Raw genomic sequence first — 72,089 nt, forward strand, 5'->3', positions numbered from 1 at the left:
GTAGCTCTTTGGCATTCCGTGTGGGTTCGAGAATATCGGGTTGGCTTCTCAGTTTAGCAGCTCTAGCCGGCTTAAGGTGTATATTACCGTATAACTTACTTTCGACTCATGAGTGCTTAGGGTTTACTCAGTTAATATGTCTTGCCAGCTGGTAAGCCGGACTTAGGATGTGCAGCTTGGAGTGTCAGGGTTAACATGCTGGCAGCTTAGGCGGACCCAAAGTGGTCCGTATGGCACTTTGCGCTGGCCCCCCCTGTTGGGGTTAAAGCATACTGGCCGCTCGCGTAAGTTCGCAGGACAGAGTAAAAACAGGGATAAGAAAATAAAGGGCTGAGGTTCATCCCATTGGTGACCCTTATAGAGCCTTATAGACTCTTATAGAGCCTGTAGCCATATTAAGACCACACACACAAGATCAGCACACCCAACTAAAGGGTTACCCTTTAGCTGGGTGTGCTGATCTTGTGTGGGGTCTTAATATGGCTACAGGTGTTGTTTGTAAACCGCTCCTATAGAGTTAGAATACACACTTTAGCAAACCACGGCGACAACACCTATAAAATTTGGGTACACTCCTGAGTATCCCCTGTTCGTACCTCTAGTGGAGTGAGAGTATTCTAATGCAAGGTCAACAGAATAGAATATCAGTATGGTGTTAAATTAACAGTGTAAAATTAATGTCAGAGGAGCACAATCTTGTAGGACGTGGTGCTGAGCCCTGCATTGCTGTGGTTAAATCTGTGGACATCACAGTGACAGTCATTATTAATAATCAGGAGTCCGACAGATAAGGGGGTAGCATCCAGTCATATGGTTGAAAAGAACCTAAAATATAACAATCGCGATAGTAACAGTTTCTGCAACATCCATGGACTAGTGGAGCAGGTGTTGTGTCTCTGAGGTGGTACATCCTGCACTTTTGTGGTATTGGTCCCTTCCCTCTGCTCCCTTCCCCGTCTTTAGGGTGTAAAAGTGTAGAGCTATAGGCCAGTAGGTATGTGAGTATTTAAAAAGAAAAAAAACGAAGAAAAAAAAGAAAAAAAGAAAATGCACTTTGGGGTCACTTACGTGACTTTCATAATATAGTTTTAGCAAATCAGTCTGGGCATAGAGCTTGTAGTCTTGGGCTGTTTCTTGTTGTGCCAGTATCGTGGCATTCAAACACTTCTCATAGAGAAGCATTGTGGACATATGATTTATGCATGAGAAAATAAATATCCAGGGACAACTGAGGGTTCTTTTAAAAGGCAGTCTTTTATTAGAAACAAGAAAGTGATGACAACGTTTCTGCTCCTCTCTGAGCCTTTATCAAGTCTAACTAAACCAGTACCCATATAAATACCATAACAAATAAAAATGAAGAATTAAGTAATAATCAAAGTGAAAACATATGTGACAATGAATTGCAAAACACTTGCAAGTATTGTGTAAATATTAAGTGTACAGAATAATAAAAGGTCATTCTAAATAATTAATTACATTTGGAGGAAATTCAAATTCATCCACATAGAAATTGGATCATGGAAATACTGTGCAAAAAATAATACAAGCACATCATTCATCAAATAAATATTAATAAAACGAATCTAAGGAAAGTGCCAATTATTAGTCTAAAAACATTATGCATTAAAGTGATAAAAGTGCTGAAAATAAAGTGCCTTTGTTGCAACAAACTTTCATGTACAGCACCACTGTGCAGCCAGAAATTCAAATAATTTAAAGTGCCAGCACAGTCAAGTGGAAAGTCCAATTCATGCAGTGTCAATCTATTAGATCCCGCACTGCATAGATTGACTCTAATGCAGTGGCGGTTGAAGCAAGGCTAAGGTCTCATCAGTCTTCAGAAGCCATGGCACTACTGCTGATGGTGGACTGGAGCGCAGGACCCCTTCTCCTACCCTCCTTTGTGACATTGATGAAGATACTTTTGTTTTTCTTATTACAATTAATTAGGGATATGATTAATTGTGTATTGTGTAAACTAGCACAACTTTATTCAGCAAACATAATTGTTTGTGTTGCAAAATAATCCTTGATGGATTCACTACTATAACTTTATTGTGTTTGATGTTAAGAAACACTGCACAGAGCTAGCACACTTGCACAACTGGACTTTACACACTAAAAAAAATAGGATTTTCTTTCTCAAAACAGTTTTAAAAAAATAGCAACTTTAAACTATTATTTGTAACCTAGGCTGTAGGTTGCCATTACCGGGATCCTAGCTATCTCCCAATTAGAGTTGCTTCAAGTTTATCTTGAAGCCCATGGAGACAAACAGGCAGGGGCGTACCTAGAGCATATGGCACCCGGGGCGGGTCCTAGTTTTGGCACCCCCCTTCCCCCTGCACTTTAAAATGTACAAAACACCCACAAGGCAGGGGCGTACCTAGAGCATATGGCACCCGGGGCGGGTCCTAGTTTTGGCACCCCCCTTCCCCCTGCACTTTAAAATGTACAAAATACCCACAATTTTTTTAATGTATGTAGCATTGAGCAGTGCTTGCATGTTTCAATGTAAGCATGCTTTTGTATGGAGTAAGTGTGAGTGAATGAATGGGTGTGTTTGTATGTAGTGTTGGCATTTTAATGCAGGCATGCTTTTGTGTGTAGTGTTGGCGAGATGCAGTGGTGTGGTTATATATATAATGGTGATGTTTTAATACAGAGGTGTGTTTGTATGTAGTGTTTGCACTGGAATGCAGGGATGTGTTTGTGTGTAGTGTTGGCAAGATGCTGAAATGTTGGATAGCCATATTTAAAGAAACCAAATAAGGGAGCTATCTGCCAAACAGCACCCTAATTTGGTATCTTTACATATGGAATCTCACATAAGGGCACCAATTTAGGGAATTCTCTACTAAACAGCTAAAAGATCAAAATTTTAAAAAGCCTTTTTCTTAATTTTAATCTTTAGGTTGTTTAGTAGATAACTTCCTAATTTGGTGTCCTTAAATATGTCAATCCCACATAAGGATAACAAATAAGTGAGTTATCTACTAAACAACCTAACAACCTGGTGACAGGGAGGGTGACTGGGGGGGTGACTGGTGACGGGGTGACAGGGTGACTGAGGGAGGTATGACTGGTGACAGGGTGACTGGAGAGGGGGTGACTGGTGACAGAGTGACTGAGGGGGGTGACAGGGTGACTGAGGGGGTGACAGGGTGACTGAGTGGCTAAGGGGGGATGACAGAGTGACTGGGGGGTGACTGGTGACAGAGTGACTGGGGGGGTGACAGGGTGACTGAGGGGGGTGACAGCGTGACTGGTGACAGGGTGACTGAGGGGGGGTGACAGGGTGACTGAGGGGGTGTGACAGGGTGACTGGTGACAGGGTGACTGGGGGGTGACTGGTGACAGGGTTACTGAGGGGGGTGACAGGGTGACTGGGGGGGTGACAGGGTGACTGAGGGGGGTGACAGGGTGAGGGGGGATGACAGGGTGACTGAGGGGGTGACAGGGTGACTGAGTGGCTAAGGGGGGATGACAGAGTGACTGGGGGGTGACTGGTGACAGGGTGACTGAGGGGGGTGACAGGGTGACTGAGGGGGGTGACAGGGTGACTGGGGAGGTGACTGGTGACAGGGCGACTGAGGCGAGGGTGACAGGGTGACTGAGGGGGGTGACAGGGTGACTGGGGGGTGACTGGTGACAGGGTAACTGAGGGGGTGACAGGGTGACTGGGAGAGTGACTGAGGGGGGTGACAGGGTGAGAGGGGTGACAGGGTGACTGAGGGGGGTGACTGAGTGGCTAAGGGGTGTGACAGGGTGACTGAGGGGGGTGACTGGTGACAGGGTGACTGAGGGGGGTGACAGGGTGACTGAGGGGGTGACAGGGTGACTGAGAGGGTGACAGGGTGACTGAGTGGCTAAGGGTCCCCCCTGACAGAGTGACTGGGGGGGTGACTGGTGACAGAGTGACTGAGGGGGGGGTGACAGGGTGACTGAGGGGGGGGGGTGACAGGGTGACTGGGGAGGTGACTGGTGACAGGGTGACTGAGGGGGGGTGACAGGGTGACTGAGGGGGGGGGTGACTGGTGACAGGGTGACTGGGGGGTGACTGGTGACAGGGTGACTGAGGGGGGTGACAGGGTGACTGGGGGGTGACAGGGTGACTGAGGGGGATGACAGGGTGACTGAGGGGGGATGACAGGGTGACTGAGGGGGTGACAGGGTGACTGGGGGAGTGACTGAGGGGGGTGACAGGGTGAGGGGGGGTGACAGGGTGACTGAGGGGGGTGACTGGTGACAGGGTGACTGAGGGGGGTGACAGGGTGACTGGTGACAGGGTGACTGAGGGGGGTGAAAGGGTGACTGGTGACAGGGTGACTGAGGGGGGTGACAGGGTGACTGGGGGGTGACAGGGTGACTGAGGGGGGTGACAGAGTGACTGAGGGAGGGGGTGACAGGGTGACTGAGGGGGGTGACTGATGACAGGGTGACTGAGGGGGGTGAGAGGGTGACTGAGGGAGGGGGTGAGAGGGTGACTGAGGGAGGGGGTGACAGGGTGATTGAGGGGGTGACAGGGTGACTGAGGGAGGGTGTGACAGGGTGAGGGGGGTGACAGGGTGACTGAGGGGGGGTGACTGGTGACAGGGTGACTGAGTGGGGGGTGTCAGGGTGACTGAGGGAGGGGGTGAGAGGGTGACTGAGGGGGGATGACAGGGTGAATGAGGGAGGGGGTGAGGGTGGATTTACAATTATATTAACTTACCATGATTCAGGGGCTGTCTCTCTCCATCCCAGCCCAGGCAGTGCAGCAGGTGCAGGCAGAGTGGCCGCAGGGGAGAAACCTTGCAGAATACACGCTCTGCGCCCCCTGCTGGCGCACTCCATAACAGCATCCCTGGTGCTCAGTGATGACTCAGAACACAGGCTGGGAATCCCCTCCCTGTGCTCTGACTCACTCACTGAGCGCCTGAGCCACGAGGGAGAGGACGACCAGCAGGAGGTACAGAGTGTGGCACCCCCCTACTGGATGGCACCCGGGGCGGACCGCCCCCCCCACCCCCCCCCCTTAGTACGCCACTGCAAATAGGTGAAGGAGGGTCTAGACAGCTTCTGCTTAGCAAGGCTGTGGTCATTGGTTGGTGAAGCGAGGGGAGAGTTTCATGCACTAATGTATATAGGCTGGTGTAACGTTTACATTTCAGCCATTTTTGTTTCCCTACCCCCAAATTTTTGTCTGTCTCTTTCTCTCTCTAGTTCTGGTTTCCTACCTTCCTTTATTCCAGAATGTATAACCACCATAAGCACTGTAGACTCCACAAACCGTCACAGCTTGGTTGGGGTCTCGCTGTCCTCCACCCACCCTGGACCCAAGACTTGGATCCAGCTCCCAGTGAGCAGACCTCTCCTACTCCAGTGAGCATAGTAGGAACAGTTCTATACTCAGGGGAGTATCGTGATTATAGCAATCTCCAGAGTGTAGTTCTCAAATCCCCCAAACATGAGCCAAGACTTCATGAAGGGGTAAAGCATCTCGTTTAATGGGAGCCACAGCGGGCCTTTTATGCAAGTCCCCATGCAAGGGGACACCCACGTGGACCTTGTGGGGGACAGGATGACAGGATGACAATTGTTACAAACCAATCAGAAATTAAATGTTCAACACTCCCACGACAAACATACAATCCCTCCCCTCTGAGATAATTGAATCAGATACTGTATTAACCCAATTATCTCCCGGCAGAAAAAACACATATTTTACAAAACCCCAAAAGTACGCCAAAACACAACATATCCCCATAACATCATACATATCCAAAAATCACCCAGATCAGGTCAGGGGTTCAGAAATTTTATGGAAGTCATAGTTTTGCCCAGGCGCAGGCAGGGTTTCCTGCCCAAAACAGTCCCATAGAAGTGCTGCTGGAGGACCGACCAGGAACCGCGAGGTTTTCATGATGAAAATAGTTTCAAGGCATTCGCGGCTAAGTCCTCCTGACGTCTATTCTCAATTTTGGTCCAGGCAAACAAGATGACAACCACCACTTAAACTGTTCGGGAGTTTGAAGTGCCACTTCGAAAGTTCAAACTGTCACCAAAAAAATCCAAAAAGGTATGAACAGTGATTTAAACCAAGCTTTATCACAGGGGCCATAGTCTCGGGGTAGGAGGCTGGCAAATAGGCCCCTTCAAAAACCAGTGGCGAGGTTACTTTCGCCACAGGGCCCAATGGCAATTTGGTTACCTTGTATCGGATTTGGAGATGGTAGGACGCCCAGCAGCTCACCCTACATGGAGGATAATTGATCCGGTGGTGATTTGGCCGGCAAAGGTGATGGTTTCAACATGTGGGATGTCGGGTGGCGGGTAGCCCTTGCGGAGCAAGGTGTCATCTGCTTGTGCCCTGGCGGTAGCATACTCCCAGTGGGCTTATCTGCCCACATTAAAAAAGCAGCCTCCATTCCATATCTCTTTTGCATATTTGGGTTTGCTTGTGCAACTAGATTCCGCTCACATTTTCTGGCATGTGGCAGCCCAGAAACGGAATTTATGCCAATCATCCAACATTCCCAAAACTGGTAGAATTGCAGTTTGGCCCAAAATTATTCTCCAATTCTAATTCCAATACTCCATGTAGTATAAGTATAATGGGACTGAACCACTGAACGCCACTCGATATGCAATAAATGTATATTTTAATCTCTTTAAGTTATGTTGAAAAATCATTTCAACAAATATATATTTTCAAATTCAAATATATAGCATTTCCTCTTCACAGTGTTTAGGATGCATGAAATCTAGGGGCGTCTTTTAAACGGGTAAAAACATTGCTTTCTGAATTTACCAAATATCTGTTCTCTTTTCTTGACATGTATCAAAACACTGCTGTTGATCTAAGGAATGCAACTTTGCTAACTCATTTTATATCTACCTTTCAAATAGTCTAAAGAAGGTTTACTAAGATGCACTAAATATTACATTTAAAAATATATACAAAAAATCTAAACTACTGGTGATGTAACATTATAACATGGCCATAAAATAAAACCTGGTGTAATACTATAGCTACATTATGTCAACAATTCATTAAAAAAAAAAAGTGGTTTGGGGAGTTTAAAAAAAATCTAAAATTATGATAATGAGATTCCTGGCATTCCAAACGTCTTTCTCAAAGGCAGTCTTAAAATAGCTGCAGAGGCAGAACAATTGAGCTTTTATAAAATGATATGTATGTATGGGGATTCAGTGCTACTTCAGATTACTGGGGCCATGACTTAAAGAGCTCTAAACCCCTCTAAAGTAAACATAGACAACACCAAAAAATGTTATGATGTACAACCTGTAGAGCAGGTAAACTTCCCTTTTAAATGTTTCAAAATGTCACTGTAACGGATCGCCTGGCACCCCGACTGGGTACCTCCGTTAATGGATGCTCCTAGCGCTTCCTGAGGCCTCCAAGCACTCTAGCCGACACCACAATCACCGAATCAGAGAAGCATATGAATCCTCTCAAGCATAGGACTGCTGTAGACCGTTGAATAGGACCCATACGAATAGGCTTGCACTCCTAGCAGTCAACTGGAACAGCATGCAATAAATCCTTTCCCCCAATAATGAGACGACACATCACTTTGAGGGTAAAACAGGAACTCTGGACTGGCTCATCCAGCCCGGCTTTTATTTCCATCTCACACATACAGGCCACACTCAGGGGGAGGCATAAAATAACCAATGACATAGATGTTACCTCCCACACATCCCCTCCCCTTAGTGTGACACATAATCCCATTATTCATACAGTGTAAAATATACTTTTTACACAATATTTATAACTTCAAAACAATACATCACATTCACACAAAATTACATATCCACAATCAATCCATTCAGGGGAACAATATATTAAAAAATGGCATGGATCAGACCAGGGGTTCAAAAGTTACTAAAAGTATCTTTTAAAACCCCTAGCTTCTCTGTGCTGGAGAAGTAATCCAATTATCTCCCAGCACAGAGACAGACTCCATTAAGCACATGGGGACACAAAGACAGTAAAACACTTTAAAATACATAAATTCACCTTTTACACATAACACACAGACATTTCACCTATCCCCAGATAGCTGGCACAAAACTACCGAATATCGCGCAGATCCTACTCACACAGTACAATTGCCATGGAGCTAAAGTCTTTCCCATAGTCTTTCATTATGAATAGGCTCCATGGTATAGCTATTTGGGGTATCACATTCCCATAAAGTCTGGCCCATAGTCCAAAGGCAAGAGGCGGGCAATCGGCCCCCTCCAAGGACACGTGGCGAGGTCGGTTTCGCCACAATCCCAAAAAGTCCCAATATGTCCATCGATGATTTTAAAAGGGCCAGTTGCAGCAATATAAAGTACAATATGCCCCAAATAACCCAGGGGCCATAGTCAGCAGGTAGGAGGCTAGCAAACAGGCTTCTCCAGGACCCAGTGGCGAGGTTGGTTTCGCCACATTTCTCCCCTTTTCCAAACAGACTAACAGGGTACCTGACCTCTTGCCGGTCAGTGCCCTTGTTAGTCCAGCAGCCCACCCACAAGACAGAAACAGCAGTACAGCCCACCCGCAATAAATGGTTACTACACCTGGGTAAGGGAGAATCTTGTCCATGTCCAGGTGCCTTACCACGGCTGTGTGGGGGACTGGTAGGCTGCCTTGGTGGGTTGCTGAGGGGGCAGAGACCAGCGGTACTCTGTCCTGGTGCCAGCACTACCACGGGAGTAGTCTGGTTGGAGCCTGGTTGCTGGAGACCGACTGTCTCCTCTTTAGCTGCACAGCTCTGCTGCTGGAGACCGACTGTCTCCCCTTTGGATACATAGCTCCGCTGTTGGAGGGGGAGACCAACTGTCTCCCCTTTGGCTAAGCAGCCTTGTTGCTGGGGGACAGGACTGACTGTCCTTACCCCCTGTGCTGTAGGTGCAGAGACCACAGTCCCATCTGCACAGTTGTGGGGCTTACAGTCTCCCCCTGGTACATTAAGCTGCCGCTGGGGAGAGGTGGTAACCAGCTCCTCTCCCATTAGAACACTCTGCCGCTGGGGAGAGGTGGTAACAATCTCCTCTCCCATGCATACTTTCAGTCTTTGTGGAGGGAGACCGACTGTCTCTCCTCCCAATGCAGTGTCCTGCTGCTGGGGAAAGGAGACTGGGCTCTCTATTCCCTGCTGGACACTCTGCCGCTGGGGAAAGGAGACTGGGCTCCCAATTCCCAACAAATCACACTGCCGCTGGGGCGGGAGGACGGCCCCTTCAGCTCCCTGTAACTTGGGCGCAGAGACCACGGTCCCATCTGCGCTGGTGTGGGGCTTACTGTCTCCCCTTGGTGCGCTAAGCTGCCGCTGGGGAGAGGGGGTAACAAACTCCTCTCCCTTACACACTTTCAGCCGCTGGGGAGCAGGGCTGACCCTCTGTACTCCCTGTAGGCAGGGCGCAGAGACCACGGTCCCATCTGCGCTGGGGAGGGGCTTACTGTCTCCCCTTGGTGAGCTGCGCTGCCGCTGGGGAGAGGGAATAACAAACTCCTCTCCCTTACACACCTTCAGGCGCTGGGGAGAGGGGATAACAGGCTCCTCTCCCTGCACCGTAGACTGCCGCAGGGGAGCAAGAACGGCACCTTCAGCTCCCTGTAACGCACACTGCCGCTGGGGATCTGGGCCGACTGCCCAGCATCCCTGTAGGGCCGGTAGAGACCGCAGTCCCATCTCCACCTGCCATCTGTGGGTCTTCCCAGGACCAATCCGTGAGGCCCCTCAACATTTGTGAGTAAGGGCAACTCTGGCTGCTGCTGGGGATCTGGGCCGGCTGCCCAGCATCCCGGTGGGCCCGGTGGAGAGACCTTGGTCCCATCTCTACCTGCCTGTTGTGGTTCCTCACAGGACGAGTCTATGAGGACCCCCACTTCGGGTTCCTCCCGCCGCCTCAGGGAAAGATGGCTAACCTCCTCGGATGCAGCCTCTACTCGGCTGCTGTAACGCTCCTGCTGCTGAGCATACTTCCTCTCTTTTGCCAACCGGAATTCTCGGTCCAGCCTTGTGTTTCGCTCAGCCATGACCTGGTTCCAGATCACCCGGCGTGTCTCCATGGGTATATCATCCCCATACTCGGCCACTCGCTGCCTCACCTCGGCCAGCCAATCATCTCCAGAGTCAGAACCTTCCATACTTGTCTGCTCCCAGGGGCGCTGCACGACTGCTAGCGTTGCCCTCAATTTGTAAATCCAAACAGTGTCTCTGAGCTGCTTTACCTCACACTAGGACGCCATCCCACCGCTTGCCACCAATGTAACGGATCGCCTGGCACCCCGACTGGGTACCTCCGTTAATGGATGCTCCTAGCGCTTCCTGAGGCCTCCAAGCACTCTAGCCGACACCACAATCACCGAATCAGAGAAGCATATGAATCCTCTCAAGCATAGGACTGCTGTAGACCGTTGAATAGGACCCATACGAATAGGCTTGCACTCCTAGCAGTCAACTGGAACAGCATGCAATAAATCCTTTCCCCCAATAATGAGACGACACATCACTTTGAGGGTAAAACAGGAACTCTGGACTGGCTCATCCAGCCCGGCTTTTATTTCCATCTCACACATACAGGCCACACCCAGGGGGAGGCATAAAATAACCAATGACATAGATGTTACCTCCCACACATCCCCTCCCCTTAGTGTGACACATAATCCCATTATTCATACAGTGTAAAATATACTTTTTACACAATATTTATAACTTCAAAACAATACATCACATTCACACAAAATTACATATCCACAATCAGGGGAACAATATATTAAAAAATGGCATGGATCAGACCAGGGGTTCAAAAGTTACTAAAAGTATCTTTTAAAACCCCTAGCTTTCCAGGGCCTTCTCTGTGCTGGAGAAGTAATCCAATTATCTCCCAGCACAGATACAGACTCCATTAAGCACATGGGGACACAAAGACAGTAAAACACTTTAAAATACATAAATTCACCTTTTACACATAACACACAGACATTTCACCTATCCCCAGATAGCTGGGATCTGCGCGCACAAAACTACCGAATAGCGCGCAGATCCTACTCACACAGTACAATTGCCATGGAGCTAAAGTCTTTCCCATAGTCTTTCATTATGAATAGGCTCCATGGTATAGCTATCTGGGGTATCACATTCCCATAAAGTCTGGTCCATAGTCCAAAGGCAAGAGGCGGGCAATCGGCCCCCTCCAAGGACACGTGGCGAGGTCGGTTTCGCCACAATCCCAAAAAGTCCCAATATGTCCATCGATGATTTTAAAAGGGCCAGTTGCAGCAATATAAAGTACAATATGCCCCAAATAACCCAGGGGCCATAGTCAGCAGGTAGGAGGCTAGCAAACAGGCTTCTCCAGGGCCCAGTGGCGAGGTTGGTTTCGCCACAGTCACCAATTTTCTCAGGAGTTTGTCAAAATCCTTTCTACAAAAATGATACACCAACAGTCACCAAATCCACGATTTCTTGAAAGAAATGTCTTGAGACCTCCAAAATTATGTTACACACAGTGGGCTTTCAAGCTTTTCTCACCTTATCTGCATCAGTCATATAAATGTTCCTTATAGGAACACTATAGTGTTTGGGATACTCCAGCGTCATCTCAAAAAGTTGAAATTCATGAAACTGCAGGAAGCACCTCCTCTAGTGGCTGTCTTAACCCTGCAATGTAAACATTGTAGTTCCTCTAAAACTGTAATGTTTTATATCGCATAGTTATGGGCACAGGGACACTGCACCAAGATCAATTCAATGAGGTGAAATAGTCTGGGTGTCTATAGTGTCCCTTTAACCCTATACTTTAGTCAGAGAAGGATTATGATCCTACAGGGACGTTGGCAGATAACCCCTTCCCCACCCCACCATTAATTCTTTACATGGGTATCTTTAATGGGACCAAGCAAATTCATAGTTCTTGGGACCATGTCTAACCCCTAGGCTCTAGATAGTCACCTAGGAACACTGTATGATTAATCCGCTCTGACTTTAGATTTTTCTTTATTAAACGTTGTTAAATTAAAATAATATGTTTTGAAAATGACTGATTGCTACCTCCATTGATACCTAAAACTTAGATTTTAAGTTCATGGGTTTTTAAACATTGTTATAAATTCTATACCTCAAATGTCTCACATATTAGAGATTGAAGAAGTAATGATTTAATGTTGCATGAATGGTGCAATATTGTTACCTGTCGTGTGTGATGATAAATTTGTGGTACTAGTAAATTATGTTTAATCTGTCTGTTTCACAAGAATAAGGATGATGAGACAATTATCTTGTAGTTTGTACCATAGTGGACTAAACTTTTTATTTTAGCTTTCACCAAACTATATCTATGAGTATGGGTGCAAAATTAAGAAATCTATATCCATCATTACATTTTGATAATTCTTAAATCAAAGTATTGACGTATTGAAGGGCAATGTAAGAGAACAGCTGTTATGTTATTTTTACCTTCCCAGTACATTACACACAAAAAGAATGTTCTGAATCTGTGATCATTTCTATTTAAATATATATATATATATTAATATATATATATATATATATATATATATATATATATATATATATAATATTGCATTGATTAATGTGTTGGTACATTTTGATCTTGTAACTTTCTTAACTTTTGGGCATAATAATCTAAGGACCCTGTCAAATCAGATCTGGTATTACCAATTTGGTATTACAAATCAGATTTGGTATTACCAATCTGGGAATTTTTAACAAGTAATTTAATTAAGTAGCCATGTTTTGTAAACATAGATCAGAGTTACTCCGTGCCAACTACCAGATTTCGCTGATCCAAATAGAAAATGCATAAAGTCATATACCAACACTGACAACATTTTGGTAATGCTCATTTTTATATATACAATTATATATATATTTATACTGTTTCATAGATCCAAAAACCAAAATCATGTGCAGGTGCATGTAATCCTATTTTTTATTCAATATAGCCTATCATGTAGTAATTGTTGTGTTAGCTCTCATCCTGAACATTTTGGATGATTGATGGTTTAAATACTTCCAGCAATACAGTTGTATTTTTAGATATCATTGCGATCAATCACCATTTATTTCAGTTCATGGATATAAAGCTATGAAGTCTGTAGCTATCAAAATGCATGTAAAGAAAAAAAACATAGCAAATGAGCAGGTGTTGTCCCTCTATATTAAAGAATTACAGTATGCACATAAAGTGTACAAATCTTAAGAGTCTTTGGGATAGTTACAAAAATAGTGTCTAAAATTTATGTTCATGCTATTTCTGCTAACTCTTCACATTGTAATGTGTTACAGAAAGATATACAGGGTTATTTACTAACTAAAGTGAGAATTTTAGCCAAACTGGAAAAATTATCTAAGCCAGCTATGCTTTTAGTTCAGCTACTGTGGCCTTCAATTTAAATTCAGTTTGGATTCTCTCTTTGGTACATAACTCTGATAGTTGTTTCTTGAACAGTTAGATATTAGTTTTAAATTTGTGTATTCATTGAATATATTAATGGTCCTAATTCATGAGCTCAAAAACAAGAAATAGAACTGCAAGACATTGATAAGGTGAAGTCCACTAGTTGTTAGACCAAGTTCAAAAGTGGTTAAAAATATTATTTTGGGCCCCCTTCCTAGCACCAACATATTCTGCAGCGATGTAAGCATGTTTATTTATTTAGTATGTGTGTGAAATGAATGGGGTCTATTTGTGTGTAGTATTGGTATAGTGTTTGTATGATGTTTTGATGTTTGAATGCTGGGCTGTATGCACATATACAAATATTTGGCCACACACAGTGACACAGAAACACATGTACCCACACTGGCACACACAACTACAAACATATACCTATATAGACACATACACACAGATACAAACATATACCTTCACAGACACATAGACTGGCACACATACAGATACACACACACTGCCACACACAGATACACACATACACACACCCTTGCATACAAACATACCTACACAGGCACATTTTGGCACACATACAAACATACCTACACACCCAGAAACACACATACACATACCTACATATACAAACTGGTACACACAGAGACACATACATACACTGGCACACACAGAGATACAAACATATACCTACACAGGCACATACACACTGGCACACTACGTGCCACCGTCTATTCTACCCAACCCAGAGCGGCATATTCATGATACTAGCCGCGCCCTCCCTTCCTCACAATCGCTCCCCATCACTGTAGTTGAATATACACGCGGCCAGAGCATATTACTCGCTGCAACCCCTAATCCCTCCCCTCTCATGCTACTAAAGCACGCCCCCCTCACACCGGCCAGCAATCCCACATATTACTACATTTCCCAAGGAGCCCTGCTGCAAACTATGCCGGTCACGTGATATTATGTTTTCATCCACATTTTTATATATAAGCTTAGTTTTTAACATGTATTTATACCATTTAGTTCACATTTGTTTATTCTATTAAGCCATATAGTTTGTATTTGTTTTTATATGTTATATTACATTTTTTATTATCTGCTTCCTGATTGGCTGATCCAATTTTTGGTGCCAATTTTAAATTCACATATCCTTATTTAAACTCTCTATGCCAGGTATGATGTCTTATACCATTTTGAGGGAGCCTTGTTAAGTGAAACGCGTTAATGTTTTTAAATTGTGTGTTTTAAACAATAAAAGTTTTTGGGTTACTTTTTTCTTGTACCAATTCTCTTTTTTTCGTATGGAAGTGTGGAAATAAAATTATTTTCTTTCAGGAACTGTACCAGAGGATTGGAGGAAGGCAGATGTGGTTCCTATATTCAAAGAGAGTTCAAAATCCTTGCATGGAAATTATACACCATTGAGCTTAACTTCTGTAGCTGAGAAAGTATTTTAAAGGTTATTAAAGGATAATATTCAGGAATTCATTGAAAAGGATGTGGCTATCAGCAAAAATCTGCATTGTTTTAAGAAACATAGGTCATGTCAAACCAAGTTAATTGCATTCTACGAAGAAGTAAGTAGAAGTATAGTTCAGTGTGTTGTAGGGGATGTGATCTATTTGGGTTTTGCCAAGGCATTTGATATACCGGTAGTTCCATACAAAAGATTAGTGTTCAAACTCAAAAAATTGGTCTAGATGAAAATTCTTGTTCTTGGGTAGAACATCGACTTAAAAATAGTAAAATGGTAAATTTTCAAGCTGGGCAGAGGTGGTAAGTGATGTCCCTCAGGGTTCTGTTCTATGACCAAACAGGACTATACATAGGACACGAGGTCATGCGTTTAGACTGCAAGAAAAAGATTTAGTCTAAGGCAAAGGAAAGTTTTTTTAACTGTAAGAACAATAATGCTTTCAAGATTTTATGGTTTTTTTTCATGTTTGTTTGTTGTTGTTTTTTTCAAGTTTCCTTGTTTAACAGGAAGTTGGTGATTAAACAGACAATATGTGAATACTAGCATGCTTGCTCCAGCCCAAAAGATACAAAAAAAGTGTGGCATATAAAGGAACTTCTCCTTTGAAGGTCTATTTGAGGTATTTGTTATAATTTGTGTGGAGTGTCTGTGACTGTGTTAGGCTTCATTGCCTAATTATTTACCTTAGAATTCAGAAGAAGGTAGATAATTAGGCAACCATTTTTTCATGCGCAGCCCATCAATATGTATATGTGATATGTGTCCCTGAAAACATAGATGTGGACCATTATTATTTTTGTTAAAACTTTTTTCATGAGAAATTAAATCATTTGGAGGTGTACTAATTTTGTTAATCTATTCCCTAGGTTGTGCTCTATAAATGCCATCTGGGAAGAGTCCTGTTCAAAATATGCTGAATAGTTCATTTAAACATTTGGCCATGATAAAGTATGTAGCATTGACCAAGATTAGCTTCACTATAACTGTTCCACATATGGGCTGTTTGACTTTTGATATAATGCTGCCTCTGATTATTTGTTTTATTTGTCTTTCTTTATCCAGTTATGATGATTTTAGGATGAGTGAATAAAACTGTCAGGGTCACTTGCTAAAGCAGGAATTGTCAGGAATTCAAAGAAATGACAAATGTAAGGCCACAATAGACAAAAAAATACTCAGATGTTTTCAGTTTTTCTATAATTGCCCAACATTTTTAAAGTAGTTTGGTTTTGCAGCAATTCACACTTTTGTGAACAACCCTGTGTGATTTTACATAATAAATATGAACTGTCTATTTAGCATCTTTGGTATATATAGATCCCGGGCCCCCACGACCATGTCCTGTACCTCCCCAATGGCGACCCTGGTGATCAGTTCTGTGTATTGTACAGGTATCTGTATGGTACCTATTTTTGGTATGGTATGTATAGCTCTATATTACACCAAGTTATGGGTATTGTATGTAGCCCTGCGTGTTGTATGGAGACAACCAGGGGTGGAGTAAATGAGGTTAAGAGGATATATCACACAGGTCAGTAGATGGTGCTTACTAAGTTAAGGGACTGGGTCAAATTCAGGGGGAGGAGTCTAGCACCCCCATCCTAAAAGTTCACCAGCTGCCACTGATGTCAAACATGCCTATAAGGACTCACATACAAAAGATGGGATTCTATATAGTCGGCTCCTCCTCAAGGATATAGGAAGAAAGTGTCAATGCCCCAAGTGCCCCTATGGGTTATCATCCACTGTTTGACACACTGTTGCGAATGTAGTTGTATTGGACAGAGTGATTTATTATTATTTTTTTCCATTTTATGATTGGATGGCTTTCATTCAGTTGTAGGTTGCCATTTGATATTTATTTAAGTAATGTCATATGATTCCACAATTTTGTTACTAAACAAACTGTTAACCCCTGTTAACCCCTTAAATATTCCATCATGATTCCATTTTATTTCTGAAGTAGTGTTCTTAAGGGGTTAATATTATATACTCAGTCTATACAAGTCAAAAACATTAAAAACAGTCCCTAATTCTCTATAATGTAATAGCTGTGCTATTAATTAAAATTCAGCTTCTCTAGAATTTTGTTTCCCAGATAAATAAATACATTTCTGCTAATTGCCATTAATACTAAATAAAAATCTATATCACCCATGTAGTTTGTGAACAATGTTCTTGTACAGAAACAAATCATTTTCCTACATCATGCAAATGGTGTTCTAAGATCCATAATGCTGAAAGTATAAAATTACTAATTAAATGGTGACTTTCTTCTGCAGAAAAGTATTTGTCAGTTGGCAATTTCCCCTATGTCTCTCTGTAAACTGTAAGTCCTGATATCCTCCCCATTTTTTTGAAGTCCAGTAACAGCAGGAAAGCCTAGCAGTTGAATGCCAGTGCGGCGGAACATAGAATCATTAAATTGTGAGATTTATGTAAATATGTATGTCAAACATGAATTATCATATTATTTTGTAAATTCAGCTATTCTACCCCACGGGGCACAATAGGATTTCTGTGTAATAAGATTTCACATGTTAAACATATTTAGAGTTTTTTATTTAGAGTGCTTTCCTAATTTGACTTGTACAATATCCCCTTATATATTTGATAATAAACCCGCCGTTACAATTGCATTTTCTTACTAACACAGGATCTTTATTTAATTAAAAAAAAGTCTTAATTTATTTTGTTCATTGAAGAAGGAAAAAGCTATATTGGATGCAATATTTTGCCATATCGTCCCACCCCCTCCTTTTATTTTAGAGAGTCCCTAATGTTCACAACATATAATTTGCAAAACATATTGCTTCAATACTTACAATGAGAATGGTGGGCCAGCTGTGGGAGGGAAAGGACATGAGTATCAGATATTACCATAATAATCTGCCTAACATCCCCTGAGTCCTCTGGTGTATACAATTCTCTATACTGCAGGCCGCAGCTGGAAAACATTCTCCTGACATGTATGCCAACCTTTGCCTTCAGGCAAAAGGGTGAAAAAGAAAGGCGGAAAGTAATCACGAAAAAAAATATATATATATTTTCAGTTGTGTTCAGCTGCATCATCCATATTTCTTTTTTTCTATTCGTCAATTTGCTGACAAGCTCGGATCTGAGCACACTTTGCGTATGTTTATGTGGCATCGTATACCCAAACATGGAGCTTTAACAATTACACTAATAGATGCAAATGGATATCAGACAGTAATAAGTGTCAGAGGCTCTTCATTTACCTACATTTCAAACATGAGGCTTATATTATTGGGACGATGTGTATTAGATCAGCACTGCTACTGAGCAATGCGGATTAAATTAAACCTGCTAAATTAAACCTGATACTTCATTTTAAGAAGAAAAATAAGTCAGGCATTCACACCATAGAGGTTCCAAGTGATTTTCTATCTTCAAAATGTAAACTGCAGTTCTGGGTTTAGAGAATAGCCCTGTTGGTGTTGGTTCATTCAAAATTAAATCCAAAATAGTTACTTTATTTGCACTAACAACCCCCTTCTTTTTTAACTGAAATGTAGTTCAAAAAGAACTACTGTTCCCCAAATTTACAAGCAATGTAAGAATTGCTTTATTTGAAGAAGGATCTATGATCATGGCTTTCCACCTACTACTACATATATAGTAGTATATATAGTAGTATATACTTGATATACTACTACATACTATATCAAGATACCTACTCTAAAAATATATCATTAGTATATTTTTTTTGGGGGGGAGGGGGTTGTTACATCAATAGATGTCACAATGTCATGAGAAAAAAAAAAGAATTAACTTGGAAAATCAGAGAACTAACAACTTCCACCTTAGGTCTGGAAATACCATCCAACTAAAATGTCTGTTGCTAAGATTAAGTATTCATTTTTTTGCTGTCGAATTCTCTAGTTTCCTACCTTGGAATGACAGGTCTTTTTGTAATGTAACTGTTAAATAGGTAAAATACTCTTCACTGGCAAAGGAGAAGGTGGAAGTATGGGAATGCAGTAATGTAACAAGTCAGGTGTGGTGCGAGACTTTCTCCAGCAATGTTCTGTAGTACACGATCATCATTGGAGATAGTGGATGAGGTTGCTGTGCCAGGGACGAAGGTGTGACTGGTGCTTAGATTGAGCTTTAATAGGTGCAGCTATATCTATAATGTAATGTGAGGTATCTTGAGAGGGACAAGCAAGATTTGGAGTGGAGAAAGTGGAGACTGGAGAGGAGAATAGAAGTGACACAGATCAAAGGAGTTAAAACTTCAGAAAATCTTAGATATGCTGAGTGAGGGGTAAATTGACAGTGCAAATTAGAAGATGGTGGTCAGGCAGAGGGAAAGGTTAGAGAGGTTAGAGACAGACTAGAGGTTGGAAAAGGCAAGGTGTTACGTATTTTGACAGAAGGAGCCTAGGAAGCAGGAATAAGCCAAAGTGAGGAACCAAGAGGAATAAGTATAAAAACGTAGTCAAGGAAGGCCAACGGTCAGGACAGGCCAGCTTGGGTTCACAGACGCTATGACTAGTGGGGGGTCTGGAACCAAATAATCAGGTTAAGTAGAACGGGCACACAAGTTAACACCACAGTAAGCACAATATGACTGAGCATGGGGATAGGGCTAAATGTGGTTATATAGAGGAAAGGCCACACCTCTCTCACATAATTGATAACTTGGGAATTAACTGGGAGGTTATTAGTCATCTGCCCCTTTAAGAGACGGTCCCTTAGGTGCACACGCATCTAAGGGGCATTCAATGTGTGAGGGTTGTTTTCTCTCGTGAGCAGTGTGGCCTGAAGCACTGAATAGCTAGCAGGGCCACGGTGAGGTGCCGTGCCACCGCATCCATTCATACAGAAGATGATGGCTCTCCTTCCTCGCCGGTTAGCACGTCAAAAGATCCGGTATGCACCAAGGAGGGGCCACGTTGCCCGTGGAGTGAGGCAAAGTGAGGGAACCTTAGGTGAGTGAAACGAGGACGGAGACCCTGACACAAGGTCAAAGATATTGCCGGCTAGGATATGTGTTTAGGGGAGTTAGTCTACTGAGTAAGGCCAATGGAGGAGGTGTTAAATAGAAATGTAGATGCTATTGAGGTTTAATAGATGTGTAGAATTAAAATTATTATTACAATTCCAATTATCTATATAGCATCAATAGTGATGTCCCGAACGTTTCGCTGGCGAATAGTTCCTGGCGAACATAGCGTGTTCGCGTTTGCCACGGACGGCGAACATATGCGATGTTCGCTCCACCCCTATTCGTTATCATTGAGTAAACTTTGACCCTGTACCTCACAGTCAGCAGATACATTCCAGCCAATCAGCAGCAGACCCTCCCTCCCAGACCCTCCCACCTCCTAGACAGCATACAATTTAGATTAATTCGGAAGCTGCATACATTTTTTTTTTTTATTATTTTTTTTGTGTGTTTATTATACATTATCCTCCATAGCCAGTAACCTGTGTTTATTATACATTATCCCCCCATAGCCAGTAACCTGTGTTTGGGGGGGACCTAATGTCCTCCCCCCTGGCCCCCACCCCTGAGCGGTGGGTGGGGGCCCTAAACACAAATTGGGGGAGACCAAATGTCCTCCCCCCTGGCCCCCACCCCTGAGCGGTGGGTGGGGGCCCTATACAAAAGTAAGGGGGGGAGGACCTAATGTCCTCCCCCCTGGCCCCCACCCCTGAGCGGTGGGTGGGGGCCCTAAACAAAATAAGGGGGGGAGGACCTAATGTCCTCCCCCTGGCCCCCACCCCTGAGCGGTGGGTGGGGGCCCTAAACAAAAGTAAGGGGGAGGACCTAATGTCCTCCCCCCTGGCCCCCACCCCTGAGCGGTGGGTGGGGGCCCTAAACACAAATTGGGGGGGGACCTAATGTCCTCCCCCCTGGCCCCCACCCCTGAGCGGTGGGTGGTGGCCCTAAACAAAAATAAAGGGGGGGACCTAATGTCCTCCCCCCTGGCCCCCACCCCTGAGCGGCGGGTGGGGGCCCTAAACACAAATTGTGGGGGACCTAATGTCCTCCCCCCTGGCCCCCAGCCCTGAGCGGTGGGTGGGGGCCCTAAACAAAAATAAGGGGGGGACCTAATGTCCTCCCCCCTGGCCCCCACCCCTGAGCGGCGGGTGGGAGCCCTAAAAAAATGCCCCCCCCCAGGTGACTAGTGGTCCCCAAACCCCTAGTCACCCCCCCCAAAAATGTATCCCCCTACCTATCCCCCTCACCCTAAAAATAATGAGTATAATGATATATAATGAGTATAATGAATAATTGAAGTCTATGGCGGTTCGCCGGGTTCGCCCGTTCGCGAACATTTGCGGAAATTCACGTTCGCCGTTCACGAACCGAAAATGTTATGTTCGCGACATCACTAAGCATCAACATAATCCTCAGTGCCGTACAAAGGGAAACAATACAAACATTACATTCTAACAAAACATGTATGACATAGGGTAACAGTTGGCGAAGAAGGCCAAATTAGTTTACAGCCTAAAGGAAGTTACCAAAGGAAAAGTAAAGAAGCCATGCAGAAAATGATCAGGGAGAGTATAGAAGAGTCAGGGGGTGGTAGATAAGGGCAACACGGGCTGAGAAAGGATTAAAAAGATGTCTGAAGTGAACTTCAAAAAAGAAAATGGAGAAAGAAAGACAAGGGGGCAAAGGTTGGAAGGAACAATGAAATGAGAGCAAAAGTCCTACACCCTCACCCTTAGCATTGCATGCCTGGGAGAATGGCTAGGACAATAATAGTCTCACATATTTCTTCTCAATGGAATGGACCTTTTTAAGCTTTTTTTGAACATTTTATTGCGCGATATGTGCAGATACATTCAAATAACAGTCACAGTGCAACTCAACTTTACACATATCTTATTCTGACATTCATTGCAGGCTTTATTATAAAACATGAAAATGTTTAAGGCAGCACTCTAAGCAACATAACCACTACAGCTCGCTGTCATAGAAATATTGCCAAGAATCTCTGGGAGCCATTCTACATTCTTATGTCAAATCATTTAGAAGTCATTTGACAAACAAATGTGATGCATGAGGACACATATAGTGGCAGCTAGGATCATCCAGAGCAGGAAGTTGCTGTAGCTGTCAGCAGGACAAGGGATTCAAAGGAGGATAGTTTCACGAGATGTTGTGAAAATGCTACTTCTCAAAGACCAATCCTTTCTTAGTCGTACTGACAATGCAGAATTGACACATTCCCATTATTAATGACAATGTCATCCAACCTGGAATGCATTGTAGGCTGAAAGAGAGGTGCTAACCCACACCCGCCTTCCTTACCCAAGAACCGCTTCCCAGCTTAAAGGAAATTGGCATTGATAACTAAGAAGTGTCTGTGGTGATGGTAGTCTCTGGGTGCCACAGAGAGCTATGTTTTTTGTCAAACCACTTCTAAACCACTTGACATAAAACCAGTGGACACAATAAAGAGACTCTAGACAACATGATGACTATACAGAACTGAGAACAGCATATAATATTCCACCATATCTAGAAAAAACAATATCTTAGAGTGTTTCTCTAGCTATTCTAAGGAATGCTTTCTAAAAAAATATACATACATTTGTAAACTTAATAACTAATATGTATATAGAATACACTAATAAACATTTACAAATGTACTTGTACGAACACCATTTTTAGTTGCAATGCTAGATTAACTTATTCTTCATCCATGAATACATTGCATGATACTTGGCTATTCCTGTTTGCACAGTTTTTATTTATATGTGAACAGAAATGAGAAAAATAACCAATTATTTGTCTATAGACTGTAACTGTTATCAACATGAACTCCTGCAGTAGTGAAGAGACTATTGTCACCTTTCAAAATTTCTGAAAAGCTTCACAAAGGTGTGATGTTCTTGTGTACAAACAAAATAATGACAAGCTAAATTTATGTCACTTTTCAATTTGCTTTCAATAAATTAGGGCCACGTGCCATACTACGAAATAAAAAAAAGCTATTTACAAAATATTAATATCAAAACATTAATGCATTTTTGCTATAACCAAAATTGCTGCCTGCTGTGACTAACTATAAACAACCCCGAGAAATGATTTGAGTCATGGCAAGGCAGATGCTTAGCACATTGTGTGTCTGTTAAATGGCACTTGGTGGTGTATTGTATGACACATCACTGACAGATCTATGAGAAGTTACCTACATACACTGTAATTGTATCCCAATATATGAAACACCACTGCTAAAACCTTCACGGGAATTATGAAAGAGTGTTCTGAGGCCATCCTAATGGAAGTGCTATTTATAATCTTTCAAAATATTTTCTTCTCACTGCATTTGCAGGTGGCATTTCACGCTGTGTTGTTCCAAAATACATTATGCGCTGTGGAAGTAGGAAGGTGCAGCAGGGAATACATTCAACCCAGCTGTATATAATAATATTTTATAGGGCAAAATCACCAATATATAATTACGCTATAATGCTATAAACGCAACTGTCTTTTTTCATATCACTAAAATGGAAATTGTGGATATTTTACTGTCAACAAAAGTCTCACATGTACTATTTCAAAAGTATGTTTATTAACAATTTTCAAGATAATAAAACATTTATTGGTTTGAGTGGGCTTGATTACACATTTATATTGTTTGAAACAAAATTTCATGGTAAATATTTAGCTAATCGGAATATACATACATATGGCGTACGGAATCACATGATTAGAAATATTGCCAACCATGTATATTTTAGAATTCCACATTTAATTGCTAAGTTGTCACAAGATCCATCTATTTATTATCTATCCAGTAGTAGAGCATAGATCAACATATTACTAAAATGTCTAGGTTTCTAAAAGCAGTTAATACACCTTTAATCTATAAACAATATATCCTTTATTTAATTGTTTGAGAATTGCAATATGATGGATGGTCTTGCGCATTTATTTGCCATTTAGAAAATCCCTTATCTTGTAAAATTAATTATCAGAGGACCATGGGCTCAGACATACTTCTCTAAAAATCATCACAAACTTTTTTTTATGTGAAACCTCTGCTTTGGCACTGTCTGTTTTCAAAATACTGAAAGAATCAAATACAACAGCCATTCTTGCCCATTTGCAGCCATTCTTGCCACTTAGACTGCACTTTGCTAAATAAATAATGATTTCATGTAGGTAGGGTGGACTGTATTGAGGAAAAATGGGGTGGATATTTCTAGCAGCTAAACTGTTCTTTGTAATACAGATGCACAGATTTAACCAGAAAAATGTACTTAATGTATGTAATTATTATACACATGCCTATATACACATAGTATTTGCATTCTCCTTGTTTTTTCAGAACCTACATTCAGGGCCGTCACATTCATAAGGCGGCACAGGGGTGCACCTTAGGGTGCACCAGCCCAGGGGCGCAAATGTTCGGGTGGCCGGCAGGAGGCACAGAGCTCCTCCTCTCCTGCCGGTCACTTCTTGTAGCGTGGCCGAGCGCCAGCAACTCAACCCACCCTGCCTTCCATTCTCTGCATTGCTGCAGACTGTGTGGAGGGGGCGGGGATATGAACACGTCATATCTTTGCTCCCTCTGTAGCACACAGTGTGGCTGGCGACCAGCAGGGGCGGAGCTACTGCCGGCCCCTCTTGTTATCGTCATGGGAGGAAGTCCTCCCGAGAATACTGGAGTAGGAGAAGGCAGTGAGGTGGGGGGGCTGGGCAAACTACCTCAGGCAGCACTCGCAATCTGGATCCCAGGTAAGCCACCCTCCTGAACCCACAAGGTAGGAAACAGGAAGGTGGCTAGAAAAGTGTATATTTTGACCAGCATCTGTCTGCCTGTCAGTGTGTGTGTGTGTGTGTGTGTGTCTGTCAGTGTGTGTGTATCTGTATATCTTTCAGTGTGTATGTGTGTATCTGTATGTCTGTCCATGTGTATCTGTGTGTCTATATGCCAGTGTGTGTATATATCTGTATGTCTGTCAGTGTGTCTGTATGTCAGTGTGTGTTTATCTATATGTCTGTCAGTGTCTGTGTGTATCTGTATATGTGTATAAATCTGTGTCTGTCTATCGGAATGTGTATCAGTTTGGGTATATTTGTATCTGTGTATCTGCATGTGTGTCAGAGTTTGTATCTTTGTGTACGTGTATCGCAGTGTGTGTATGTGTGTGTGTGTGTGGCAGTGCATACAAACGTCAACACTACAAACACACCCCTGCAAAATCAACTAGGAGGGGGGGGGGGGGAAGAGACACTGGAGAGGGTCCCAGCAAACCTTCAAAGAGGTACTGGATCATTTTGTGCCTGTCTTGGCACTTTCTCAGAATTTTTATCTGAGAAGCAACAACATTATATCAAGTAAGCATTTTCTGCTGTGTCTACCAGGCCCACACTGGCCATCGGGCATACCGGGCAAATGCCCGGTGGGCAGCGATGGCCGTGGGGCCGAGGCCGGCAGGGGAGATCAAAGGATCTCCCCTGCCAGCACCTGAAGGGCCAGCGCGCTACCCGCCGGCCCCGCTGTGTGTCTCCATGGGCCGGTGGGGAGATCAAAGATCTCCCTCACCGGCCCAGAGGCACTGACATGCGGCCGCCGGCTGGGGGGGGAAGGAGGAGAGGACCCAGCGAGCTCTAGCCAGCAGCTCCGCCAGGTCCTCTCGCAGGATTCTGAGTGTTGCCGCGGTTACCACGGCACTGCTCAGATATCGTGAGAGTGAACTCCAGCCTGCAGGTTAGAGTTCACTCTCCCCACTGGACAACCAGGGAAGGAAGCACCCTCCCTCTCCCAGGCAGAACGGCTCCCCCCCCTCCCAGGCTAAAGGTAAGAAGGGAGGGGGGGGGATATAACTTTTTTTATTATTATTATTATTAATAAAAAATATATATATTTTAATTTAAATAAAAAATACATGCACACACACACACAACCCCCAGACACACACAGCACCCAGACACACACAGCACCCCCAGACACACACAGCACCCAGACACACACAGCACCCCCAGACACACACAGCACCCAGACACACACAGCACCCAGACACACACACAACCCCCAGACACACACAGCACCCAGACACACACACAACCCCAGGAACACACAGCACCCAGACACACACACAGCACCCAGACACACACAACACCCCCAGACACACACAGCACCTCAGACACACACACATCCCCCAGATACTCAAAGCACCCAGATGCACACAGCATCCCCAGACGCACACAGCACCCCCAGACACACACAGCACCCCCAGACACACACAGCACCAGGCCCGGACTGGCCATCGGGCATACCGGGCAAATGCCCGGTGGGCCACGATGGCCGTGGGGCCGAGGCCGGCAGGGGAGATCACAGGATCTCCCCGGCCGGCCGCTGCAGGGCCAGCGCTATCCGAGTGCCGGCCCTGCATAGTGCCTCCATGGGGGGCCGGTGGGGAGATCAAAGATCTCCCTCACCAGCCCAAAGACCCTGTTACATGCGGCCACTTGCTGGGGTGTGAGGGAGGGAGGGAGGAGAGGACCGGCGGAGCTCTAGCCAGCAGCTCCTCCGGGTCCTCTCGCGGGATTCTGAGCGTTGCTGCGGTTACCGCAGCAACGCTCAGATCTCGCGAGAGTGAACTCTAGCCAGCAGGTTAGAGTTCACTCTCACCACTGGACCACCAGGGAAGGAAGCATGGTCCCCCTCAGGCAGAACTGCACCCCCCCCCCCCCCCCCCAGGCTGAACGGCTCTCAGGCTATAGGTAAGAAGGGAGGGGGGGGGTATAACTTTTTTTTATTACTAAAAAAAATATTTTAATAAAAATACATTCACACCCACACACACAGCACCCTCAGACACACACAGCACCCTCAGACACACACAGTACTCAGACACACACAGCACCCAGACACACAGCACCCTCAGACACACACACACAGCACCCTCAGACACACACAGCACCCCCAGACACACACAGCACCCTCAGACACACACAGCACCCTAAGACACACACAGTACTCAGACACACACAGCACCCAGACACACAGCACCCTCAGACACACACACAGCACCCTCAGACACACACACAGCACCCCCAGACACACACAGCACCCCAAGACACACACAGCACCCCAAGACACACACAGCACCCAGACACACACACAGCACCCTCACACACACACAGCACCCTCACACACACACAGCACCCTCACACACACACAACACCCACAGACACCCACAGCACCCAGAGACACACACAGCACCCAGAGACACACACATCACTCAGACACACACACAGCACTCACACACACACACAGCAACCCCAGACACACACAGCACCCTCAGACACACACAGCACCCTCAGACACACACAGCACTCCCAGACACACACAGCACCCCCAGACACACACAGCACCCCCTGACACACACAGCACCCCCAGACACACACAGCACCCCCTGACACACACAGCACCCCCAGACACACACAGCACCCAGACACACACAGCACCCCCAGACACACACAGCACCCAGATGCAGACAGCACCCCCAGACGTACACAGCACCCCCAGACGCACACAGCACCCAGACGCACACAGCACCCCCAGACGCACACAGCACCCCCACACACACAGCACCCCCAGACACACCCAGCGTGCACCCAGACACACCCAGCGCACCCAGACACACACAGCACCCTCAGACACACAGCGCACCCTCAGAAACACACAGAGCACCCTCAGACACACAGCACTCCCACACATATATATATACATATATATATATATATATATAATATATAAAATAACCCTCAGTGAGTTAACAAAGAAAATTAGAAACCTAGAATGTGACGGCAGATAAAAACACCCTCACACACAGCACCCATCTTACATGCACACACACTGCGCCCCTCACACATACAATACGTCCAAATATATATATATATATATAAATATATCCACACCCACACTACAGCACCCTTCACACTGCACCACTACACACATTACGCTCCAGATACACGCTAGATCCCTTACCCTATATGCACTCTTAATCCTCTATACACACACACACATAATCTCCTATACACACTCTGGGTTCTTTACACACTAGATCTCCTACACACACACACACACACTGCACCACCTACACTCACACTACATTCCTTGTCAGCAAACACATACAACATTTTCTAAACACACCCTCTCTACAACCCCTACACATACTACGTCACCTATACACACACACACTACAGCCCATATACACACACTCGCTACATCCCCTATAACATTATGCCCCCTATACACACACTCTCTACAGCCTGTAGCCACACATATTACACCACAAATACAAATGAAATTGACCTATACACAATACCACACCACACTCTACACACACTCAATCCCTCAAGCAGGCTCCAAACACATGCACCATACACTTTCCTGGCCCTTTTGTCCTCTGGTATCCCACTTGTGGAGACACCAGAGACAATTTAAAAGCAAACGCAGCGCAAGCATGTTATTAAATTTGCTTGCGCTGTGCAGAACAAATACAGAGCCTTTTTCTAATGCCAGAGCTCTTCAGCGCGGCTCTGCGCATTGAACCAACATGTTCACTTTGAGAGGGGGCGTGCTTGTCATTAGTGATGACAAAACACACCCTCGCTAGCCCCGCCCCCTTCTCAGGGGGCCGCTCTGATTGAAAAATGCCCGGGCCTAATTTTTTTCCCAGTCCGGCCCTGGTGTCTACCCCCTTGATATTTTGGAGTGGCAGTATGTTTTTTTTATTATTCTCTGTTATTCTCTGTTCTACATCTGTTCTACATAATATTTTTAAATATTGTTATGTGCATGTAGAATCCATACCATACTTCTGGGTCAGGCACATCTTTAAAGATGGGAGGTGTCACCTTCTTTGACAATGTGTGGGAGTTACCTGGAGACGGCACTTTAAGGCTTCTATCAAGGCGAGCAATATACCTATATAGAGGCCCTTAAGATCAAAGCCAGACTATTTTATTTTAATACATTCTTTATTTAAAGCTTTTCATCATTCGTTTGATGTGAACATGGGGGTAAAGAAAAAAGAGAAGGGGGATGGTACATGATGGGGAGAGTACATTCACCAGTACAGTTGAGGGCGAAAGCCTTGTGTGTTTATTCATTTGTGCATAGCACTCGCTACCTATGTGCGGTTGGTAAACCGTTGTGGTGTACCCTAGTTACTCGGGGGCGTGAGTGTGCGTGGGTTCTGCGTGTGCCTCTTGGGGCCGGCTTTCTGCATCTTTCTCCCCGTACATGTGGTGGATTTGCACTTTAATTTTAATTATCACTTTAACAGTATTAACTATTTTTTGTATTGTATATATTACGTGTCTTATATGAGACCCCAAGTAAATTTGGGTCATCCAAAATATCAGAGCTTCACTCACATATAGCTTGGTTGTAGTTACCTAACAAATATATGCTTTAGGTCTTGAGTTAAACCCTGCTTTGCAGGGTCAGCTCATTGACTAACAGTGTCAGTTGATTGCAATGTTAGAGTTCTGTTTTACTCTTGTATTCTCAGAAAGAGATTATGTACTTTAACTCATAAACAGCAAATTGGGTATTGTAGCTGAATAAAAAAGCCAAACTTTGGTAAAAAAAACCAAAAACAAATCTGTCTTTTTTTTCTAAAAACACCTTAGACAAAACTGGGTAATCCTTAAATCCTGGACTGGTAGGTGTGCCTTGAGGACTGGTTGGGAAACACTGCCTTAGTGTCTGTGTCCCCATGTCTCCCAGTGTCCCCATGTCACTAGGACACTAGGGGACATTGAGATACATTGGGACACTGGGAGACATGGGGACACAGACTCATTGGGACACAGGGAGACATGGAGAAAGGAGAACACTGATTGACTTTGGGAAACGAGGGGACATGGGGCACTGAGACACTCTGATACATAGGGGACACTGTGATATAAAGGTGACACTGGAGACTTGATAAAGACCTGAGTACAGGTTGAAACGTTGCATTGTCCAATAAACCTGCTAACATCTATCACAGTGAGTGCCTGATATTTTTTATTTTATACTAGGGGACACAGACACTGGGAGACATGGGGACACTGGGAGACATTGGGACACTGAGACACTGGGAGACTAGGGGACTTTGGGAGACTAGAAAACACTGAGACACTAGGGACACTGGCCCACTACAGACATTGAGAGACACCAGGGACACTGGGAGACATGGGGATACGGAAATACTAGGGACACCTGGCTGGGAGACATGGGGACACTGGGAGGGACCCATGTCTCCCAGGTCTCAAAGTCGACCAGTGTCCCCATGTCTCCCTCTGTCCCCAGGTCTCTCAGTGTCCCCTAGTGTTTGTATCCCCATGTCTCCCAGTGTCCCTTAGAGTCTGTGTCCCCATGTCTCCCAGTGTCCCAATGTCACTAGGACACCTAGAGACATTGGGACACTGTGAGACATTGGGACTCTGGGAGACTATGGGTCTCTGGGAGACTAGGGGACTCTGGGAGACTAGGGACAGAAACACTAGGGACACTGAGAGACACCATGGACACTGGGAGACATGGGGACACTAAGAGACTAGGGGCCACTGGGAGACATGGGGCCACTGTGTCCCTAGTGTATCAGGGTCCCCATGTTCCCCAGTGTTCCTATGTCTTCCTTTGTCCCAATGTCTCAGCATCATAAAGTCTCTCACCGTCCCCATGTCTCGCAGGCTCGGAGGTGCTGTCTGGACTCTCTGTGCAGAGCTGCTCCCCGCGGATCAGTAGAGAGAGGCAGGGAGGGAGATGCTGTAACTTCTCATCCCTGCCTCTCTCCACACAAACAGTGACCCCTACTAGCCGGCGCTGGTATTGCAGAATAATCTCTGTTTATACTGAGACAGACATTTGTATTGCCGGTATTACTGCAATATCGGCACCGGCTAGGCAACCTCAAATACTTGAGAAATACTTCTGAGAAATACCTGGCAACCCTAAGAGTAGTGTGTGGTTTTTTTTTATTAAATCAATGGGCCTATTCCATGGGCCTGGGCCTGGGCCTGGAGCTGCAGCTCCATCAGCCCTATGTTAATCCGGCCCTGAGGTGCCTGAAATGCCCTTTTAACTGGAAAAAGAAAGCCAACTCAGCTATTTTTTACTTAAAATTTGTAAGTTCCTTTCAAATTTCCATACGTTACAGTTTAAGAATAAAGTCCCTCATTCTTATCATAGAAACCTACTTTGTGTTAGAAAAGTTACCTTATTCTTGTAATTCAATAATATATGTTTCCGAAAATTGCAACCTTATAATTTTCACTGATGAATTCCAAAATCATAAATGCTTTTTTGCCTGACAATCCTTTGAATATAATCAGAGAATAAAACTGGTCAGAGAATTTCTCCACTTTAGCTGTTTTGGCCTAAAATGTGTAATTTCCTGGCTGGTTCATACCATGTACAAAAAAAAAGAGAACTAAACAAAATGATCAGTAGGGGATACTAAGCAAACTGTCACATTTATGGACACCCAGTTCCTGGCCATTCCTGATTTAGGGTAAAACCACTCTGTCGTTTCATTGCAATATTTTTAGGAGAAAAATGCATTCTGTTTCTACTGTGTCCTTTTCTTTCAAAGGCTGAAAATGAATATTTAGGAAACACATTATTGCACCTAAATTAGGATTTTGTGTATAGCTTCCAGTAGGTCTGCATGTAATTGTTATAGAGATATCAGTACGTGCAGTATTTGAGGCAGCCTGTTAATTTTTATATAAATATGTACACTTTTAACATAAGATTCTCAATATCTTTTACATGCTTAAGTTGAGCATTAGCCATATCACTGTATGTTTCATTTGAATATATCAGTAGGATCTCATATACTCATGTACCACTGTATCTCTCTCTATTTTTTATGTTGGACCAATAAAAGTTATCATAGTCTACAAAGAATTCAATTTCTCAGTAAGTAACAGCTGCTAATAAAAGAAGGATCATGTTCTTGGTCTTCTACTGAAAGGAAATTAACTCGTACTTAATGTTTTATAACCCTTCTTTTTCAAATATTTGCCTATTAAGGATTTTAGCACTGAAAGGGCTAGTGGAATATATTAATGATTTTATTCCCATTACGGGATAGTGCCTCCTCAATGTTTTTCACTTAGAGAAAAGCAGAAGCTAAAAATGAACAAGATAAAATAACAAAACATAGCCTTGTCTTGCACTTTAAACCTCGGGTCTGTAATTCGGAATTTTATCTTACTTTCTCTAGACTACTAACAGAATACCCCCACACAGTTTTTAGAAATTTAGCTGCAAATAGCAATCTGTAAATCATAGTTTTCTACTCAATACAACATTTCTCATTTTGGTTATGTTTTATGTTTTTGTTAGTTTTTTTTTTTTTCTTTATTATTCAAAAGGAATTCAAGAGAAAGCATATAAGCAGTGATAATCCGTATCATATAACTACGTGTTGTAGAAATATGACCGACATAAGGTGAGACGTCTATATAGAATATTAGCAAAGTAAGTCAGCCATAAAATGATAAGGTATATGTTAGAGCAGTGTTAAACAACATTAATGAGATTTAACAGGGATACACATATGTTATTGATTATATTGATAGTAATATACATTATCCCAATATATGGACACATATCAAACCTTATATGTATGTCACCCATACATAGGTGTTAAATTGACCCATGAACAGTGTAAAAGATGCACTTTATAAGTGTTAAACCTAATTAGGCATTTATCACATGAGTTGGGTATGATTTGTATTGTGTACAGTACAGTGTATATAAATATTCTATGAGAAATATGATTTTGTGCATTTGGCAAGATGTAGACACTAATCTAAACATATAATGTATGCCAAAAATGTAATATATGGCATAAACAAACAGTTAAGGATAGGGAATATAATAATATTCTACAAGAGCTGATTAGCCTAGATATCCATTCTAGGACTTACAAAGTAAGGATGTCCAAAGAGGCAGATCCCCCGAGTTTTTAGAAAATTTAGTACAGAAATTGTAAAACCACTGAATTTGTTCTGTTAACCTCATTATTGTATCCAGAAGACACTGGAGAGATTTTCACTGTACCAGCCAGTCCACGGTGGTTTGTTCATATTAGCTGCTGGTTTGGAACTCTCTGAGATTTGTGGCCGTATTACATCCTAGTTGTGCATGACTTCCTTCTACTTTCGGCTTTTACTTTCAGTTGCATTGTTATTTATTGGTCTCTACTAAATTACTGTATATACTCGAGTATAAGTCGACCTGAATATAAGTCGAGACCCCTAATTTTACCCCAAAAAACTGGGAAAACTTATTGACTCGAGTATAAGACTAGGGTGGGAAATGCAGCAGCTACTGGTAAATTTCTAAATAAAATGATATCCCCCAAAAATTATATTAATTGAATATTTATTTACAATGTGTGTATATAATGAATGCAGTGCAGAGGCGGCTCTCTAATTAGGCGGTTTAGGCGTCCGCCTAAGGCCTCGCGCTGGCTGGGGCCTCGCGGCCGCCTAAACCGCCTGTTGGCAGAGTGTGTCAGGTCCTCGGTCAGTGACCAAGGACCTGACACCAGGAGGGGGCCCGGCTGCTTGCCCGGTATGCCGCCGGGTGTGAGGCCCCTCCTTGCTGCCAGGCCGGCCACCGCAGACACTGGTCTGCAGCTCCGCAGTGTGCAGAGCTGCAGACCATGTGACTCGCGAGAATTGGCCAATCAGAGCGTTGCCGCGGGTTACCATGGCAACGCTCTGAATCTCGCGAGATTACACGGTCTGCAGCTCTGTGGAGCTGCAGACCGGGAGCAGGGGCCACCGGACCACCAGGGAGCCCACTGGACCACCAGGGAAAGGTAGGCTCTCCCTCCCCATCACCCCCCACCACACTCAGGCTCACCCCCGACCACCATCACCACCCCCCACCACCCCCCACCACCCTTAGCCTCACCCACCACCATCACCCCCACCACCCTCAGCCTCACCCCCACCACCCTCAGCTTCACCCCCCACCACCACCATCAACCCCACCACCCTCAGCTTCACCCCCCACCACCATCACCCCCAACACCCTCAGCCTCACCCCCACCACCATCACCCCCACCACCCTCAGCTTCACCCCCCACCACCACCATCAACCCAACCACCCTCAGCTTCACCCCCCACCACCACCATCACCATCACCCCCCACCACCCTCAGCTTCAACCCCCACCACCATCACTCCCACCACCCTCAGCCTCACCCCCACCACCCCACCCTCAGCCTCACCACCACCATCACCCCCACCACCCTCAGCCTCACCCCCACCACCATCACCCCCACCACCCTCAGCTTCACCCCCACCACCATCAACCCCACCACCCTCAGCCTCACCCCCCACCCTCACCCCCACCCTCACCATCACCCCCACCACCCTCAGCCTCACCCCCCACCACCATCACCCCCACCACCCTCAGCTTCACCCCCCACCACCATCAACCCCACCACCCTCAGCCTCACCCCCACCACCATCATCCCCACCACCCTCAGCTACACCCACCACCACCATCAGCTTCACCCCCCCACCACTGTCACCATCACCCCCCACCAACCTCAGCCTCATTCCCCACCACCATCACCCACCATCACCACCCTCAGCCTCACCCCCCACCACCCTCAGCTTAACCCCCACCACCATCACCCCCCACCACCATCACCCCCACCACCCTCAGCCTCACCCCACCACCATCACCCCACCCTCAGCCTCACCCCCACCACCATCTCCCCACCCTCAGCCTCACCCCCCACCACCCTCAGCCTCACCACCCACCACCATCACCCCCACCACCCTCACCATCACCCCTCCCCACCATCACCCCCACCACCCTCAGCCTCACCCCCACCACCCTCAGCCTCACCCCCCACCACCCTCAGCTACACCCACCACCACCATCAGCTTCACCCCCCCACCACCGTCACCATCACCCCCCACCAACCTCAGCCTCATTCCCCACCACCATCACCCACCATCACCACCCTCAGCCTCACCCCCCACCACCCTCAGCTTAACCCCCACCACCATCACCCCCCACCACCATCACCCCTCACCACCCTCACCATCACCCCTCCCCACCATCACCCCCACCACCCTCAGCCTCACCCCCACCACCCTCAGCTACACCCACCCCCACCGTCACCATCACCCCCACCACCATCACCCACCACCACCCTCAGCTTCACCCCCCACCACCCTCAGCTTCACCCCTGCCCACCATCAGCCTCACCCCCACCACCCTCACCATTACCCCTTCACCCTCAGCCTCACCCCCCACCACCCTCAGCCTCACCCCACCCTCAGCTTCACCACCCCTCAGCATCACTCCCCCCACCACCTTCAGCATCACCCCCCTCACCCCCCTCAGCATCACCCCCACCACCCTCAGCATCACCACCCTCAGCATCACCCCTCACCACCCTCAGCATTACCCCCCCACCACCCTCAGCATCACCACCCTCAGCATAACCCTCCGTCACATCACCCCCTTCTCACTCTCACATTACCCCCTCTCACTCTCACATTACCCCCTCTCACTCTCACATTACCCCCCCACTCTCACATTACCCCCCCACTCTCACATTACCCCCCCACTCTCACATTACCCCCCACTCTCACATTACCCCCCACTCTCACATTACGCGCCCCACTCTCACATTACCCCCCCACTCTCACATTACCCCCTCACTCTCACATTACCCCCTCTCACTCTCACATTACCCCCCTCTCACTCTCACATTACCCCCTCTCACTCTCACATTACCCCCCTCACTCTCACATTAACCCCCTCACTCTCACATTAACCCCCCTCACTCTCACATTACCCCCCTCTCACTCTCACATTACCCCCTCTCACTCTCACATTAACCCCCCTCACTCTCACATTAACCCCCCTCACTCTCACATTAACCCCCCTCACTCTCACATTAACCCCCTCACTCTCACATTAACCCTCTCACTCTCACATTACTATCACCCCCTGCTCCCTCTCACATTACCATCAACCCCCCGCTCCCTTTCACCATCACCGTCCACTCCCTCTCACCATCACACCCCCCGCTCCCTCTCACCATCAGCTACCCCATACACATAGGGTCTCAGACAAAAACACAAACATGCTCACAGAGACATACATTCGCACACACAAGGATACTCTCTGTCAGACACACTCTCAGGCACATACACAGGTAGACAGTGCGTCAATGTGTATATGCTACACTTTTTTGTTAGTGGGGCCTCATGTTTGCGTTTCGCCTAAGGTCTCATAAAGTCTAGAGCCGCCTCTGATGCAGTGTGTGTGTGTGTGTGTGTGTATAATGCAGTGTGTTTGTATGAATGCGGTGTGTGTGTGCAGTGTGTGTGTGTGTATGAGTGCAGTGTGTGTGTGTATTAGTGCAGTGTGTGTGTGTATTAGTGCAGTGTGTGTGTGTATGAATGCAGTGTGTTTAGTGTGTGTGTGTTGATGAATGCAGTGTGTGTGTATGAATGCAGTGTGTGTAGTGTGTGTATGAATGCAATGTGTGTGTGTATGAATGCAGTGTGTGTGTATGAATGTAGTGTGTATGTGTATGAATGTAGTGTGTGTGTATGAATGCAGTGTGTGTGTATGAATGCAGTGTGTTTGTGTGTGTTGCAGAGTGTGTTTGTGTGTGTGATGCAGAGTGTGTTTGTGTGTCTGATTCAGAGCCTTGGTGTGGGGTGGACATTTTTATTATTTTTTTTAAATTATGCTTATTTTAATATTAAATTATTATTTTTTTATATATTATATTTTATTTTTATATTATTATTTTTTTTAATATTATTAATAAATCATTTTTATTTTATTAAAATTTGTATTTATATTTTTTTCGTCCCTCCTCCCTGCTTAATACATGGCCAGGGAGGGGGGCTCTCACTCCCTGGTGGTCCAGTGGATGGGCTGTGTAGGAGGGGGGCTGGCAGCGAGCGATAACTTACCTTCACAGCAGCTCCTGTCAGCTCCCTTCTCTCTCCTCAGGTCAGCTCCCTCTGCAAGTCTCGTGGCCGCGCAGAGCGTTGCCACGGTAACCCGTGGCAATGCTCTGACCCCGCGGATCTCGCGAGATTTGCAGAGGGAGCTGACCGGAGGAGAGAGAAGGGAGCTGACAGGAGCTGCTGTGAAGGTAAGTTACAGCTCTCTGCCACCCCCCAACAGGACCGCTGGGCTTGTAATGAGCCCGGCGGTCCTGTCTGTATTATGGCAATGTAAGTTGCCATAATACAGACACTAACTCGAGTATAAGACGAGTGGGGGGTTTTCAGCACAAAAAATTTGCTGAAAAACTCGTCTTATACTCGAGTATATACGGTACATTGTTTTTAGATTTGCTATATTTGATTTTTTTGCCTCATTTTATTTTGTTCTATCATATGTGGATAGACCTAATAAATTGAAGAACTTTAGTTTATTGTAGCATCACCTTATCTTACATTCTTTTATAGCTGATAGCTGGAATTTTCTCCTGATAGATTTTTTTTTGTTTATGATAAAATAAACCTCATGATTCAGCAGAAAAATTGTAAAATAAGGTTTGTGATCGTAAAAACAATGCTCACTGTAAACATTGATTTGTCCTGCACATAAATTGACCATCTGCATCCTGAGAAAATAACTAATCATGATATTATTAAGTGTTATGCAGGACTTTGCCTTCTGTTATACTAACCCATAACGGGAAAACATCATACCTGGGTAACTAAAATTTCAATTCTGAATTATTGTTGTTTAAAAGAACACACCAAAACCACCCCCCCAGCTCCCATCATATGCACTTATCATACTCATCTCATGGAGGAGCTGCATATGTACACGTTCGGACGCGAATCAGTCCAACCTGACCAAACACCACGCTCACCACGACAAGTGCCATGCATTCACCCTCTTAATAACCACACACCGGAGCTACCAATGTGGCTTGAAGCTCTACATTACCTATACACAGAGGTACATCACTCAATCACCTGCAACCCAGACACTATACATAAGGGCTCGGTTCCAGCACACCAGGGTCAACCGACCAACCCTTCTCCGAACCCTCTGACAAACATACGCTACAGCCCCATGAAAATCACCCAGCAGTACCTATAAAAGTTTATGTTGCCTAGATGGAACCAAGCTAGAGTCTTTCAGTTTGCTAAGATTGAATTCACACAATCCGGTGATATTTCAGATAACACTCACCGATCTCATCTACTGCTCATAATATATCACTACGTTTTATTACTATGTTTCCTTCTATATGCAGTATGCCTATCAAAAAAAAAAATGTGCAGTATTCCATGTACAACTGTTTGAACTTGACAAACTTTTTCTGTTATATTTGTATATTGTGCAATCTTTGCATTTACACGTGCACAACAAAAATAAAGAATTAAAAAAAAAAAAAAAAAGAACACACCAAGAACCATAAAACACCATCTCACGGAAGTTGTTAAAGTGCCTGGAGACCCCAGCACAGTCTTAGCATTTAAGTTTTACAACATTACGAAGCACTAAAGATCTGGCCCATGGCACTGGTAAAGGCTATAAATATACTTTTATATATTTGTCTCCCCTCATGTCCCTCTGTGTTTCTTTCTCCCCACTCAGGCCCCCCTGTATGCCACTCTCCCCTCCATGTCCCTTAGTGTTCCTTTCCCCTCCCCTTCATGTCCCTTACTGGTGCTCTCCCCTTCCTGTCCCTTAGTGGTCCCCTCCCTGTAACTTAGTATTCCTTTCCCCTTCCTGTCCCTTAGTGGTCCTCTCTTCTCCCTGTCCATTAGTGGTCCTCTCCCCTTTCCTCTATGTCCCTTAAGTGTTCCTCTTCCCTCCCATCCTTGTCCCTTAGTGTTCATCTCCCCTCCCTCCACTGTCCCTTAGTGTTCCTCTCCCTCCTCCCCTCCCTTAGTGGCAGTGGCGTACTAAAGGGGGAAGGCAGAAGGGGCGGTCCGCCCCTGGTGCCACTCACTAGGAGGGTGCCCAGGGTGCTTTTTCATGCCGCTTGCAAGAGTTTCCACATCCAGCAGCAGCATGTTGTCAGGGTACCTGCGGTCTCTACCTCCGAAAGAGGTAGAGACTTAGCTGTTCCTCCATCCAGACGGCCTGATGGCTCCCTTTCCCACGGTCTATCCGGTCATGCAAGGCCGGCCGCGAGGGAGTGACTGCCTTTTACCGCATCTAGGCAGGAAGTTGTCATCAGGACACTCCTCCGGAACGACCTGTCACTCAATTGCTGCAGGACCAATCAGGACGCCTCGGAGGCGTGGTTACTGCTCTGAACAGGGTATTTAACAGAGCTTCTTTCATTAGCTCATTGCCCTGTCGTGGTTCTAGCTTGTTCTAGTCACTCAGTGCTTGTGTATTCTATTATCCCTTTTGGTTTTGACCCGGCTTGTTTACCTTACTCTGCTTATCTCTGTTACCCTTGATTCGGCTTGTCTCTCGCTTACCTGTCTTCTGTTACCCTCGACCTCGGATTGTCTTTGACCATTCTATACTGTACTACTTACGTTAGTCCGGCCATTCTAAGGTCCGGTATACGTATCTGGCTACTGTTTGTACTCTGCGTGTTGGATCCCTGTCCCGATCCTGACATTACGACAGGGCCAATGGATCCTGCGAGTACAAACAGTCAGCTTGCCTCTCCTGATCCTAGGTTTGAAGCCATGGATCACAGAATGGATCAGATGGCGCTTGCGCTACAGGCTCTATTATCTCGTGCCAATAACCCACCAGAGGAGATACGTAATACCCCTGTTTCTCCTGTCGGTTCAGGTCTAGAGGTAGCCACAGTGGGTGCTTCTTCTCGCATTACCCCCCCAGTACGCTATGGTGGGGCTCCTGAGAAGTGTCGTGGTTTCTTAAACCAAATTAGTATCCATTTTGAATTGCAACCTCGCTCTTATCCTACAGATAGGGCAAAGGTAGGATTTATTATCACCCTACTTATTGAGAAAGCTCTGAGATGGGCCAAACCATTATGGGAGAACGATAACCCATTAGTTTATAACTATAACGCCTTTGTAGCTGCTTTTAGAAGAACATTTGACCCTCCAGGTAGAAAGGTTAATGCAGCCAGATTACTGTTGCGTCTGAGTCAGGAGAACCGAACACTGGTGGATTATGCACTAGAGTTCAGGTCTCTGGCGTCAGAGGTCAAGTGGAATGAGCAGGCGTATATGGATGTATTTTTGAATGGCTTATCTGAAGTAATCCTTGATGAGGTTGCTACCAGAGAACTCCCTGAGAATTTAGAGGATTTAATTTCGTTCATCTCTCGTATAGATGAACGTTTAAGAGAGAGACAGAACACTCGAGAGAGGAACCGGAGACCTTCTTTTAGGTTAGCCTCCGCTTTTCCAAGTCCTGACTCCACGGTATCTTTGCTTCCTAAACCTATGCAGATAGGGTATACCCGCCTCTCTGAGGAGGAAAGACAGTACAGGAGAAGAGAGGGTTTGTGTATGTATTGTGGAGCTAAGGGTCATTTACTCTCGAACTGTTCTAACCGCCCGGGAAACGCTCGCACCTAAGTCTCTCTAGAGGACAGGCCTTGGGTGTTTCTATTTTGTCCTCTACTCCTAATTATAAAGATCACAGGCTTCTGCTACCAGTTTCCTTAACTTGCGGGAGGGAAGTAGTAAGGGCTATGGCTTTGATAGATTCCGGTGCTGCTGAGAATTTTATCGACCAAGCCTTTGCTAGTAAAAACAATTTCCCATCCCAGCTAAGGGAGACACCCTTGGCCGTTGAGGCCATAGATGGTAGACCACTACTAGACCCTGTTATCTTTCGTGAGACCATACCCATTGAGTTAAATGTTGGTATCCTACACATGGAGAATTTATCTCTTCTGCTCATTTCGTCTCCTTCCGTTCCCATAGTTCTGGGGTACCCATGGTTGAAAGAACATAACCCTATTATTGATTGGGAGTTAGGGGAGATACTCTCGTGGGGCCAGGGCTGCCAGGATCGGTGTTTGTGCAAGGTTTCTCCATTAGCTAATATTAACATACAGGAGAATCCTACTCAGTCCACAGAAAGACAAATACCAGACCTTTACCTAGACTTAAGGGCAGTGTTTGACAAGAAGAATGCCGATTCTTTGCCGCCACACAGGTCATTTGACTGTAAAATTAAGCTTCTACCCGGGACTATGCCTCCGAGGGGCCATGTATATCCTTTGTCTGTTCAGGAAAACTTGGTTCTAGAGGAGTATATTCAGGAGAATTTAGAAAAGGGATTCATCAGGAGGTCTTCTTCTCCGGCCGGGGCGGGGTTCTTTTTCATTAAGAAGAAGGATGGCACGCTGAGACCTTGTATCGATTACCGAGGCTTGAATAAAATAACTGTCAGAAATGCCTATCCTATCCCACTGATTACCGAGTTATTTGATTGTCTTAAGGGCTCCAAAATCTTCACCAAGTTAGATCTCAGAGGGGCTTACAATTTGGTGAGAATCCAGCAAGGTCACGAGTGGATGACGGCATTCAATACTCGGTATGGCCATTACGAATACACTGTTATGCCATTTGGACTATGCAATGCTCCTGCAGTATTTCAAGAGTTGATTAATGAGGTACTTAGGGAGTTTCAGCATGATTGTGTTATTGTTTACCTGGACGACATACTAATACACTCTAAGGAGATTGAGACTCACCATAGACAGGTCAGAAAGGTGTTACACAAACTTCTGCAACATGGTCTATACTGCAAATTGGAAAAGTGCAGTTTTGATCAGTCTCAGGTAGACTTTCTTGGGTACGTGATTTCTGGGGAAGGTTTTAAAATGGATCCTGGTAAACTCCAATCTATTTTAGACTGGCCTTTGCCCAAAGGACTCAAGGCTATCCAAAGGTTTATTGGTTTTTCCAACTACTATAGGCGCTTCATTAAGGGTTACTCCTCTATCATTGCGCCTATTACCAATATGACCAAACAAGGGGCTGATACTAAGTTCTGGTCTGAGGAAGCTCTTGGTGCTTTTAAGACTCTCAAGGAACTTTTTGCCTCAGCTCCCATTCTAGTTCATCCTGATACGACTCTGCCTTTCTTGCTCAAGGTCGATGCTTCTGAGACAGGAGTTGGGGCTGTTCTGTCTCAAAGGTTAGGGGTGGATAAACCGTTACACCCTTGTGGTTTCTTCTCTAAAAAAATTTCTGGGCCTGAGAGCAGATATGACATCGGGGAGAGGGAACTGTTAGCGGTCATTAAGGCTTTAAAGGAGGGGAGACATTTACTGGAAGGGACACTACACCCTGTTACTATCCTAATGGATCATAAGAACTTGTCTTATATTGGGGAGGCTAAGCGCTTGTCCGCCAGGCAGGCTCGCTGGGCTTTGTTCCTCACTCACTTTAATTATGTACTTACGTATAGACCTGGTTCTAAGAACTCTAAAGCCGATGCTTTGTCTCGTCAATATGAACCATCCACTATAACTGAACCACTTCTGTCCTCCATAGTTCCTAAGGGGAATATCATCGCGAACACGAATCTCAGGATTCACTCTCCATTGCTGTCTGAGATCATGAAGTTTCAGCATTTGGCACCCAAACAGACTCCTGGGGATCGACACTTCGTTCCTGCCGCTCTCCAACTGGAGGTGCTACGCTGTCTCCATAACAGCAAGGTGGCTGGGCATCCTGGCATCCGCAAGACTTATGCGCTGGTCTCTAAAGATTTTTGGTGGCCTGACTTACGCAAGGATATTAAAGAATTCATCGGGGCATGTGAAGTTTGTACCAAGACCAAGCTACCCCATTCGCTTCCATGCGGATTTCTGCACCCTTTAGAGGTTCCTGAAAAGCCTTGGTCCTGCCTGGCAATGGACTTCATTGTTGATTTGCCTATCTCTAAAAAGCAGACTGTCATCCTCACTGTGGTAGACAGATTTACTAAAATGGCTCACTTCATTCCCTTACCTAAACTCCCATCTTCGCCCGAATTAGCGGAGATATTCACCAGGGAGATTTTCCGTTTGCATGGGATACCTTCCCAAATTGTCTCTGACAGAGGCTCCCAATTTGTTTCCCGTTTTTGGAGATCATTCTGCTCCCAACTAGGCATCAAATTGAATTTCTCCTCTGCCTATCATCCTCAGTCCAATGGAGGTGCTGAACGCACTAACCAAAAAGTTGAACAATATTTACGTTGTTTCGTTTCAGAACACCAGGACGATTGGGTCGGTTTGATTCCTTGGGCGGAGTTTGCACATAACAATCTCATTTGTGATTCTACGCATTCTAGCCCTTTTTTCTTGAATTATGGCTTTCATCCTTCCATCCTTCCTTCGGAGTCTTCTTCTCAAGGGATACCGTCGGTGGATGTTCATGTTGCCAATTTAAGAGAGTTGTGGGATCAGACTCGACAAATTCTTTTGCACAATTCTACGCTGGTTAAAAAACACGCTGACAAACGTAGAAGGGCAGCACCAGTGTTTGTTCCAGGCGATAGAGTATGGTTAAGTACTAGAAACATTCGGTTAAAAGTGCCGTCCATGAAGTTTGCTCCTCGATATATTGGACCTTACAGGGTACTGTCTCAAATTAACCCAGTTGCGTATCGTTTAGCGTTGCCTAATGCCTTACGCATTCCTAATTCATTTCATGTTTCCTTGCTAAAACCATTGGTATGTAACAGGTTCTCCTCCACGATCGCCCCTCCCCGCTCAGTTCAGGTGGAGGGTCAGGAGGAGTATGAGGTCAATTCCATCGTTGATTCTCGAATCTCCCGGGGGAGACTGCAATATCTGGTCGATTGGAAGGGTTATGGTCCTGAGGAGAGAAGTTGGGTACCTCAGGAGGAGGTGCATGCTCCCCGTCTCCGCAGGGCATTTCACTCTCGATTCCCTTCTCGCCCTGGTGTATTCCGCCCGGTGGGCGTATCTGAGGGGGGGGTACTGTCAGGGTACCTCCGAAAGAGGCATAGACTTAGCTGTTCCTCCATCCAGACGGCCTGATGGCTCCCTTTCCCACGGTCTATCCGGTCATGCAAGGCCGGCCGCGAGGGAGTGACTGCCTTTTACAGCATCTAGGCAGGAAGTTGTCATCAGGACACTCCTCCGGAACGACCTGTCACTCAATTGCTGCAGGACTAATCAGGACGCCTCGGAGGCGTGGTTACTGCTCTGAACAGGGTATTTAACAGAGCTTCTTTCATTAGCTCATTGCCCTGTCGTGGTTCTAGCTTGTTCTAGTCACTCAGTGCTTGTGTATTCTATTATCCCTTTTGGTTTTGACCCGGCTTGTTTACCTTACTCTGCTTATCTCTGTTACCCTTGATTCGGCTTGTCTCTCGCTTACCTGTCTTCTGTTACCCTCGACCTCGGCTTGTCTTTGACCATTCTATACTGTACTACTTACGTTAGTCCGGCCATTCTAAGGTCCGGTATACGTATCTGGCTACTGTTTGTACTCTGCGTGTTGGATCCCTGTCCCGATCCTGACACATGTCTTCTGTTCTTGCGATCCGCAAGAACGTTGCCTTTCGTTGCTGTGGCAACCCACAGATTGCAAGAACAGAGGACATGCTGCTGCTGCTGGATGTGGAGACTCCTGGGCCCCTCTTCACTGGGCAACACAGCATACACACTATACACACACACACTGCATACACACTATACACACACAGTGCATACAGTACACAAACACACTGCATACAATTAACAAACACTCACTTATACCTCTGTGCCTGTGTATCTGTATATGTGTCTGTGTATCTGTGTGTCTGTGTTTGTATCTGTGTGTCAGTGTATCTGTATGTGTGTCTGTGCCTATGTGTCTCTGTATATGTGTGTCAGTGTGTGTCTGTAAGTGTGTGTGTTTGTATCTATGTGTGTTTCTATCTGTGTGTCTCTATCTGTATGTGTGTCAGTGTTTGTTAGACACGTGCAATTCGTTTCGGTCCAAATGTAAAATTCGGACGAATTTCTGGCAATTCGGACATTCGGGTACTTCCGAATGTCCAAATAGATGAATTGCCGAATGGTTGAAGTCCCGACATTAGTTTCCTCCCCTTATTTTAATTTAGGGACCCCACCCGTCGCTCAGGGGTGGAGGCCAGTGGGGAGGACATTAGGTCCCCCCCCTTATTAGTATTTTGTGCCCCCACCCACCGCTCAGGGGGGGGGGGCCAGGGGGGAGGACATTAGGACCCCCCTTATTAGTATTTAGGGCCCCGCACCCACCGCTCAGGGGTGGGGGCCGGGGGGAGGACAATAGGTCCCCCCCATCATTTTACTTTAGGGCCCCCACCCACCGCTCAGGGGTGGGGGCCAAGGGGGGCAATTGGTATTTTAATCACTGTTTAATAGACATGCTCCTACTTGCGGTATAGCGAGTAGGGGCAAAATTTACTAATACTAAGTAATTTTTACTTAGTATTAGTAAATTTGGCTGAAAGACCAATTTAGGTCTTTCAGACTTTTGGTAGATAACTCCCTAATACCATGGGAATTAGGGAGTTATCTACTAAGTGGCTGCAAGAGAAGTCCCAAAGTGCCGAAGTCCTGAAATTCCGAAGTTCCAAAATTCCGAAGTTCCGAAGTGTCGAAGTGCCGAAGTTGCCGAATTTTCAAAGTGTCGAAGTGCTGAAGTGCTGAAGTTCCGAAGTTGCTGAAGTTCCGAAGTGTTGTCCGAAGTGTTGAAGTGCCGAATTGCGGAAGTCCCGAATTTCGGAATGCCGAAACGAAACGAAAATTTTCCCCATGCACATGCCTAGTGTTTGTCTGTATCTGTGCATGACAGTGTTTCTATGTATCTGCATTTGTATACCTATGTGTCTGTGTATCTGTATGTGCCCATGTGTGCATCTGTGTGTCTATGTATCTGCATGTGTGCTAGTGTGAGTATATGTGTATATGTGCATACATCTCAGCATTTCGCCAACACTACACACAAATACACCCCAGCATCCAAATATCAGCACTACATAAAAACACACCATATATTCAAAAAACACATTACACAAAAATGCACGCCTGCATTCAAATGTCAACACTACATGCAAACACACCCCTACATTCACTCATACATACTTCATACAAAAGCATGCTTACATTGAAACAGACAAACACTGCTCAGTGCTAAATACGTTTTGTTTTTTTTAAATGTGTGGGTGTTTTTTACATTTGAAAATTGAAGGGGGGATGCCAAATATAAGATCCACGCCGGGTGCCAAATGCTCCAGGAACGCCCCTGCTTCGTGTCACTGTCCTCTTCACTGTCCCTTAGGGTTCCTCTTCCCTCCCCTCTATGTCCCTTAGTGTTCATCTCCTCAACCTCCCCTGTCCCTTAGTGACCCCCCCCTTAGTGGTCCTCTCCCCTCTCTTCCCTGTCTTTTAGTGCCCCCCCCATTCCCTCAGTGTTCCTTTTAGTGCTCCCCCCCTTAGTGTTCATTTTCCCTTCCATCCCATGTCTCTTAGTGTCCCCCAAACTTCCCATCCCTTTGTGTTCTTCTCTCCTCCCTTCCCCACCTGTATGCTAGTGGTGGTCCCCCCATTCCCCTTAGTGTTTCTCTCTCTCTCTCTCCTCCCTCCTCTACCCACCTTAGTGGACCACTCCCCTCCATCCCTTCCCTGTCCCTTAGTGTTCCTCTCCACCCCACTTAGTGGCCCTCTACCCTCCCTTCCCTGACTGTCTGTTAGTGGTGTGTGTCCCAACCCCTTAGTGTTCATCTCCCTTCCCTCTCTTTTAGTGGTCTCTCTCCTCCCTTAGTTTTCCTTTTCCCTCCCCTGTTCCTTAATGTTTCTCTCACCTCCTCCTCCCTTAGTGGTCCTCTCCCCTCTCTTTGTGTCTCTTAGTACCCCCCCCTCCCTATAGTGTTCCTTTTAGTGGTCCCCCAGGTGTTCCTTTTCCCTTCCCCCCGTTAGTGGCCTCCTCCCCTCCCTCCTTTGCATGCCTCATTACCTCTCTTGTAGCGTGGCTGAGCGGAGTGGAGCGCACCGCGGTACAGAAGATATGGATTCCTGTACCCGGCCGGACTGACAGGAAGTGCTCTCTCAGTGAGCACTTCCTGTCAGTCTGGCCGGGTACAGGAATCAGAAGCTCCTGTACCACGGTGTGCTCCACTCTGCTCAGCCATGCTATACTGAGTGACTGACAGGAGGGAGCGCTGTGCGCTTCCTTCCTGCCGGTCACTCTAAACTAGCGCCCCCATGGGCCGGGAGACCCTAAGGCGGCTCGTTTTGTATGTTTTTGTGGATTGTTCTATTTTCAGTGTAAGAGCTTGGCTTTTAGAATGTACACTTTTGGTCTTAGCTGGCTGAATTTTACCTTGAATCTACCTTTGCCTTTTGATTCATAGTCTTCCATCCTGGTTCTATTAGTTCTAACATGCTCTGAATTATTGACATTTGCCAAGTTTAAGCCTTCATCTTATTTACTGAAACTAATTTCCAACTATTTTAAATCTCCTTCATGGTAGTATTAAAATTATTTATTTTTTGTTATGAGATGCAGTAGATCATATGTTCACTCAATTTTCTTGTCCTCTACTAGGCCCCTTAAAAGGATTCCAGCTTTATTCATGATATTTTGAATTTTCTATTTCCTTTCTTCTTTCGTGCCCTGGTTTTTCTGTGATTTGGGTAATCCAGAAACTGTCCTTTAACCCCTTAAGGACCAAACTTCTGGAATAAAATGGAATCTTGACATGTCACACATGTCATGTGTCCTTAACTCAGCTCAATCATATCTAATGATTATACAGTAGTTCAGTAAGGACTATGTTAACTGGTTTATGTGCAGTCTTTCCTAGTCCCACAAGGGCACTTGCTACTTTGTTAAATGTATTATTAGAATTTATACGTAATACATACAACATAAAAACAAATCATACATTATTTTTAAAGATAATGTGTGTGAGCATTTAAGAAACAAATAATATCAAGTATTTTTTGTTATTGCAGTATGTGTGGTCCTGAGATTCTGCATTAACATGTATCTCTGAGAAGCAACAGTTATGATTTGTTGAGTAAGCTGCAATGGCGCCCGTTGGAAATCCCGAAAAAACACTTTGGTCAAATTTTAAAAGGCATTCCTTAATTAAATTGCAAGTTCAAAGACCTGGAGAGCATCCAGGATTTCCAGACAAGAATAGCACTGGCTCTGATTCCCAAATGTTTCTGCATACCTACGTGAGACTGGATAGCAGACATATGTCACCCTCAAGATCAAATACAGACGCAAGATGAGTACTGGACCTAACCTAAGGCTAAAACTGACAAACATAATACCTAATACACAAGAGCTTGATTCTATACTTGGACATTATAAATTACATAAAGCTGATTGTATGCTATCCGTAGTGTCCAGCATATTATTTTTATTATCAGCATTTATATAACACCAAAGCACTTTACAATTATGAAATGGGCATATTTAATGCAACTACCAAGTTCACAGTATGAAAACATTCAAAATGTTTGAAAGTGCATAGTTTCATAGAGAAACTACTATGTTTACCTATGGGTTAATCCAGTCTCTAGTGGCTGTCTCAGTGATTTTCACAGTGAGAAGACGCCAGCATCCATAGGAAAGCATTGAGAATGCTTTCCTATGGACTGGTTGAATGCGCGCATGGCTCTTGCTGCGCATGCGCATTCAGCCAGGGACGTCAGAAGAGGGAGGAGAGTCCCAGCCCTGATGGAGCCCGGCGTTGGAAAAAAGGTCCCTTATTAACCCCTTCCTCCCCCTACAGAGCCACGGGAGTGGGACCCTGAGGGTGGGGGCACCCTCAGGGCACTATAGTGGCAGGAAAACGAGTTTGTTTTCCTGGCACTATAGTTGTTCTTTAATGCATTGTTCTTTAATGCATTTTTTATATGCCACTTGAATTGTATCTATTTTATTTATTTGTTTAACACAGTTACAAAAAGAAATATGGTCGGCATTATAAACTTTGTTAATTATTGGGGCCCTTGCAAACATAGAAGCTGGACCCCCCCAACACACATACAGGCTGTCAGACAAATATACACACTCGCAGAGATACTCTGATAAACATATATGCATTCCAGACACTTTCATGGGATGCATATACACAGATATACACTTACTGTCACACACAAATATATTAATTCCAGACATTCTAATATTTTTTTTTTTATTATTTTTAATTTTATTTGCATAAAGTCATGGTACATATATCACTGTTTTGTATACATAGAATATTGAGAAGTAACAATTATCTGTATGCGTCAAATACATAGAAAACAAGAATTTGTTGATAACAATTGTCTGTATGGTTTGTGAATCAAGATCTGTTTAAGTAAATACAAAAACAAAGATAACCCTGGTAGAATGGTATGGAGTGTATGTTGGAAGTTTTCCCCTTTGGTTAGCTTGCCAATGCTATTGCGTCTTGCCCAAGGGTGCGTGTGAGATCCCCCCCTCATGGGGAATGCTGAAGGTACATGCACCACCAGGACATTCTAATATTATACACACAAGCACAGGTTTACACTCACAAATGCACAAATAAGTACACACAGACACAGATACACGCATACACTTCAATATACAATGCCAGGTACACAGACAATACTAAGTGCACACTCTGATAAATATACACACACAATCACATGGATAAAAACATAAACACTGCTACACATACACATCCACCCTGTCACACACAGTCTGCTACACATGCTACATATACACACAAATACACACACTGCTACACATACACGCAGCTACATACTTTAATTATTTCATGATTTTCATATAATGGACACTTGCCAGGCAGCGAGAGGAAGGCATCCAGTACATTGTAGGTTTAAGCAAAACCTGGTGGCAGGCAGAAACTGCTGTCCACTGCCAGTCGAAGATCAAATGCTGCTGGAGGTTGTGAGAAAACCAGCTTTCTCTATCTCCATTCGTATGACATTTCGGATATTTTTTATTCACCTTTCGTTTATTTGTTCGGTAGTTTCAAACTACCGAACGACCGACCTCACCTTTGGCTCATTATGGATAAAGGAAACGTTCAATTAAGTGCTCACTATCTTGTTTGCACGAAAGGAGGCAGCGGGACTTGGTTGTTGAGTGTCTGGAACTAAAATTGGACACTCGACTTCCTGAACCACCTGTCAAACTGACGAACGCCTGCTTCCTTTTCCCGAACAGCTAGGAGAGTGCTGTTTGGTAGTTTTGTTCACACGAACGAGGGGAACAATCGCTGCTATGAGCCAGAGGGATCCATTTGTGCATTCGTTCGTTTATTTGGACTTAACGAAATAGACCAACCGTACAGCCTGAAATCATGGAACTGTTTTGGGCAGGAGCCTCGTGTGCGGTCGGTCAGTTGGGACTTCCATGAAAATCGAAAACCCCTGAACCGATCTCAGTGATTTTTGGATAAAATGGTCACCCAGATCGGGGCTATCAGGGGATGTGACATTTGTGGGGGTCCTGTATGTTTTGGGGTGTTTTCCAAATATTGTAAAAATTGTGTTCCCTCTGCCTGGAGATAATTAAGTTATTGCTTTATCTGACCCAATTATCTTCAGGCAGAGAGGAGGGGATTTACTGTTTCTGCTGGGAGTGTCCATGTTCTGCTATGTATTTTTATTGGATATACTAAATTGTGTCCTTGTTTACCACAAGGTCCAGCGGGGTGTTCCCCTGGCCTGAAAACTTGCATAAAAGCCAGAGTGGCACAATAAAATTTCATTCCTGTTGCACCCTTCATCATGTTTCAGCTGATGTTTGGGTACCTGTTTACTCTTTTGGAGAATTTCAGCTTGAGCGCTTCACTTACTCTGGATTATTAGGCGAACAGAGAACCGAACTACCACTTCAGGGTTCGTTACAGAGGTCAATGGAAATATGAAAGGAGGGAGACTTATACCAGCCAGCATGCACCAATGTGTAAATCAGGACCTGGTCCAAAACACTTACTCATAGCTCCGCAGTCTTCCACATATCAGATCTTTCATGGCTTAAAATCGAATGCTCTGACTCTGTCCCTGTAAAAAAAAAAAATATTATAGTTGTAATCTGAAAAGGAACTTACTAGAACAACATATTGTTACTGTACTATTACTGCTACCAACAACACGTTGGTCTTGCTGTCAGGGCCTAGGACTGGGCCCATAGGGAGGTGAGGGCCCCTTACAAATGTTCCGATGGCGTCTTGTGTGTGCATGTAGTGTTTATGTATGGACGTATGTATGTGTATCAGAGTGTCTATGTGTGTGTGTGTGTGTGTATCAGAGTGTGTATATGTGTGTGCATTTGTGTGTGTCTGTGTGTGTTTAAAGAGGCAGGTGTGCTATCTACTGAATCAAAAATAAATTTTAACATTACTTTCCAGGACATGTAAAATACTTCAATTCTGGGTTGTTGGTTGGCTTGTTTTTATTTTTGGAAGGCAAATGTTTTTCTACACTGCACACAAATTGCTAAATCAATTTCATAATAAGAAAATCAAGTTTTACAGAGATGATGCCGTGGATTTCCAAATGTAGCTAAGTATTCGCATAAACAAGGGTTCAAAAGTGAATCTGACGGCAGGCCCTAAAGCAGTGAAACAATTACATTTTGTATCTAAACTATAAACAGGGCCGGTGCAAGGATTTTTGCCGCCCTAGGCAAAAAAAAAATTGCCGCCCCCCCCATATGCTCTGCCATATGGGCCAACGCCAGTCTTCACAAAGTGTCTTTTATCTGAAAAGACAGTGTGTTTACATTAAAAAGCCTACAGGCACAGGCTATAGACACCAGAACCACTACATTATGCTGTAGTGCTTCTGGTGACTATAGTATCCATTTAATGTGAGATTAGTGCCACTAATAATATGTTGGATTGCCTACTTACCACCAGATGAGGACAAGAGGCTCAGTCTGGCTCCACAGGTCTGGTGTAGAAGTGGCTCTCTGGAGACTGTTTTTAACAGTGCTCACAACAATTAACGAACAGGAAGCAGCTCCATTTTTGGGCCCCTTACACAGCTCAAGGTCTGGGCCCCCAGGGCTTGACCGTGAGTATGCCTACAGTGCCCACCCATAAATACCTACATGGCCCACCCATGAGTTCTCTCACAGGAAGTGGAGTGTATGTGTGTAGGGGATGTTTTATGTGTTCTTGTAGAGGATGCAATGTGTGTGTGTTCTTATAGAATGTAGTCTATAGGGATACCAATTTGTGTAAGGGATGTAGTGTGGGTTTGCGTGTAATGAATGCATTGTATGTTTCTGTGTGTGAATGTGTGTGTGTAAGGGGTGCAAGGTGTGTTTCTGTGTATGTAATTGAATGCAGTGTGTGTATGTAAGGGGTGCATTGATTTTGTAAGAGATGCATTTTGTTTCTGTGTGTAAGAGAATGAGTGTTTGTGTGAACGTAAGGGATGCATTGTGTGTTTCGGGTGTGTCTGTGTGTGAGTAGGAATGCATTGTATTTTTCTGTGTGTGTGTGTGTGTGTGTGGTCCTTACTCCCCCCCTCCCCTCCCCTTATGGTCCTTACTCCCCCCCCTCCCCTCCCCTAATGGTCCTTGCTCCCCCCTCCCCTAATGGTCCTTGCTCCCCCCCTCCACTAATGGTCTTTGCTCCCCCCCCTCCCCTAATGGTCCTTGCTCCCCCCCCTCCCCTAATGGTTCTTGCTCCCCCCCCTCCCCTCCCCTAATGGTTCTTGCCCCCCCCCTCCCCTAATGGTCCTTACCCTCCTCTTCCTTCCTGCCTATGTAGCGTGGCCGGGCGGCGCGGAACAGGAACTTCTGTTTCCTGTACCCGGCCGCTGGCGGACTGAAGGGAAGTGCACACTGAGTGAGAACTTCCTGTCATTCCGCCGGCGGCCGGGTACAGGAAACAGAGGTTCCTGTCCCGCGTTCCGCGCCGCCCGGCCACGCTTCATTGAGAGACCGGCAGGAAGGAGCGCTCTGTGCCTCCCTCCTGCCGGTCACTCAAACCCGGCACAGGGATCCGGCGCCCCCTGCTAAGGTGCGCCCTAGGCGGCTGCCTAGGTCGCCTTACAGGTGGCGCCGGCCCTGACTATAAAAATGAATATCCTGTACCCTCTGCTCTTACTGAATATTTGTCCAAATAGACGAAAGGAAATCTTTTATTTTAAATGCATTCACTTGCACAGTTAAAGGAACACTATAGTCACCAAAACAACTTCAATGAAGCAGCTCTGGTGTATTGATCATGCAGTCTCACTGCTCAATTCTCTTCCATTTAGAAGTTAAATCACTTTGTTTATGCAGCCTTAGTCACCTCGCCTTGCATGTGACTTATCCAGCCTTCCTAAACACTTACTGTTTAATTTAGAATGTCTTATCTCCTGCACTGTTAGCAACTCACTAGACCCTGCAGCAGCCTCCAGTATGTAATTAAAGTTCAATTTACAGAGCAGAAGATAAAACCTTCTGAAGCAAGTGAACATCTGATTTTAAATGAAACCATTTTTTCATGCAGGCTGTGTGAGCCAGAACTAGGGGAGTGGTGGCTAAGGATGCATAGACAGAAAGAAAGGCGATTTAACTCCTAAATGGCAGTGAATTGGGCAGTGAAACTCCAGAGGCATTATCTATACACCAAAACTATTTAATTAAGCTAAAGTTGTTTTGGTGACTATAGTATCCCTTTAAGGAAGCAGTAGTTGGTCAGAAGGGAATTGTCAAACTATTATGCAAATATATAACTTAATAAAATGTTGATAAAAATGTGTCACATGCTGCCTTCACATTTCTCAGCCACATTGTAAAGGAGTCACTGCTCTCATGACGTCTCATGCTACAGACAGCATTCACACTCTCTGCTCCCGCTGTGCCCTCTCTTGAAGCAATGTCTGTGCACAATGGCAGAATTACAACAAAATGCTATAGAATATAAGCCAAATCCACTAATTACACTGTGGTCTGAAGTTTATATTAATATACTGACCCAGCTAGTTCTACAATATCCTCTTCTCCGCACTCTGTGACCTATTTAGCCTCTGGCTTCTATGACCTCAACTTTCACTATACTGTACTACTACTATTTTATGCTGATTTGCCTGTTATCTATGAGTGTAAATCCCTCTGTCCAGGTACGGGTGCAAAGTACGTAGCAGTTTTTCATACATAAAGAACAATAGAGACTACATTTACAATTTGTACCTCTTTACCAGCAGTGTGGTAGTGAGGAGGTAAGCAAACATAATTTATATACATTTTATTCCCTATTAAACATTTTATTCCCTATTAAAGGGACACTGTAGGCACCCAGACCACTTCAGCTAATTAAAGTAGTTTGGGTGCTGTCACCCTTTTGCACTTAGTACTGCAATGTAAAACATTTACTTTGCAGCTCTAAGTCTGCCCTATGTGGCTGTCTAACAGACAGCCACTAGAGGGCCTCCGGAATCCAAACAGACTTTTGGTGCGTTATCTGACGCTGGACGTCCTCACGGGCCTCCAGCGTCATATTTTCCCCATAGAAAAATATTGAATAATGCTTTCCTATGGGGAGGTCTAATGCACGTGTGGCAATTGCGGCGGGGGAGGAGTGTGGGCGGAGCCTGACCCAACACCGAAGGACATGGGGCTGGATTTAGGTAAGTGACTGAAGGGGTTTTAACCTCATCAGCTCTGCGATAGGGGGCCCCGAGGGAGGGGGAGCATTAACCCTATAGTGCCAGAAAAATGACTGTTTTCCTGGCTCTATAGGATCCCTTTAAGTCACCCCAAACCCATGTTTGGCAACACAGGTAAGCTGTAACAATTGCATATTTTCGTATTACATTTTCTGCACAATATATGCTCGAAATTAAAACGCCTAATGAATATGTCCTCACATTCCACAATTCCATTCATTTGCTGTGAGAAATCAGATAATCCTATTTCTGCCTAGGAAAAACAAACTAATTGTCTTCATAAAAATGTAATCACCTTATCTTAAAAAGTAAAGTCTTCTTATTATTTATATTACAAGTCTACATAGATCAGAGCTGTTGGCTGCATTGCTAATTGGAAAATAAATGCAGTTTAGCTCATAATAAATTTCTTTCGACTATCACACTACCTCATCTGTGTTCATTAAAGGATAAAAATATAGTGAGTAACAATTTCACTCTTATTAAGACTTGCCCTTTAATTTAAGAACATTTTCTTGTGTTTTTGGACTTGGGGCTATAAAAATTCATCTGCTCAGTCACAGACCATTTAATTTTGGATGCATCATTGCCAGTTGGTTACAGTAATTAGCATTCCCTGTGTTGTGGCAGATTCCCTTAAGCTATGCTAAGTAGGGTTGCACTTTTTGTATGAAAACATAAGCTGAAATGTGCAAATGAGCCAGGCCACCATCACATAGACATAAGCTCAAGCTAGTTTCTTGGCTCAGGGTGACTTGTACACCCACCTGCAGATCTTATTTACTGATTATTTATGACAAGAACTGATGGCATCTGTGAGAGGCTCATAATGATAGATCTCAGATTCATCACCGATCATGCTATATAAAAAGAAGATTACAGAATGTCATGTTAACACCGATGCATGATTACACCCATAAATTTAAACTCACAGAACTTTTAAAACCTATTTAAAGTCCTTGTATGCGGTCTGTTAAATATTACCTGCATTTTATTTCAGCTGTCACTTTCCTGATCAGCACATGAAATGCAGACAGCTTCAGTAGTAAATAATCTAGTATATTTTACATTATGTTTAATTCATTTAGCGCACTATAAAATGATTTTTAAATAAATCTAACAAAATCTGTAGCCATGACACACACTTTGTAAATGGTTCTATTTTGATGCCGTATCTGTATGTTTTTGTATGAAGTATAAATGTGTGAATGTTTGTGTATTTGTGTGTATTGCTGATGTATGTTGTATGTTAATGTAGTTTTGGCATTTGAATGCAGGATTGTGTGTGTTGTTGGTATCTGAATGTAAGATGTCTTATATAGTGTTAGTGAATGAATGCAGGGGTGTGTTTGTCTGTAATGTTGGCATGTGAATGACGGGATGAGTTTGTGTGTAGTTTTGCCATTTGAATGCAGGATTGTGTGTGTTGTTGGTATCTGAATCGTTGGTATCAATAGAGCTTGGTTGCTTCATCTAAGTGTTGCTTCTAAGTGTGTGTGTGGTTGGAGATATTCTGGAGAGTTTTACAGAAGCTTCAACTGTCTAAGAGTTGTGCTAAGAGTTCTTTTTTACTGTTACAGGTAAGATTCATCTGTAGGAAAAGGTTACTGACTGCACAAGGTTTGATTTCCTGTTGGTAATTATAAGGCATTTGATTGGATTAGGTAGCTACTTGCTATTGATTGCTATTTAAATTAGCTATTGTTTGCTAATAAGCAGAGGCCTACCCAGGTGTTAAACATTCCTAGTGGGAGGTGATTTTAGGAGTATATAAGGGTAGTTGTCATTAGCTTGGCTAATAGAGCTTGGTTGCTTCATCTAAGTGTTGCTTCTAAGTGTGTGTGTGGTTGGAGATATTCTGGAGAGTTTTACAGAAGCTTCAACTGTCTAAGAGTTGTGCTAAGAGTTCTTTTTTACTGTTACAGGTAAGATTCATCTGTAGGAAAAGGTTACTGACTGCACAAGGTTTGATTTCCTGTTGGTAATTATAAGGCATTTGATTGGATTAGGTAGCTACTTGCTATTGATTGCTATTTAAATTAGCTATTGTTTGCTAATAAGCAGAGGCCTACCCAGGTGTTAAACATTCCTAGTGGGAGGTGATTTTAGGAGTATATAAGGGTAGTTGTCATTAGCTTGGCTAATAGAGCTTGGTTGCTTCATCTAAGTGTTGCTTCTAAGTGTGTGTGTGGTTGGAGATATTCTGGAGAGTGTTGCTTCTAAGTGTGTGTGTGTGGTTGGAGATATTCTGGAGAGTGTTGCTTCTAAGTGTGTGTGTGGTTGGAGATATTCTGGAGATAAACTGGAGGTAATCTGAGGTATTCAGGAGGATAAATAAAAAGTTAAGGTTTGTTTGATTTAAATTATTCACCTCATTGGAATGGCAGACTTAGTTCAGTGTAATAGTTGCTTTGCATTTGTTTCACGTTCCACTTTTTGGAGGTTTGGTTGTTGTCTAATCTGTAGGAGATTGTATTTTTGAAGTCTGAGATTTGTAAATTATCTGGTAAACAAACTCAGACTGGAACTGCTGCAAAGCCACTGCCGCAGAGACATACTAGGAATGGCAGATGGATTACTGTAGGATCTGGTAGACTTGGAGTTGTGGATAAAAGGCATATTGCACAGTCTGTTGCTCTACATAATTCATTTTCTGCACTTTCAGAGTGTAGTGGTGTCGTGGAGAGAGGCACTGAGGCTAGTGGTGTTGTGCAGAGAGGCACTGAGGCTAGTGGTGTTGTGCAGAGAGGCACTGAGGCTAGTGGTGTTGTGCAGAGAGGCACTGAGGCTAGTGGTGTTGTGAAGAGAGGCACTGAGGCTAGTGGTGTTGTGCAGAGAGGCACTGAGGCTAGTGGTGTTGTGAAGAGAGGCACTGAGGCTAGTGGTGTTGTGCAGAGAGGCACTGAGGCTAGTGGTGTTGTGCAGAGAGGCACTGAGGCTAGTGGTGTTGTGCAGAGAGGCACTGAGGCTAGTGGTGTTGTGCAGAGAGGCACTGAGGCTAGTGGTGTTGTGAAGAGAGGCACTGAGGCTAGTGGTGTTGTGAAGAGAGGCATTGAGGCTAGTGGTGTTGTGAAGAGAGGCATTGAGGCAAGTGGTGTTGTGAAGAGAGGCATTGAGGCTAGTGGTGTTGTGAAGAGAGGCATTGAGGCTAGTGGTGTTGTGCAGAGAGGCACAGAGGCTAGTGGTGTTGTGCAGAGAGGCACAGAGGCTAGTGGTGTTGTGCAGAGAGGCACAGAGGCTAGTGGTGTTGTGCAGAGAGGCACAGAGGCTAGTGGTGTTGTGCAGAGAGGCACTGAGGCTAGTGGTGTTGTGAAGAGAGGCATTGAGGCTAGTGGTGTTGTGGAGAGAGGCACAGAGGCTAGTGGTGTTGTGCAGAGAGGCACTGAGGCTAGTGGTGTTGTGCAGAGAGGCTTGAAGACTATGGTGAGGCCTAATAGAAAGCAGTTGTTGGTGGGGGATTCCATCATAAGATGTGTGGAGATGGACAATGGTAGTCTTGTGAGGTGTCTTCCCGGAGCTACTGCTCGCAGAGACAGGAGACATATCTGTAATATTGTTAAGCAAGCAAAGCAGGAAGGGGAATTGGATGTACTTGTCCATTTAGGGACAAATGACTTGGCTTGCAATGAGGTTTCAGAGGTTAAGGAAGTTTTTAGTGTTTTTGCCAATGATATACGGCAGGTTGCTTCCACATTGTCATTCTCTGAAGTTCTGCCTGTGCATAACACTCAGAATGACAGGCGGATGCGTATTAGGGACTTTAACTTGTGGCTTGGTGAATGGTGTCGAGAGCAAGGATTTGGCTTTATTGCTCATGGTAGCTCTGTTTGGAATGGAAATAAACTGTACAAAAAAGATGGTTTGCATCTTTCTCAAAAGGGAACAAATGTTCTCAGTGAGCAGTTCAGAGGTTTTGCTAGGATGTATTTAAACTAAGAGGGGGGGGCAAAAGGGTGATAAAACATCAATCCAATTGTCCCCCAAAACAAGGACAGAAGGTGCCTGTAGCAAGTGTGTTAAAAAATGATAAGCTTAGAGTCATGTCTACAAATGCTCGCAGTTTAGGGAATAAGATCCATGAACTTGTGGCAATAATGGCAACTGATAGTGTAGATTTAGTCGCTGTTACTGAGACATGGTATAATGAGAAAAATGACTGGGACATAGCAATACCAGGGTACTCTTTATATAGAAAAGACAGGGAAGGCAAGAAAGGGGGAGGGGTGGCCCTGTATGTAAAGAATAGCATAAAATCTAGTCTAATAAAGGTTAGTGAGGCGAACATAGAGTCCGTTTGGGTTACGTTAGAATTTGGTAATCACACAGTAACTCGTGTAGGTGTGATTTATAGGCCCCCAGGACAAATTGAAGAGTTAGATAATCTACTAGTTGAAGAAATAGCTAAAATGACAATGAAGGGGGAAGTTATCATCATGGGTGACTTTAATCTTCCTGATGTAAATTGGAAAACAAAAATAGCTACTTGTGCCAGGAGCACACATATTCTAAACTCCCTACTGGGATTGTCTCTAAAACAAGTCGTTGAGGAGCCAACTCGTAAAGAGGCCATACTAGATTTAGTGTTAACAAATGGAGATTTGGTATCAGATATTACTGTAGGTGAAAGTTTAGGATCCAGTGATCATCAGTCAGTGTGGTTTAATATAAGAACAGTGACTGAGTCACACCACACAAAAACAAAAGTTTTAGACTTTAGAAAAACAGACTTTTCCAAAATTAGAATATGTGTAAAGGAGTCATTATCAGACTGGAGCAATTTAAATGGAGTCCAAAAGAAATGGGATTATTTAAAAGTTGCACTACTGAAGGCAACAGAAAATTGCATTAGGCTTGTCAGTAAAAGCAAAAAATTCAAGAAACCACTGTGGTACTCCACAGATGTAGCCAAAATGGTAAAAAACAAAAAGTTAGCATTTAGTAATTATAAAAAAACCCAGAGTGAGGAAGACAGAATGACCTATAAGATTAGGCAGAAAGAGGCTAAGCAAGTTATAAGAGCTTCCAAATCACACACAGAAGAGAAAATAGCACAGTCAGTAAAAAAGGGGGACAAAACCTTTTTTAGATACATAAATGAGAAAAGAAAAGTAAAACAAGGATTAGTTAGATTAAAAACAAAAGAAGGAAGGTATGTAGATGAGGATAAAGGTCTAGCTGACTGCCTCAATGAATATTTTTGTTCGGTATTTACAGATGAAAATGAAGGAAAGGGACCTCAGTTAAGAAAAAGGATAAATGAGTCATTTATTACACGTGAGTTTACAGAGGAAGAGGTTCTATTTCAACTGTCAAAAGTAAAGACAAATAAGTCAATGGGACCTGATGGAATACACCCAAAGCTATTAAAAGAGCTTAGTGGTGTACTAGCAAAACCATTAACAGATTTATTTAACCAATCATTGATAACAGGAGTAGTCCCAGAAGATTGGAAGTTAGCGAATGTTGTGCCCATTCACAAGAAAGGTAATAGGGAGGAGTCGGGCAACTATAGGCCAGTAAGCCTAACTTCAGTAGTGGGGAAAGTGATGGAAACCATGTTAAAGGATAGGATTGTTGAACATCTAAAAACACATGGATTTCAAGATCAGAGACAACATGGGTTTACTTCAGGGAGATCATGCCAAACTAATCTTATTGATTTTTTTGATTGGGTAACTAAAATTATAGATCAGGGTGGTGCAGTGGACATTGCTTACCTCGATTTCAGTAAGGCTTTTGACACTGTTGCACATAGAAGGCTTATCAACAAACTACAATCTTTGAGTTTGGATTCCAATATTGTTGAATGGGTAAGGCAGTGGCTGAGTGACAGGCAACAGAGGGTTGTAGTCAATGGAGTATATTCGAAGCTTGGGCTTGTCACCAGTGGGGTACCTCAGGGATCTGTACTTGGACCCATTCTCTTTAATATTTTTATTAGTGATATTGCAGAAGGTCTTGATGGTAAGGTGTGTCTTTTTGCGGATGATACTAAGATATGTAACAGGGTTGATGTTCCAGGAGGGATAAGCCAAATGGAAAATGATTTAGGTAAACTAGAAAAATGGTCAGAGTTGTGGCAACTGACATTTAATGTGGATAAGTGCAAGATAATGCATCTTGGACGTAAAAACCCAAGGGCAGAGTACAGAATATTTGATAGAATCCTAACCTCAACATCTGAGGAAAGGGATTTAGGGGTGATTATTTCTGATGACTTAAAGGTAGGCAGACAATGTAATAGAGCAGCAGGAAATGCTAGCAGAATGCTTGGTTGCATAGGGAGAGGTATTAGCAGTAGAAAGAGGGAAGTGCTCATGCCATTGTACAGAACACTGGTGAGACCTCACTTGGAGTACTGTACACAGTACTGGAGACCCTATCTTCAGAAGGATATTGATACCTTAGAGAGAGTTCAAAGAAGGGCTACTAAACTGGTTCATGGATTGCAGGATAAAACTTACCAGGAAAGGTTAAAGGATCTTAACATGTATAGCATGGAGGAAAGACGAGACAGGGGGGATATGATAGAAACATTTAAATACATAAAGGGAATCAACACAGTAAAGGAGGAGACTATATTTAAAAGAAGAAAAACTACCACAACAAGAGGACATAGTCTTAAATTAGAGGGACAAAGGTTTAAAAATAATATCAGGAAGTATTACTTTACTGAGAGGGTAGTGGATGCATGGAATAGCCTTCCAGCTGAAGTGGTAGAGGTTAACACAGTAAAGGAGTTTAAGCATGCGTGGGATAGGCATAAGGCTATCCTAACTATAAGATAAGGCCAGGGACTAATGAAAGTATTTAGAAAACTGGGCAGACTAGATGGGCCGAATGGTTCTTATCTGCCGTCACATTCTATGTTTCTATGTTTCTATGTTTCTGAATGTAAGATGTGTTATATAGTGTTAGTGAATGAATGCAGGGGTGTGTTTGTCTGTAATGTTGGCATGTGAATGACGGGATGAGTTTGTGTGTAGTTTTGCCATTTGAATGCAGAACTGCTTTTGTGTACGGTGTTGGTGTTTGAATACAGGGGTGTGTGTAATATTGGTGCTTGCATGCAAATGTGTATTCACAAATACATATGCACTGCCAACAGGGCTTTCACTAAGAATAAGTTGCATACCTATGCAATTTACATGCATAGCAGGTTCAAACAAACACAAACATCATTTCCCCCTCTTAGGAAGGAAGGTACATTTTATTTTATAAGTTCAAACATTTGTTGTGTCCCTTGAATGGATAAGGGTCAATTGTCCCTAACCGGGTCTTCATGGCACACCACCAGACAAGGATTTATATACTTCCCTATTTTGTTCCAGTGTACCAGTAATAAAACAATTTCACCTTCCTCCCCTAGTATGAATAATTCCACTACTACTAGTAGAGAGAGACACCCACAAATTATTTTATTCATATTTACTGAAACTTCACAGTGCTATTACAGGGTGGAACACAGTAGCAAAATCAAAGCATATTAGTACATAATTATTAATACCTTATACCCAAGTGTATGATATACAATGCTGAATTGCATCCTATAATTCTACTGATGTTTCCAAAGACACTGATGAAGACGTTTTGTTGACTTTGCTGGCTATTTCTCATGTTTTGAATACCGGTCAACGTCTTGCATTTGAGAAATACTCTAATCATAATTGATTGACTGCTCCAAGTGATCTACTAATTCCTTTTCAATTGGTCTTTTTTTACATAAAAATAAAGAAAATACTAGATATGCGATAAAAAGAGGATATTGCCTTTTTTTTTTTTTAAATTCTTTATTTTATTGTGCATAGCAACAGTGGCGTACACATGACCCATGGGGCCCCGGTGCGAAAATTGATCCGTGGGCCCCCCCCCCGCGCTTACTCTGCGCGGGCCGGGGCAGCAACACATGGCGGCGGGCACCTGGTCGCAGGGGTTGCGACCGCGGTATGTACGCCACTGCATGCAGATGCACACACACTTAAAGGACCACTACAGACACCCAGATCACATCAGCTCAATGAAGTGGTCTGGGTGTCAGGTCCCTCTAGTTTTAACCCTGCAGCTGAAAGCATAGCAGTTTCAGAGAAACTGTTATGTTTCACTGAGGGTTAATCCAGCCTCTAGTGGCTGTCTCACTGACAGCCGCTAGAGGCGCTTCCGCCATTTTAAGACACTGAACGTCTATGGGCGGTTTGAATGCGTGCGCGGCTCTTGCCGTGCATGCGCATTCGGAGCTGAGAGGCGGAGGGATCCCCAGCGCCATGGGAGTCCGGCGCTGGAGAAAGGTAAGTGCTGAAGACACACACACACTCTCACGAACAAATGCATACACACTAGCTAACAGACACACACATTTACTGACAAAGACACACTCAGCGGCAGACATACATACACACTCACTTACAAAACATACACTCTCACTGACAAACACACACTCACTAACAGACATCAAACAGACTCACTAACACACACACACTCAGTAACAGACACACACAGTAACACACTCACTGACACTCACTAGCAGACACACACTCTAACACAAACACCAACACTTACACTAACACACACACACACACACTAACGCTCACACACTAACACTCACTCACACACACACACACACACACACACACACTAACACTCACTCACACTCACACACACACTAACACACACACACACTAACACACACACGCACTAACACACACACACTAACACTCACACTCACACACACTAACACTAACACACACACACTAACACACTCACACTCACACACACTAACACTCACACACACACATGTTTTTTTTTTTAATTTAATCCCCCCAGCCTCCTTACCTTTTGGAGTGCTGTGGGGATTCCCTGGGGTCCAGTGGTGCTGCTGGGCTCCTGGGGGGGCCGGTCACCCGGCAGGCTGGCTGGTCCTGCGGGCGCGCGAGGGAGCACTCTCCCCTGAGTGCTTCCTCTTCAGCTCCCTCGCGCGCCGCGTACTGATACCGGCGCCGGAAGATGACATCATCTTCCGGCTCCGGTATCAGTGCGGTGCGCGAGTGAGCTGAAGAGGAAGCACTCAGGGGAGAGTGCTCCCTCGCGCACCCGCCGGCTGCCGGGTGTAAGCAGGGCCAGCCTCGGGGGGCCCGGAGGTGGCCGGCTCCTGGGCCCCCCAGGAGAAGAGGCTGGCCCAGAGCGTACATACCGGGTCGCAGGGGCGGCCGGGCCCCCTGGTGGGCCGGGCCCGGTCGCAGCCGCGACCCCTGCGACCCTGGTATGTACGCCACTGCATAGCAAGAAACATACAATGGAGCAGGTAATGCCACAACAGCAGTATCTGCCTTATCTGTCAACACATATGAACAATTGCGTGGCAAGTTAGCACATTTTGTAATTTTATATAACAAAGTTTCCTCGAGTTATAGATCAGCTTGTCAGTTATAAGTGACTATTCGGTAGGTACACAGTGTGGTTTTCTAACTGACTATGGCATATAGTTGTGGGTTACAAGCTTATTAGAGTAAGTTTACACCAGGCATGGTGCGCCATCGGCGTCTTAATACAGGAAATCAGCACAGAAGTGGCATTCACATTGAACATGAGCTTAAACAATAACATTGTCCTAAACATTAGCTTTAACTTTAGCTCTATCAGAGAGGGTGTGCAGCGGATTAACTTACAAGGTATACAGTGGCATGAAATTTAGCACCATTTTTATATTTAACAGCGTAACTAAACATTTGCTTTGTCCTAAGAAGGTTGAGTGAGATAGAGTAAGTAATAATGCTGGTTGCTCAGCTAGGTCGCTTGTACGCCATATTATGTTTTTGAGTGCACAGATATGCAGAAATGCAGAACGATATGCTCAACCACAATAGCTTCTGCCGGTACAAAATATCACATAAGGACCTTTTCCTGGCTTAAGTAAACTAGCACATTTTCAGTTTAACAAGAGTAATACAGTTTAACATGTAATTATGTCCCAGTGGTGAGGGTACGCTTAAACTGACAGGTTAGACGGGTAGCCTGGGCTTAACTAGTTAAAACAGTAGGAGTTAGTTACATGTTGGGAGATAAGAAAAATGAGACATCGCTACGTTATCTAAGAGTGTGTATGAGCTTAACCTATAATCTGTCAGGGTATATATTCAAACTGTATAGACAGGCTAGCTCAGTTGGTCCATTAAGAAAGAGAGTGAACCGGTAGAAAAGTACAGTGCACCTTTTTATGTTAAGACGTTAAGTGTAAGCGTAAACGTGAGGGCAACGCATAGGGAGTACTGTTTCCCTCTCTAGTGCCAGGGAAACGGCGGCAGCCAGTGGAATAGAACTATAATTATAAAAAACACAGGGGTCCCTGAGTGAGAAACAATGATACAGCATAAGAGGGGCGGCTTAAACGGGAGTTATGCATCAGCAAACCAGTCTCTTTCAGCCCATGCCGGTCCATGGCAGGCTGACGTCCAGGGCGAGATGGCACAAGATGTCGGAGCTGCAATCTCGGTGTGAGGATCCCCTACAGCCCCAGGCCTGTGTAGAGGGTGGCATCTTCTTGCCACTGGCTCGAGAGCTCGGTGAGTTCGAGGCAGTCCCTTTGTGGGTGTAGCGGTTGCTGCCGGTGTTCCATCGCCGCCATCGGCGGGCAGTCTTCCCGCATGGTGGCTGATGCTTCGGAGGCTCTCTCCGTACGGCCCTCAGCCTGGGCGGGCTACGTGTGTGTGCAGTCAGCTTGGGGTTTGTCATTCTGCCCGGAGTAGGGCGCCTCTTCCCCCCGACCACAGCCCCAGTCTTGCGCGCCAGCGGTGGAGTCGCACTCTGCTTTTTTTGTTTCCCGGTCAGCTTACCCTGAGATGGCAGGGTCTGCAGGCTGGTTTTAGTGGCCTGCAACTTTTTCCATAACTTGCGCCAGAATCGGGTAAAGGTGGCTTCTAGGCGTTGCTGGATGTCGCAGGAGCCCTCCATCCCAGGCAGTAAGTTTGAGTCACTTGCTGCATCTGCCGCCGCCATTTTAGGAGCGCCATGCGTCCGGCTGCTCCGGAATTGCCCTTCATCGGGCTGTAAGATCAGCTTGTATTTGTTACTCCAGTCGCTTGTTTTAGGCCGAGATGACCCCCATCGGTCCAGAGGGGGGGGGGGTAGGAGATGAGAGCCCCGAGGGGTCCACATTCGGACCATTGGCGTGGGGAGCGGCCGTCTCCCCATCACTCGACTCCCGGTAGGCCTCAGGATGTGATGTGGGGTTTCCAGGGTGTTACATGCTCGATTTGGGTGTCTAGGTATTGCCCCGGGAGTCCCTGTCATCACAGCTCTACTCCAGGGAGTTGGTGCGCTGTTTTTAGGGGGGATTGTCCCCGAAATCTGTAGTTGGAAGCGGGAGCTGAGGTGCAGCACAACCACTCAGCCTGGATGCTAGGCTCCGCCCCCCGAGGATATTGCCTTTTAAGAAACAAACTGCTTACAAACTATGTTTGATTGCGTGGCCCATCTGTGGATGCAAACTATATTCTTCTATACTCCATGCTTTTGAACTCTTTTTAATACCTAATTAATTAATCACTCTCATCTGGCTATGAACTGGAACTCTAGAACATGACAATAGTCCTAACTATCCATAAGAGTGGTGATTCCTATTTAATGTCCAATAACACACTGATGTCCCGGAGGGTTCTGTTATAAGCCCTAGAAATACGTGACCACAGGCAATTGTGCAGATATTGGCAACAGTCCAACTTCCTTACTCCATTTGTGTCTCGCTGCAGCAAACTGTAGTGATTATGGTGCTTGGAGTGTTCCTTTAAAATAATTATCTTCATCTAGCCAACATAATGAAGTGGGTCTATGTCCAGGTCTCTTTTTTTTGCAGGCAGCAGAATAGCTTAGCCTGATAAATGTGCCAGTGGTAAGGTGATCAATAATCAGAAACAGGAGCAGCATAGACAAACAGAAAGCAGAGTAAAGGGTTTAGGCATAAAAATAGCAGGACATCAGCACACTGTCTGCAGCTCACGTGAGAAATCTGTATGGTGATCCAAGACCAACAGTCAGGTGCCATAAAGGAAAGTGCTTAGTGGTTGGAGCTTTTGAGGGATCAACACACGGTTCTAACTTCTAGATGTGAATGATTACTGAATGCTCTTTATACTGATGCATGACACAAGTATTTATGCTACAGTGCACGTGTGCAGTGTCTTTATAATAGGTGTACAGGCCTCAATTTTCACTCACTACATCTTTTTGGTATGCTATCTAATGCTATCTAATATATCTTACTTCATCACATGTGTGTTACATTAACTTATTTTATTTTATTCTGTTCTCTGTTTTAATTGATTTGATTTTTATATATAGTTAGACAGATCTTGCTACCAGCAGTCCTGGATCTTTCTATGCTGTGTTTGTTATATTACAGACTTGTGCATGGCAGACTTGTGCATGGCATAAAAAATCTTGGATTCGGCTGAATCACTTTGACCGAAAAAAATGTGTGAACCTAATTGCCTGATTTTGTTCATCTGAATTTGATCCATGCTAATGACTTGGAAAAGCGGTTCAGACAAATCAAAAGGGCATGAAAATGAGTAGACTTATACATACATAATATATATTTTGAAATTTGGTTTACAGATCAAATGAGACGTAACCAATGGAGGGGGGAAAAGGAGGAGTAGCAAAATATATATATATGTATATTTATACATTAACCATTTATTAAACGAACACGAAAGTGTCAGGGATACAAACATGTACTCCTAAAGATATAGTGTTCTAGTAACAGTTTAGATTTTTGGGTGCTCCTGGGTGCATTAAAAAAAACATTAAAACAGATTTACTTACCATTCTTCCCAGAGCACACCAGTCTCACCACAGTAATCCCACCTATCCTGCTGAGATCATCAATCCTGATTATCTTTGCCAATTAAGTGCTTCCTCATTGAGAGGCTGGTGTACATGCGCAGCAAGTCACCACACTGCCCCAATCAGTATCTCTTCACAGAGATGCACTGAGTTAACGCATTTGTATGGAGAGCATTCAGCATCTCCATGAAGACGTGGAGACACTGAATGTTACTCCTGCAATCTTTGCAGTACCAAATCCAGGAAGTCCAACTAGTAACTGTCAGGTATAGGCTCTAGATACCAAAACCGCTACATTGTACAGCGCTATGGAATCTGATGACGCTATATAAATAATAAAATAATAATAATAATTAAGTTGTAGTGGTCATGATGGTACCTAAAGTGTCCTTTTAAATATGCTCCTTTTTTTAATTTTTTTTCGATTGGTCACTTATCACTTCATCTGAGAATAAAATCAACATTTAATGACTGTTCATTAATCTTTCAATCAATTTATTTTTTTTGGTGCCATAAGCGGAACTTTGAATGATAAATCAAATGAAGCGACTCGTCCATTGATGTGGAGTTTGGACGACCTGTTGACTGCCCAAAACTTAAACGAATTGTAGTTCGAGAAATGCATTAACAGTTTTGGGGAAAATCCTAAATTCTCAAATTGGATCACAATGAAAACCAGTGGAATCAAAAGATGCCTCAACTTTGACAGTATTTTGGTCTATATAGCCACACTTTATTCATATGACTCTTTTCCCTTTTGGCAAGTCCATAACATTAGCAACATTAGCAACATGCAACCTAATCACTTTAAGGACTGGAGTAAAAAATATTATATTTAGTTAAATTATTTAGAGATATTGCTTAGTCTGTTGTACAAGTAACTGCATAAGCCAATCCTAATTAAATTATCAGTATATCATACTCTTGGTCAGGAAAATACAAGGAAAACAGTAAAGATGAAAAAAAGATTTGGTTTCCATGCAAATATTGTTATGGGATATGTAAATTAACATAGATTGTTTTGTTTTACAAACATCTGGGATGATCTCAGTATTCTTAGCATAATTCAATGAACATAAGTGTGTCTAATATAAAAATGACTGTTTATAGAGCACTACTAGGTGAACAAAGTTAAAATCTTCACTATTGACTAAAGACTGCTGTTTATAATTCATGATGAGAATTTGGGTCTGTGCAGAACATCTAATACATTTTAGACAGACGTCTAGTTTAACTAAACAAAGTCCTAGAAAATCCTCAGAGGGAATGCATGCATTTATTATTTTATTACAAAAAGTAGGCATTTGTCATCCTTAGACAAGTTAAGAATTGTAGAAAGGGCAATGAAGACTAAAGTTTTTGTGGCATGATACACACAAGTTAGCTTTATTTTAAAGGGCACTAAATTCCATCTGAACATTTTGCTAGCAGAAATTCTAGTAAATGCATAGAGTTTAGTTTAAAGTAGGCGGTTCGGCATTCCGAAATTCGGGATTTTCACAATTCGGGACTTTGACAATTCGGCACTTCAACACTTTGTAACTTTGGCAACTTCGGCACTTCCACACCTCGACACTTCGGAACTTTGGCACTTCGACACTTCGGAAATTCGGCAACTTCGGCACTTCGGCACTTTGGGACTTCTATTGCAGCCGCTTAGCAGATAACTCCCTAATTCCCACGGTATTAGGGCGTTATCTACCAAAAGGCTGAAAGACCTAAATTGGTCTTTCAGTCAAATTTACTAATACTAATACAGCTGCTCACTGTTTAAAAAAATAAAATAAAAAAATAGGACCTATTGCCCACCCCTGAGTGGTGGGTGGGGGCCCTAAAGTAAAATGATGGGGGGGAACTATTGTCCTCCCCCCCAGCCCCCACTCCTGAGCGGTGGGTGGGGGACCTAATTACTAATAAGGAGGGGGAACCTAATGTCCTACCCCTGGCCCCCACCCCTGAGCGGCGGGTTGGGGCCCTAAATTGGAATAAGGGGGGGTCCTAATATCCTCCCCCTGGCCCCAACCCCTGAGAGGCGGGTGGGGGCCCTAAATACTAATAAGGGGGGGACCTAATGTCCTCCCCCCTGGCCCCCATCCCTGAGTGGTGGGTGGGGCCCCTAATACTAATAAAGTGGGGACCTAATGTCCTCCCCCCTGGCCCCCACCCCTGAGCGGTGGGTGGGGGCCCTAAATTGGTATAAGGGGGGACACCTAATGACCTCCCCCCTGGCTCCCACCCCTGCAACTAATATGTAATTTAGAACAAGAAGAACATGTGTAGTTTACTAGTTTAAGAAAACTAGTTTAAGAAAAATTCCGTCCTTGAAAGGGTGTCTCTAAATGCAGGAGGGCGGCATAGTACACCCAGCCGTCCGCTCGCCATCCTGGCCCCCTTGACTCACCTGAACCAGCGATCTGCGGTGATCCTGGTTGGGGGGGGACTGCCAGAGAGCCCAGCAGACACTTAGTTTCCAACTCATCTATCGATCTGACTAACTGAATACCCCTGCATGCGTCAACCCGTGCCTGCGTGATAACGTAACATCGGCATGATGACGTGTTACGTTGCTGACGTGCCATTACCACAGTGAGTCTAAACAATAATTAAAGTGATGGATCATGAGGAAAGTTAATTAAAATCATGCAAAGAGGATTATCCAATATTTTCAATAAAAACAGAAATCAGGATGTAGCCATATATGGATCAAACTGAGAATATAGTATATAGTATATAGTACATACATACTTTATATAGTACATACATACTTTGGTCACATCACACTCTAGTCACTATTCACTTTTCACTACTTCTTCACACAAACACACACACGGGTGTCCGCGGTGGAGGGGGGGGTGGATTTTTCAGCTTGTTCTGCTATTTTACGTGTGAGATTGCAAATACAGTGCAATACCGGTGAGATAGACAGGGATAGGAAAACTACATCTTATCCCTGCTTCTCTCTCCTGAATGAATCCGCAGGGGAGCAGCACAGAGTGCAGCCAGCAACTCTCAGACTGCAGAGACAGCCTACAGATCAGGTGAGCGTGGGATGGGGGAGAGGAGAGACAGCCTACAGATCAGGTAAGTGAGGCATGGGGGTAGCCTATAGATCATGGAAGTAAGGCATGGGGGCAGCCCATAGATCAGGGAAGTGAGGCATGGGGGGCAGCCTGTAGATCAGGGAAGTGAGGCATAGGGGGCAGCCTATAGATCAGGGAAGTGAGGCATGGGGGGCAGCCTATACATCAGGGAAGTGAGGGATGGGGGAGGGGAGAGACAGCCTATAGATCAGGGAAGTGAGGGATGGGGGGGAGATAGCCTATAGATCAGGGAAGTGAGGGATGGGGGGGAGAGACAGTCTATAGATCAGGTAAGTGAGAGATGGGGGATCCACCTACAGATCAGGTAAGTTAGAGATGGGGGATCCACATCAGATCAGGTAAGTGAGGGATGGGGGGGAAGCCTATAGATCAGGTAAGTGAGGGATGGGGAGATCCTCCTACAGATCATGTAATTTAGAGATGGGGGAGACAGCCTACAGGAATGGGTCAGCAAGGAGCAGGAAGGTAAAGTAAGAGAAGGAGCAGAAAGGGGCAGCAAGGCACTGGAAGGGACATCAAGGAGCAGAAAGGGGCAGCAAGGAGCTGGAATGGACAGCAAGGAGCTCAAAGGGTAAAGTAGGAGAAGGAGCAGGAAGGGGCAGCAAAGAGCAGGAAGGGGCAACAAGAAGCAGAAAGGGGCAGCAAGGAGCAGGAAGGGGCAGCAAGGAGCTGGAAGGTAAAGTAGCACAAAGGTAAGGTAGAAAGAGTAGAACGGGTCAGCAAGGAGCAGAAAGGGTCAGCAATGTGCTGGAGGGGGCAGAAGGAGCACAAACGTAAAGTAGAAGAAGGAGCAGAAATTAGCAGGAAGGGGCAGCAAGAACAAGGAAGGGTCTGCAAGGACAAGGAAGGGTCTGAAAGGAGAAGAAAGGGACAGTTGGAACACAAAGGTAAAGGAGCAGAAAGAATCAGAAGGAGCACAAAGGTAAAGAAGGAGAAGGAGCAGAAAAGGGTAACAAGGAGCAGAAAGGGTCTGCAAGGAGCAGAAAGAGAAAGGAGCAGAAGGTCGCAAAATAAGCAGAAAGTAACAGAAAGGTAAAGGAATAGAAGTAGCCAATGAGGAGAGAAGACAGTGTCAGAAGAAAAAGAACACTGTGTCAAATGAGGGAGAAGAAAAGGAGATTGGAGCAGGAAGGACAAGTGAAGTGAACCCTCCACTTTAATCTGGACACCACATCATAAGGCTTTGGTCCCTGGGCCTGGCAGGGAAACTTTGGACCTTCTCATCATCCCAGGTGAAAAAGATATCAGTGTTAATGTGTTCACTTTTATTTACTGAGTGTCAGGAAGCACAAAGTGCCACTGGGTAGGGGTGTCGCTGATTGGCTAGAGCGGTCAGCTGGCACTCTAAGCCAATCAGTAGCTCCCCATTAATAAAAAAGTAAAACATTTTTATGAACCGGGAACTAGCGATTGGCTTAGAGTGTCAACTGACCACTCTAGCCAATCAGTGGCACCCATGCCTGACATCAATCTGCACTTCCTGACACTCCGTTTCAGAAGCCAAATACCACTGATCGACCTGGAGCTGGAGGAAACCTTTGGGGTTAAACCATTTGAGAGCTGTTTAACCCCTTAAAGGAAAGAGAGCACCCACCCAGTGGCTTCCTGGCATCATAACATTTTCATTTAGATGAAGTTGTTATG

The sequence above is a fragment of the Pelobates fuscus genome, chromosome 1, assembly GCF_036172605.1.
Source record: "Pelobates fuscus isolate aPelFus1 chromosome 1, aPelFus1.pri, whole genome shotgun sequence".
NCBI classification, from domain to species: domain Eukaryota; kingdom Metazoa; phylum Chordata; class Amphibia; order Anura; family Pelobatidae; genus Pelobates; species Pelobates fuscus.